The following is a 72,089-nucleotide window of genomic DNA, read 5'->3' as shown; positions in this document are numbered from 1 at the left end:
GACATGTAAATGTATACTCAGTGTTTAGGAGTCAAGGAGAAAGGAGGATTGGAATAGACTACTGCCCTCTGTCCCCCTGCTCGCTATCTTCTACCCATTTCAGAAGCTATGTGGGATTTTAATACCTAGAGCTCTTCATACCTAAGCATATTCAAAGCTATTGGATTTTTCTTTGGCTATACTAAAAAGTAATTTGAGGAGAGATAAGCTTGGGCAAGCCAGAAGCATTTGATGAATGTAAAAGGAAGGATTTCAGAATTATCTGGCCCAAGAATCATTAAAAACAATTGTCTTTTCATCAGAATAGACCAGCCTGGTCTATTGGTCTAAGAGCCCCTTACCTTTTGAAAGCTGGAATATAGTATGGAAGTAGAAGATTAGGGATATAACGAAAGACTTTGAATTTCAATTACTTGAAAAATAATTAAAATTGATTTCTTATATATTTTATTGTGCTGAGACTTTAGTCATATTTCTGGGTCTCCTCTTAACCATTTTATGAATTAAGGTGTGTCAGTGACAGAGTCCTATGCTTATTCCCTCAGTAAATATCAAAACCCTTTCATGTCTTTTAATTCTTATTAACTCCATTGACCTTAAGCTATAAAGGACTAACTGACCATTGAGGGATTGAAATTTTTAAGTACAGGCAAAATGAGAAAATGACAATATGGCTTTATGCACACTTGGCTTAGCACTTTAAAGTGAATAGGCAAATAGTTCTACTGTCTGTTTCAATGACAGAAAAACAAATAAATTTGGCATTATTGTCTACCACATTTCATAAACTCTGGGAATTAGGAGAGCCATGTTCTCACTCAGGCCTTTTTTTTTTTTTTTTCCCCAATTTATTTATTTTCAGAAAAACAGTATTCATTATTTTTTCACCACACCCAGTGCTCCATGCAAGCCGTGCCCTCTATAATACCCACCACCTGGTACCCCAACCTCCCACCCCCCCGCCACTTCAAACCCCTCAGACTGTTTTTCAGAGTCCATAGTCTCTCATGGTTCACTTCCTCTTCCAATTTACCCAAATTCCCTACTCCTCTCTAACGCCCCTTGTCCTCCATGCTATTGGTTATGCTCCACAAATGAGTGAAACCATATGATAATTGACTCTCTCTGCTTGACTGATTTCACTCAGTATAATCTCTTCCAGGCCTTTTTTTATAACTATCTTCGTGGTCCAATAAGCTACACTGTTTTGGGGGTCTTATTTTTTTCATCTCTGAAATGAGCTTAAACTCATTTTCTCAACACATTCTGTGAGTCTATGAAATCGTGTGGGATTTAAGAGGACCTAAGCAAACCTGGACGGGAAAGAGTGGTGTCACACTAGGCTTTGGCAGATCCATAACCAGTTGCCACAAAGGAGGATGAGATCTGCAGAGTCCAACAGCTTTTCTGCACCTGGACGCAAGGAGGTTTGAGCTGTAGTTTGAATCTCGGAAGTCAGGAGCTGTGACCTCTTTTCCTGATTCGAGGAAGCACATGCTCTTTTGCCAGCCACTCTCTGCTATCTGTGCCTTGAAACCCACAGGAGCAAAGACTTCAGTCAGATCCACATGGGTACTTGGTGCCATTGGGCATAATGTGATTAAGTCTCTACCTAACACCGCAGCCGAAATCAAATCAGAAAGCCTGGGCTGCAGTTGCCAGGGCATCCGCTGCCTATCCCTGTGCTGAGTAAATATTGCGCTTCCTGGGACACCAACTTGGCCAAGATGCTCCTAATACTTTTCTAGCATGAGGACTCCCAACCAGGAACCATGTCCTGAGAGACTGTGGCAAGCTCCATTACACACCGTTTCACACACCTGTTTTTGTGTCTGTAAATCTGCAATTACTTTTCCTCCAGGCTCAGACTGATTAGAGCCTTCTTCTTTCCCCTCCAGTTGTTACACAGGCACTTTTAATGTGAATCAGCTCAAATGCAAGACCAGGTCAAATCTTTAGCTTTTGCCTCCCCAGTGAGCCTGGTTTAAGTTTTAAAAAGGAGCCTTTAAACCTGCTGCATAATGCTATCTCCTTGCCTCTGAGCAAGAAACCAGGAGAGTTAGTAATGATCACAGCGGAGAATTCATTAAGCTGTCCTAATTGAGGGCTGGGGTGAGAGGGAAGTGAGGGCCCCAAATTTGACCTGCTTGGGCCTGGAGACTGGAGTGGGAAGCCAACTAACACTGTAGGAAGCATCTAAGAACTAGAGGCTTAAACATTTTATTTTATCCTCACGGCATCTCTCTAAGATAAGAATTATAATCAGCATTTCACAGATGGCTCAGAGAGGTTAAGTAATTTGCCCAGGGTCACATATCTATGTGTAGAAGAGCCATGAATAGAATGCAGATCTGTCCAAAGTCCACTGATCTTTTTTCCTGTTTCCTAGCCTGCTGGGGAGAAAAACCCAGGCTTAGGGAAGTATAAGGCAAAATGAAGAATAATTTGGGGAGGTAGTTTCCTATGGTGGCAAGAAGCTGACTGAAGCCTGATTTCATAGAACGGGAGGCAGGAGGGGCACCTGGGTGGCTCAGTGTGTTAAAGCCTCTGCCTTCGGCTCAGATCATGATCTCAGGGTCCTGGGATTGAGCCCCTCATAGAGCTTTCTGCTCAGCAGGGAACCTGCTTCCTCCTCTCTCTCTGCCTGCCTCTCTGCCTACTTGTGATTTCTGTCTGTCAAATAAATAAATAAAATCTTTAAAGAAAAAAAATAGAATGGGAGGCAGGAGCATGGAGAAGGAGCAGGAGCATGGAGAAGGAGCAGAGGGTAAGTCTGAATGAGTCACAGTAGGGAGGGCAGACTGGGAGAGACTGGGAGAGAAAGCAGCCAGGGATCAGGCTCTGCAGAGAATTAGCTGAGGCCTAAAAGTCCTCATAGAAAAGGGCTCAACTTACATTTCTCTACTAGCAATGAAGACCCTCCAAAGCTAGCCACACTGGTGTTCCAACCATATTGCTAAGTCTCACATGCCCTGTGTCATAGCCAAGTAGCATGACAATATGTGCATCTTCCCTGACCTTCACACGCTGGAGGGCCTGTCCCCAGGTCTGGACATCTGTGTTGTCTGAACTGCCCTGCTCCTTCATCAAGGCCCAGACCAACTGTCCATAGCTTTCTGAGTCCCCAGAGTGAGAAATGAATCTCTTCCTATTGAATTCCCTCAGCACATTTATCAAGTCCTAACCACATGGCAGATTCTGTGCAAGACTGATATTCCCTAAGAGATTTTCGGGTCTTTAAAGGTTGAGGCAAGAGACATGGCAGAAGCAGCACGTATTTGAAGTGGGAATATGTTCCCCTTCCCCTTCTCAGTGTCCCTCACAGACATAAAGCTTAGAAAATATGGGTAAACATATCCATATTATGCTTGCTGTTTCTTTCTTTCCCTTGGTTAAAAAAAAAAAAAAAAACAAAAAAATACAGCACTGGTCATCTACTGTGTACGATTTTATTTACTGAGCACCAACTATGTGGATAGGCCAAGTCATGGAAGGCTTTCCCTGTCATGTTGAGACACTGGGTGCTCCTTTTATTTCAGAGAGATACGAACCGGTATGGCACGGGGAAGTGACAGACCAGACCTGTTTTTAGAGACGTTCTTCTCGAGGCAACGTTAAAGAGAATGGAAGGAGGTGAGCCTGGCAGCAGGGAGAACAGAAGGATGCTGGCAACATTGCAGGCACGAGATGATAAAGGCTTAAATCAGTCTTTATAATAGAGAAGAAAAGAATAATTGAACTGTGGGTGTGTGTTCACAGACCTTGACAGTCCAGATTTCACTACCTGATCATTTATAGCTGATACTTAGTATCTAGCCATTCCTTCATTTCCGCTGCATGGGGTTTGACTTTTTTCTTTGTAGATTTGCCAACATCTTCACCGACACTTATTTTATTTTATTTTTTAATTTGAACTATCCAAGTTAAATGTAGATTGCTCTATATTCTTTCTAAGCTCTTGTAAGCAGAAGTGAAAGCTCATTGATTTGATGATTTACAGTTTTCTAAGCTTGATTTACAGTTTTCTAAGGATTATTGAGGTGTAGTCTCATTTCTTATGATTGTTGTCCATTTTTATATCTTCTCTGGATAAACACTTATTTATACATTATATGCTCAATGACATGAGTATGCATGAAATGTTTTTTCATGCATTTGTGTTTTAAATCAGATGGGAAATTAAAAAAATATATATATATACTTATAAACAGTAGAGTGTTATGGGCTTTTATATTTGTCCATGTATTTACCTTTACTGGATATTTTTACTTCTTCATATGGCTTCAAGTCTAGCATGCTTTCAGTTCAATCTGAAGCATCCCCTTTAGGATTTCTTATAGGGTAAGTATAGTGGTAATGAACTCCATGAGCTTTTTAAAAATTTATTTTTGCCTAGGTATGTTTTAATTTCTCCTTCATTTTTGGAAGACAGATTTGCCAGATATAAAATTTTTTCTTTTTTTTTTTTTTAAGAACTTAAACTATTTCCTCATACTGCCTTCCATGGCTTCTGATGAGGAGATTGGCTGTTAATTTTACTAAGAATCTCTTATGCTTGATAAGTTGCTTCTTTTTTTTTTTTCCTTGGTGCTTTTAAGATGCTCTTGTTGTCTTTGGTTTTAGTTAGTTCTATTATAATATGTCTTGATATGACTGTCTTTGAGATGATCATATTTGGCATTCATTGAGTTTCTTGGATTTGTAGATCTTTGTATTTCATCACATTTAAGTTGTTTCTGGTCATTATTTTAAATAGTCTTGGGGCACCTGGGTGGCTCAGTGGGTTAATCCTCTGCCTTCGGCTCAGGTCATGATCTCAGGGTCCTGGGATCGAGCCCCACATCAGGCTCTCTGCTCGGCAGGGGGTCTGCTTCTTCCTCTCTGCCTCCTCTCTGCCTGTGTCTCTGCCTACTTGTGATCTCTGTCTGTCAAACAAATAAATAAAATTTAATAAATAAATAAATAAATAAATAGTCTAATTACTCCATGTGTTGTTCCACCTCCTGGTATCACACAAGTCCCTTAGGTTCTGTTTTCTTTTTTTTCACTCTTTTTTCTTTCTATTCCTCAGACATAATAATTTCAATTGTCCTGTCCTCAAATTCACTGAACTTTACTTCTGCCTGCTCCCATCAGTTGCTGAACTCCTTTACTGAATTGTTTTTGATTTTTTTAAAAAAAATATTTTATTTTATTTTAATGATGTTTCTGTGGGGGAATGAGATCTGGAGACTGCCCACCCTTTAGCTATTATTATTCCCAATGCTTTTTTCTGAAGTAAGATTTTATTGAGATGAAAAATGCATTCAGAAAAGTACACAAAGGTTAAGATTAGAGCTTAATGATTTTTCACAAAATGGTACACCTATTTAATAAGCAATCAAAGCTAGAGAATACTGCTTGCTTTCCAAAGTCTCCTCTCTACCCACTTTCACCAACTCTCGAGTGTGACAACCCTCTACCTTCCAACAATGTCTATTGCTTTATACTTTTTCTAAGCTCTTGTAAGTGAAATTATATTGTATGTGTTCTTCCATACAATATATGGAATTCACCCATGAAATTCTGTGTAGTTGTATAAGATTTCATTAACTTTAATTTCTGTATTTTTTTTAATAGTTTTCCTTTCTCTTGTTAAAGAAATTTGAGTGAGGGTGTGCATTTGTTAACTATTTTCAGGATTTCTGTTATGTGCATTTTTGTACACATCTTTTCCTGGGTATATGTGCCTATCCTTAGGAGTGAAATATCTAGGTTATAGGACAGCTTTAGTTTTTCAAACTGGTTATGCTAAGTGACAAGCCCATCAAAAATGGATTAAAGCTGTATATAGCACATCTTTGTTAACGTTTCCTAGAGCCTGTGACTTGTTCTTTCTGACCTTTCTTTTCTTTTTCTTTTTTTTTAAATTTTATTTATTTATTTGACAGACAGATCACAAATAGGCAGAGAGGCAGGCAGAAAGAGAGAGGAGGAAGCAGGCTCCCCACTGAGCAGAGAGCCCGATGTGGGCCTCGATCCCAGGACCCTGAGATCATGACCTGAGCTGAAGGCAGAGGCTTTAACCCACTGAGCCACCCAGGCACCCCTCCTTTTGACCTTTCTAATGTGTGAATTGTGACTTTCTAGCTTTTTATACAGCTATCAGTGAATTATGAGAGTTCTGATTCTTCCATATCCCTTGGTATCCTTTTTAATATTAAGTATTGTGGTGGATGTATGATTGAATATCATTGTGGTTTGAAGTTGTATTTCCATAATGAATAATAACATTGAAAATGTTTTGTTGTGATTATTGATTGCTCATATACCTTTTTGAACTCTCTTTAAATATTTTCTCCATTACCAAATTGAGTTTTTCATATATAAAATATTCAGTTGGGTTGCGCCTGGGTGGCTCAGTGGGTTAAAATATTCAGTTGTATGAGTTATTTGTAAATTCTAGATACCAACCTTTTGTCAGATACATTTTTGTGAATTTCTTTTCTAGTCTCTGATTCATGTGTTCATTTTCTTAGGGGGTCTTTGCATAACCAGAAGTTTTATTTTTTAGTAAACTATTTTTTATCATTTTAATTTTTTTGTGTTGACCTAAGAAATATTGGCATGTCTCCAAGTCATGAAGGTAGCCTTCTATTTTTTTTTTCTAAAGTTTCATGAATTTAACTCCTACATTTAGATCTGGTATACACCTTAAATTAATTTTTATGCATATTGTGAGGTAAAGATCAGTTTATGTTTCTCATTTGTATCCAAAGGATACAAATGATCATTTGGATACAAATATTATTTGGATACATGCATTGTATCCAAATACAACTTGGATTTGGATACAATGGAATCCAAATTGTAGACTAGGATTGAAAATTATTTGAGTGCATAAGTCTATTTTGGGGCTCAGTATAATGCTCAGTTGTTCTATGTCTATCTTTATGTAACTATCACACCCTTCTGATGAGTGTAGATACGTACTAAAGCTTGCAGTTAAATGTGCTAAATTTGTTCTTTTTCAAAATTACTATTTGATGTCATTTTCAGAACCATATTTTTTAGAATTAGCTAACCAAATGCTACATTAAAAACCTTCTGTGAATATGGTTTGAAATTGCATAAAGCCTATAGATCAAGTTTGGAATTAATAATATCTTAACAACATTGAGCTCCAAACAGTATATCTTTTTTATTTAGTTCTTTAATATTTCTTAGTGGTATTTTATCATGTTCAGTGTACTGTAGCTGTGTTTTCACATTTCTTGTGTTAAATACGTCTCTTAGTTTGGATGACTGATTACATATCAAAAGAATGAAATTTTTAGTTAATTTTCCATTATTTTACTACTAATACATAAGCACAGATGTATATTTTTGTACATGAATTTTGTGTATGGTGATATTAAATTCACTCTTCAAGTAATTCTTTTGTAAATTTCTTAGATTTCTCTATATAAACAATATTACTTGCTAGTAAGGAGAATTTTATGTATCTCCATTTTTATGCCTTTATATCAGTTATGTCATCTATATCTTTTCTGGTATTTTATCTAGTTGTTCTATCAATTAAAAGAAAGGAGTGTTAAAATCTTAAAAAATGACTACAGAATTATCCACTTCTTTTAATTACATCAATTTTTGATTCCTGTGCTTTTAAGGATATAAGTTTTTGTCTTCTTTTTTAAAATTTTTAATAATGTTTTATTTATTTATTTATTCAAGAGAGAGAGAATGACAGAGAGAGAGAGAGAAAGAACTTGAGAAGGGAAAGGTCAGAGGGAGAAGCAGACTCCCCACTGAGCAGGGAGCCTGATACAGGACTTGATATTGGGATTCCAGGACCAGGACCTGAGCCAAAGGCAGTCACTTAGTCAACTGAACCACCCAAGTGCCTCAATTTTTTGTCTTCTTGAATTGATTTTTCTATGATTATGAAATACCCCTCCGTTTTTTTCAAACATTTTGGTTTAAAGTATGTTTTATCTGACATTAATATAGGAGTTCTGGGGGTGCCTGGGTGGCTCAGTGGTTTAAGCCTCTGCCTTCAGCTCGGGTCATGGTCTCAGGGTCCTGGGATGGAGCCCTGGGATGGGCTCTCTGCTCAGCGGGGAGCCTGCTTCCTCCTCTCTCTCTGCCTGCCTCTCTGCCTACTTGTGATCTCTGTCTATCAAATAAATAAATAAAAATCTTAAAAAAAAATATAGGAGTTCTGGCCTTGTGCTTGCACATCACATGAGGTCTCTTTTCCTTGTTTATTTCCAATCAAACATACTTAAGAAATGTTTGTTGTATCCAAGATACACGGGAGTCATGCCTTTTTCTGACCAATTTGACCAAATCTCTGGTTTTTTTTTTTTAGTCCAGTAACATTTAAAATAATTACAGATATGTTTGGGTTTAGTTTTACCATTTTATTCTTTGATTTCTCTTTGTTGCCACACATTTTTCTCTCCCTATTCACCATTGCCTAATTTCTTTTGAATTATTTAAATATTTTTTAGAGTTCCATTTTAAATTATTTGTTGGCATTTTAGATATGCCTTTTTTCACATCATTTTCCTGATAAGTGACATCAGTATTAATATGATAAACTTTTAGTTTATTTAAACCTGCTATGGAACCATTTCAAATAAACTGGAGAAACCTTGCAATAATGCATAAACATTATTATATCTCCCCAATTTGGGGAGAAATTTGGATATCCAAGTTCATGAAGCTCATAGGTCACCAAATAAGCTATGATCGAGTTGAGAAGAACTGACATTGTGACAATATTAACTCTATCCATGAACAAGGAATATGTATCCATTTATTAATTGTTCTTTGATATTGTTCATCAGTTTTGAAGTTTTCCTCATGAAGATCTTGCATATATTTGGTTAGATTTATGTCAAAGAATTTCATTTTTTGGATGCTAATTTAAAATGAATTATTATTTTATTTTAAACCCCCACTTGTCCATTCCTGGTATATAGGAAGGAAATAGACTTTTCTAAGTTAACTTTTGTATATTAATTTTTATATTAACAGTTTAAGTATTTCACTTCATTCTCTTCCTGCTAGTATGGTTTCTGAGAAGTCAGATATAATTCTTTTTTCCTCTATAGGAAAAGTACTGTATTTTCATCTCATGGCTTTTTTCAGGATTTTTCTTTGTCTTTGACTTTCTGTGGTTTCTCAATTATATGCCTAGGTATAATTTTATTGATATTTATCCTGCTTGGTGTTCTCTGAACGTCTTGTATCTATAATTTAGTGTGTGACATTAATTTGGGGGAAAGTCTCAATCATTATTGTTTCAAATATTTCTTCTTTTCCTTTCTTTCTTTCTTTTCCTTCTGGTATTCCCATTATTGTGTTACATCTTTTGTAGTCTCCAGTCTCATAGTCCTTAGATAGTCAGCCTTTTTTTTTTTTCTTCCAGTCTTTCTTCTCTTTGCTTTTTGGTTTTCAAACGTAAAAGTATATATCCTCTAGCTCCTGTAGTTCAGAGATTCTTTCCTGAGCCATATCTGGTCTGGTAATAAATCCACCAAAGACATTCTTCATTTCTGTTTATCTCTAGCATTTCTTCTTGGATGCTTCTTTAGTATTTCCATTTCTCTGCTTACATTGCCCATGTGTTCATGCATGCTGTCTATTTTAGCTATTAGAGCCCTTAGTATATTAATCATGGTTGTTTTAAGTTCCAAGTCTGATAATTGTACTCTCCCCTTTTTGTCTGGTCTGATGTTCACTTTATCTCATCAAATCATGCTTTTTGTTGTTGTTTTTGTTTTTGTCTTTGATATGCCTTATAATTGTTTCTTGATAGCTGGACATGATGTATTAGGTGAAAAGGATTATTGTAAATAAACCTTTAGTACTGTGGTGGTGAGGTGTGGGCAGAAGGGAAGTAATTTAAGTCCTGTGATTAGGTATCAATATTTCCATGAGCCTATATTTCTGGGCTGTTAACATCACAAGTGTTTCTTAGTTTTTTCTCCCCACCTTAGGTGAGACAAGATGGCTAGAGTGGGCTGGAGTTTGGTATTTCCCTTTTCAGTTCATTTAGGCTCTAATGATACTCCAGCCAGTAATGCTCCTATTCACTAGTTTCCTTTCAGAACAGACCTATTTATGAAGAACAGAGTGCTCTGGAATATTTCAAAATCATTCTTTTTCCCTTCCCCTTCTGGGACCTGGGGGGGGGGGATGTTTTTTCTCTGATGTTTATTGTGGGAATCTGGTCTAGCTTCTAGATATAATTTTCACAATATTATAGAAATCCCAGTACGAATGGACAACCCTGCAGTTTTTAACTCTCGGAGTTGTCCACATTGAGCCTGCAGCTATTTGTCTATTATAATTCAGGGTTTTCTCCTTTGGCACCGCTGGTTCCCACATCAGCTTCTGCTAATGAGTCTATGTTCAGGTAGGTCTTAACTCCCTGTACTCACCTATCCCTCCAGTTATGGTGGTAGCAGTTTTCCCCATATTCTTGCCTCTTCCAAGGAACCTAGAAGAGTATTGGATTTGTTTAGCTTTTTACTTGTTACGTTGGAGTGTTGTCTTCCAAACTCCTGCCATGCAGAATTGGAAAAATATATTTTAAATGGAGAACAGATGAAAGGTTGCCAGGGTTTAGAGACACTTATGTGTAGTTACAAAAGGGTGATGCAACAGATCCTTGTGCTCATAGAATTGCTCAATATATTGATTGTCATTATATATATATGATATAGATATAGATATATAGATATATGTCTACACATATGATAAAATTGTGTAGAATAAATAAACAATACAATTTGTTTTTGAGCGAGAGATCCCTATGAGCCAAATTAATAGTTGACAATGTGACTTTTAAGTATTATCTTTTCACTCTAGGAGTTTAAAATTCAGTGGTTCAATGTCTACTGCAAAGAGTGAAAAGTAATTTTTTTAAAAGATTTTTATTTTATTTATTTGCAAGATAGAGATCACAAGTAGGCATAAAGGCAAGCAGAGAGAGAGGAAGGGAAGAAGGCTGCCTGCCGAGGAGAGAGCCCCATGTGGGGCTCTATCCCAGCACCCTGGGATCATGAACTGAGCTGAAGGCAGAAGCGTTAACCCACTGAGCCACCCAGGCGCCCCAGAGAGTGAAAAGTAATTTGACATGTAATTGTGACAAGGTCAAAAGTTGAACTGTATACATCTAAGATTATGATTTAAGTATCACTAATGTCACTAAATAGTTTAGGAATATGCAATTTTTTAATTTATGAAACTATGTCATCTGCAGACAGCTTACTTTCAGAATGGCTGTGATATATTCATGCTATTTAAAAATATATAAATATAATATGCTGAAATTGTCAGAAATGTTATTCTTTATGCCCTCCCTTAATTCTATTTTATACAAATAATCTTAATTATTTTAAATTAAAGTCTTATATAACATAGAAGACTAAATATAATTTAAATAAGGAAAACATTTACTTGGCATAAAAAGAAGAAGGGAAATGAGAACAATTAATTCTAATGGACTCATAACTGACCCAAATGTTAGAATTTGAAGGCAAAGGCATTAAGACAATTTTTATGACTATATATTATATGTTCAAAGAATTAAGTAATGACATAGGAAATAAAACAAAACTGAAATAGAACTTACAGAAATGAGAACTGCAATGTCTTAGATGAGAAATACACTGGATAAATAAAAAGCAGAAGGAAGAGCAATGAGGAAAAATGGCAGTAGAAACCGTCTGCAGTGAAATACAAGAAAATGTTTGAAGTGAACAGAACATCAATTGAGAGAATCACAGAAGTCCTAATATATGTGATAGGAATCCCTGAAGGAGACCAGGGAATAGGTGGACAGAAAACAATTTTTGAAGAACTAATGGCCAAAATAATTCCAAACATGTTAGTTTCATTATATTTACAATCAGTACTTAAAAACATATTCCATTCTGTTTGGCAAACATTTCCACATTTTAAAAGTATTAGTTCTGTAGTTAAATGTATTTGTGCTCTCCATCTTTTGCCATTATTTTTTCTTTATTTTCTTTGTTAGCTAAAATACATCTTCCAGTGACTTCTTTAGAAAGGGCTAAAAGTAATATTTCCAGGGTATTTCCAGGGTTTTTGTACATTCTGAAAATGTTATCTGTTTCCTTTATGATTGAATGTGCATACAATACTTGAGTTAGGTGGCAGCTCCTCCTCCCCTCCCCCCTCCTCCCTTCCCGTCCCCCCTCCTCCTTTTCCCCCTCCCCCTCCTCCTCCTCTCCTCCCCCTCCCCCCCAATCTTCTTCCTCTTTCGTCATTTTGTCTTTAACATTGACTATGGCTGTGGAGAAGCCTGAGGTCAACATTCTTCTTTTGCTTTTAAGTGACCTGATCTTTATCTGTCTGTCCAAAGCTAGATATAGTAGGACATTTATTTTTATTGACATTCTGTGTCACTTTTCCATAAGACACAGAATAAATTGTTGTCTTTATAGTAAGAACTTGTTTCTGGAAACTTTTCTTGAATAATATCTTTAAAGATAGCTTCTATTCTAACATTTTTCTTTAGTTATCCAACTTACACAATTTTTATATCTCCCTAGCCTTTTATTCTCTCATAATCTTTTTCAGAATACTTATTTGTAACCATTTCATTTTGTTGGCCTCTTTAATCCTTTATGACATCTAGGGAGTATTTAGCAATGTGCAGTCTCCTATTATCACTGACAATTTTGCCTTTGTTTTTGAGATTTGTATTTTCCTCTCCCTTTCTTTCTTAGCTCTTCTATTCACATTTGATCATATTCTAATCTTACAACTTTATTTAAATTCACATGCCTTTGCCTATATCATCATTTTTATCAATTGTTTCATTACATTTTTAAATTCATAGTAAAATACTTGCTTAAGACTTTTATGTTATAATGACAATGATGATGCTGATTTATGGACAATGTGCTTCCCATGTCCTTTGTTTTACTCATGTTTGTTTTTTATATCATCTTTGTTCTGACAGCTCTTCCTTTTTGATTAAGTATTTCTGAAGTAAGAAATTTGTTTTCTGAAACCATTATTTTCAGAAGAGTTCATTGGAGGAGAAACCAGGCCTGTGTGTCATTGCTCTTTTTGAATGAGCATAATACATGTGGCTACTTTTGGCTTATATAACCCACTAGCAAATGGAGACAGACAGGAAGTTGAGAATTGGTCATATACACTTTCCCATTTATCCATTTCTTTTGATACCCTTCCCACAGATGTCAAGAATTTTGGAAGATAACTGTTGAGTTGCTATTTCACATTAACCTTCTTAATTTTGCATGATTTTCCATTAGACAATGAAGGAAAGGCTATCTTTCACATATCCAAATTAGAAGTTCTTAAAGGTAATGTACAAATCTGGAGGGAAAATCCTGTATTCCTGCAAATTCATCTAGACCACAGGTTTTGCAATGGAAAAGCCTATTCTGATACTGTCATATTCTGGACTTTCTGAGTATCCTACCTAAGCTAAGAGAAGGCAGGGGATAAATAGTCCTTTAGCCTCTGGGTAAAAGGAAATGTGATATGAGGTAAACACATTTAAACACACTTTAAAATAACTTCTCCACGTGGTCTACGATTGCTTCTCCATAAGGAGATGAGCAAGAGAGCTGTAGAAAGCAACCTGCCCAGGTCTGATTGAAGGCAGAAAGAACATCAAGTTGGCTGCTGCCATTTAAACATTCACTGACATCACAAGAATGACAACAACAACAAAAAAAATCAGAGAATTAAAATTTGTAGTAAAGGCTCCAGAGAAATGAGGCAATTTTCTTTCTATCTTAGGTTGATCTATATTCTCAAGTTTTCTTTTGGTTGAAATGCAAGGCCGCTTCTGTGACTACAGAGATCCATTTATCAGAACAAATGGATAGCTAAATATATCATACTGAGCAATCAAAATGGAAGGCTTTGCTTGAACACGCATGTAGGTGGGTGGAGGCTGACCCTTTGGAATAGTCCTCAAGAGGAACTATGATAGACTCTAAAGAATGTGATGATTGATAAGATATGGATGGGGATAGAAAATTTAAGAATGATGCCTAGATGTCTTGTTTGGACATCTGAGTGGATAGTTATACCTTTCAGTGAAATCAAAAATACAGAAGCACCAGCAGGTCTGAGAGTATAAAATAATGAGTATAGCTTTGGACAAGCTAAGTTTCAGGTGTCTGAGGGATATCAAGGTAATGTCCAGTAGGTAGTTGGATATATAGTCTAGTGCTCAGGAGGGAGGTGTGGGCTGGGAAAGAGATTTGGAAGTCATCAACATCATGTCAAGGGCTTGTCAAGTGGAAACTCAAGTGAAAGCCCCAAGATTCATTTTATATCCAACAGGCCAAATAAAATACCAGGAAATTCTTCGTGCAAGCAGTGCATTTCTCTCTGAGGAACAGCATTCCTATAGTAGGAAGACTTTAATGTTTTAAAACTCACTGCAGTCCTCCTGTGAAGTACAGCTTTTGAAAAGTGATAATATTATCTCTGTCCCTGTGCCATAAAATCTATATTTAACCTGGAAAAGTCATAATGGAGGTAATAAAAAAATAGTATACAATATTTTAACTTAATGAAACCAGCTTAGGGATTTCATCCTGGACTCTAATTATTGACATAACCTTTAAGGAAAGGAAGTTGTGAGAAAAAGTGGGAAGTAGAAGACTGTTTAAATGTGTGTGAGTGTGTGTGTGTGTTTATTGTGATAAATGCAAATAACACGCATTTTAACTATTTTGAAGTATGCATTTCATGGAATTAATTATAGTTATAACGTGCAAGCAACGCCTCTATGGAAAGCAACTACTAAATGGGTACAAGGTTGTGTTAGTTTCCATGGCACATATCAAAATGGGCACAGTGTTTCCATTTGGCATGAAAAAAAATGTTCTGAAACTAGGTAATGGTACATGTGCTTTAGGCAAAGGTTTGTCTTGAAAAAGAGCAAGGTAAAGTGGAAATGAAGAGGCTTAAGATCTAATCCCACTCTTCCAAGTTTGAGATCTGCCTCCTGTCTATAAGACATCTCTAAAGGCTTAAAATTCACTCTCTGTAAAATGAGATAGTAGTATTGAAAGTATAGGGCTGTTGTGATGATTAAATCAAGCCCTGTGTGTGGGTGTGTGACTTATCACAAAATGGACATTTAATATATGTCCATTTATCTCAACTACTAGTCTCTGCACCTGAAGCCTAAAGTAAAATTGATACATGTTGGACATTATCTATCTTGCAGTCGTTCCCAGGCAGTGCCTTCTCCTTAGGATTTGGGCATCACACCAGGGAAGTGAAAATAGCTGAATAACAATAAGCAGTCAAGTGAATGGCAAAGCCTTACTGTGCTTTAATAGTATAAGTGCAAGTTCATTGGTAACACAGAATATCATATAAGGAGATATTGAAATGTAGCCAAGAGATTTAGAAGGATCTAAAGGACATTCACAGAATTCAGGAAGAAGTTGCCAAAGAGGTATGTGATTTAATTAGTGAGAGTTGATGAGGCTATAGTTGAAAAGTCAGCAGCAGGATTCAGGACCATATTGAGGAATTAGCAGAAAGATGAAAGACAGGGAGTGTGGGAGGCAGAAAAGGGGGGGGGTTGATTTCATCAGATTTAGTCATGCTCCATATGTTCTTTTTCTAGGGAAAGATGCAAAGTCATGTTTGTCCAAAAGCCAGTGACACAAGACAGAGGGATTGGCAAAGGGGGGCCCTGATTTCAATTTTCAGGAGAAAAAGCTATAGGAAGGAGGAGTCCTGGAAACTAGTGGGGTATGACTGTTATTTCAAAGAGATTAAAGAGAAAGGAATGTCACCCACTGACCACAACAGGTCCTAATAACTCTGTCAGTGCTTAGAACTAAAAGACCTCAGAACTAAAAGACTAGATTTTAAATGAGCTGAAATTGTAACAACTCCCTGCTTCATTGTTTATTCACTCACTTTTTCACTTGCTCATGCATTTATCTGTTAATCAACAAATAAAAGCTGAGAATCGATTTTATGCAAACTCCTAGGTATGGCAAAAACGTTTGTCAGGTGTTGGGTGATAGGAAAACTGGGAATGGGGAAAGACAAAACTTTAGTGTGAGAGGAAGGGCCTGACACAAATGTAGGTGATTCAAGAACTTGAATCTATTTTCAGATGTCCCTGAATGCGAAGTCAGTAGGCTTCTCGCGCTTCCCCAAGTGTACTGTTTTTACACAGTTAGAACTCACTTTAAAATAAGGATCAATTACAAAGCTCGGTTATAAATTCTGTGAAACTTAAATCATATCTCCTCAAAAACACAATGCTATGCATGGTAAATAGTTCCAATGTTTTCTCCATAAATACCTCATTAATCCCCAATGTGGCAGGGAATAAAACTACCAGTGGTACCACAGGTAGGCAATGAATCTTCCTGTGATGTCCCAAGGGCTCTGGTTTAGAAATACTGCCTTAATTGGATTGCAGCGAAGGTGAATTTAACTGAAAATTCAACTAAACAACATTCAGGGAAAAGTTAGAATGGGAAAGGAATAAAGAGAAACATTTTCAGTCACAAATGTTAGTCCCATATGACGTTTCACTCCAAGAGATTATGTACCAGTTGAACATGAGGCTGTGGCATGACCCTGTGGAGGCCTTCAGTGGGTCTCACTCCCAAGTAGCTACCTTTCATAATGTAATTATGCTAAAATCTCTGCCAAAAGTGATTCCAGAGTTAAAGGTACACAGAAGGCTTTTAGAGTTGGGAGTGTGGGGAGACTTTTCTGTATGGAAGACCACTGCTCCATCTGGGAGCTGCATTTGTCTTTAAGATTTAACTTTTGGAAATTATTTTTTTCTTCTCCAGTGATAAAGAGTTTTCCAATGAGACTATCTCTCTGTTTCTCCTTGACAACTCCCACTTACTTGCGCCATGACCTTAATTTCCGGACTCCCCACTCTGCTCTCTCAGTACAACCATGACCTGCGGCAACTTTCTCAAAGGTTCTGCCTGTAATTCCCTCTCAGCAACAGCCGCCAGGGGGCAGGATTGTCCAATTCTTTCCTCAGTGCTTCCTACTACCATCATGCCCCAATTGGTTTTCAGTACTGCGAATTTAATATGAGCGCTGCATCTATACTGTGAGTTTCATAGACATATGAGGACTGGATGAACCTTGTAACTCCTAATTAAGTAACATCCTTTCCATGAGTAAATGTAGTGTTTCTCAGGAATCAACTCTTCTACCTTGGCGGCAGGATCTACGTGTAAAGGCCTCTAGGTCAAAAGCAGACTCTAACTTAATAACTGAATCCTTTTCACTCATAACAAGTGCGGGGAGTCTAGGGATTACAAGCAAAATTATGGAATCAAGTCCATCCTTGTTCTGCTCACCACATGGCAGGCCAAGAAGTCAAGAACCAGGATGCTGAGTAGAAAAGTGACTTATTTGTAAAGCCAGCTAATCGAGGACTTGGTAGTCTACTGTCCCAAAGGACCATCTCCCCTCAGGATGAAATGTGAGTTTCTTTCATGTTAGCAAAAGGGGGAAGCGGAAGTAGATGGGAGTCGAAAGGTGACTGCCGTTTGTAGACAGTGAGGAAGGTCATGTAACTTTTTTGTCCTTGGTCAGTTAATCTTTGACTATAGAAATCTGGTCATATCATTCCTGCAAATCTTAAACATAGCATAGTCATTTCTCTACATACTTCTTTATCTCCTCAGGCAAAGGCGGTTTCTGGTAAGAAAGTAGTTTTTGCATATTTCCACTGTAGAACAAAATTCCTTCAATGATTAACATGCCTGCCTGTGGGGCTGAGCAGAAGTTTCTAAGCTGTAGGTCACCACAGCAAGGGAAATAGAAGCAATGTGGAGTCAGACAGGCTCAGTTTCTCCGTTACAATTACAGCCACTGAAAGTGATGGTGGGAGAAAGGTCTTCATGTTGGGCAAAGTATGGTAGGAAAGGCTTTGACCTCTATCAGAAGAAAAATAGTACCCACCGCGAGGCCTGGCACATGGTATATGGTCAATAGGTACTGCATTATAGGGCCATTGGCCAGAGCAAAATAAACCTTGAGGGTGAACAGGCCCACATCTTTCTTGATGTGAATTACTATATTTATTTGAATCTAAGTTACCTTCTATGGGGTACCATCATTTTATGGACTTTCACGAAGGAAGAAAAAGTGTCGTCAACGTTTGACGCATGCTTTCTCATGTAGAAATTTTATTTCAGATGTATTTAGATGTAGAGTTTTAATATGGATCTGGGCGGGCTGTTCTATAACTTTCTGAATACGCGGCATTTCTGTTTCACTGCTTGGCCACAGCAGATTATTTCTGAGGACATTTTAAATGGCAACAAAATTCAGCACATCTAGTCCTAACAATGCAAATGATGCATAAGGAAAGCTAGGATGCTATGAACAACTACAGCAGAGCTTACGCATATCAAGCAATGGTAGGTGGTATTTTATAGCTACAATACGAGTAGTTCTGGCCTGATGCTTGCCTAGTGCATACTGAGACCCTCCATGTACTCCAAGGGATATTAGACTTTAGGAATTTGTACTATAGAAAAAAAAATGCATCTTAGAATTTTTGAAATGGCAAAGATAACATAGACCAAGCTTTCTGTTTTTATTGGTAGGAACTTATTAAACTTAAGGATAGCTTTGCTCCAATCGAATGATGTGCAGATATTCGGAGTAGAATTAATTTTGAGGAAACTAATTCTAACATGTTTAAAATTTGTCACCATGACAGGAAAATCATTACTTCAAGGGATTTGCTGTCTGTACCTGGTAACAGATGCCAAGCTTCTATTAGAGAAAGAATACAGGGATGTAGTGAAATCTTGAGCACCTAGATGACAAGCTACCCTCTAATAATACTGATGGCTAACACCTGTGTAGATAGATAGCATCCTATGGGCCAGGCTTTGTCAGGCATTATTGCTACTAAGTATCAGAGCAATTTTAGGAGTTAAGAATCATTGTTAGCACATTTTGTTGATGAGGAACGGAGGTGCAGAAATGGTAAATAATCCACCTGATATTCTGTAGCTAGTAAATGGAGGAGCAGAATTCAAAATGCAAAGTTTAACTATTTTCCACTCCACAATGCTGTTCCCTGGCAAGTTAGCTTGGGCCAGTAACCTTTCTCTTTATGTGCCAGGTGTTCATAAATTAGGCATTTGTGAGTTGGGAAGTCACTGTGCAACTTTGGCTTTCTATCAGAAGCAATCATGCATGATTCTGTACTGGCTTCACTATGAGACCAGTCAATGCAGGTGTACTTGGTATCAGAAGGTTTGAGAGTAAGTGGTTGCAAAGCACATGTGTTGTTTTCTTTTGTTTTGATCTATATTCTTCCTAGTTTTTAGCTTGTGGGTTTTGACAGTTATTTTTCAATTACAATATTAATAGAGGTAGTTGTTAAAATTTTAATTAAATAAAAATACCCATAGAGTTTCCTTTTCCTATTGCCCACTGCTCCAAAGGAAAATCACAGTTAACCCTTTGTTGTGTGTCTTCTATGACGGCTTTTACATTCATATATGCATAAATTTTAAGTTTTATAAAAATTACATCAAACTGTTCATATGAAACTTGCCTTTTTACTCACAAATATATTATGAAAACACAAACTCAATTTGCTGTGTTTCAGTTAGAGGGAAATTACTGATTCATGTACTCCAAGGAAGGATTGAGTGATTAAACCCCAAGATCAGAATGGTGGAGTTGGGTCTTAGTATCTCCTAGAAGCAGGAGTTAGAACAATCTTCTCTAATTTCAGATTCTCTGAGATTGTCAGAGAATCTCATTGTCTCTCTCATTTAGAAGCAAATTCTCTCTACAGGATTGGAAATATGGCTACCAATTCTCAAATAGGGCATTAGGGAGAAATTTAAGGAAGGTATCAGTTAAATTTCAAAAAAAAAAAAATCTGTGGTATGATTCTGATTCATTAGGTATCTATCTCTGGACCAACCAACTATATGTAAGACTATACTATTTTGACAATTACATCTATTCAGGTACCCAAGCTGAGAGTGTTCAACAGTGGCTTACAGAACAGGATTATTTTGTGATTATGTGATATTTTCACCTTGAACCACATAGTTGGGGGCAAGAACTGGTTGTAGTTTCAGAAAGTATTGATGCTCTTTCTAGATTTCTTTAAAAAAAAATCACAAGGGAAAAGATCATCTAAACAAAATTCTAAGAATCCACTAAGCAAAGTATAAATGTATCATAGGTTATTTGTCATCTTTTGTGGATGGACATTCATCTTAGCTCATATTATTCATCATTACAAATATTTTTCAGTATTATATGTAATGATGCTATGATTATTCTTACACATATATCTTTGTGTCCTAGAAGCATTTCTATAGAATTGTAGAAATGTAATTGCAAGCTAAAAGCACAGGCATGTTTTAATTTGATAGACACTATAAAATCCCAACTGAAAAACGTTTGTACCAATTTATACTGCCACCGATGGTGAGTGATTATGCCCTCTCAAATCCCCTAAAAACAATTGGATACAATTAAGTAGAAGGAAATTAAGTGCTTTCAGAAGTGGATTATAAATTCATCACCTTAAGATTATCATTGAAATTTCTAGCTCTGTTTCCACATTATATGAAAGTTATGTGGCTTTGAGAGTGACTTGGCAGAGTGTGATATTAAACTTCAGAAAATTCATGGTCCTTTTTCACCAAGAAAGAAAAAATAATATAATCTCAAGGGAAGGCAGAAAGATGGCTTGGCTTCTTTTGGAGAAAACAGAAGACCATAAGAAAGGATCCTTTGAAATCTGACTTTAACTATTGAGGATCAGTTCAACCTTTATTTGAGCCTCTATCTAGACTCTTCCTCAGATGAGCAGTGATTGCCAGTCCTCTACATTAATACTCACTGCATACATTGAGGGCAGAGAAAAGTTGAAGTAAAAGATATACCAAACACATTGATGATATATTTGTATGTTCAGTTCCTTGGATGCCTCAATTATGTCCTTGGCATACACACTATAACACAAGTTTTTCTCAAGATATATGTACAGTAAACCTGGAGATCTTGTTGTAATGCATATTTCAGTTCACCAGTTGGGACCACCAGTCTACCTTGCTAACTAACAAGCTTTCAGATGATGTTGAGGATTCTGGTCTTTGGATCACACTGCAGCAAGGAACTGGCCTACAGGTTTCCAAAAGGAAACATCTATGTATGATTGTATTAATTTTACAGATGAGGATATCAATGCATAGACAACTTTTTTCCTAAAGGCTATACAGGTCTTAATTCTTGAAGCCATGATTGAACCACAGGTCAGCTTGAAGAAAAAAAATAATCCAGATTTTTCTTAGCCATGGCTGAACTCCCAAGTCAAATTTTAGAGCTTTAAAGTTTGGAATGAAGGAGGCAGTTTAAGAAAACTCTCAGATAATTTACTCTCAAAGAGTTGATGACCTAGTTGGGGAAACCAAAACATTATATATAATGTAATATATTCTGTAATATATTAGGAGAGAGAGTTGTGATTTGTAGGGATTTTATTTTTTTAATAACAGTTATAATTTGGGGTTGCCTGGGTAGTACAGTCAGTAATAAGCATCCAACTCTTGGTTTTGGCTCAAGTCATGGTCTTAGGGTTGTGAGATGGAGTCAGACATTTTGGGGTTCATATGTCTGTCTGTCTGTCTTCCCTATGTCATATAATAATCCTTATAAAATAATGAAGCATAGCAATTATCTGTGTTTTGTATTTCTTCATTGTAATAATTAATGATTATTATCCTGTATGTTTCTTCCTCAACTCTGAACTCTGCCCCAATAATAATAGCAATAAGTAGATTGTTTATGTATTCAACTCAGAATGAATTAAATGGCATCAGAAAGGATGATTTACAAGCCTAACTTTCTCCTTCTTTTTCATCAATTTAAAATTAATGCATTATATTGTTCAAGTTTGAAGTTGTCCAAGAACATTCACACACTCAGACTTATTTTTGTCTATAAGTAGCTCTTGTTAAGTCCCCCACAGTCAAAGAAAATTAATACACTTTATTTTCTGAAATTTATTTTTATTTCCTATTCATTTATTTCATTACCAACCATGTTTTAAAACTCTTTATGGACCTGGTCTTCAATTTGAAGTGGAAATGTAGAAATACATATAAAATGGCCTTTTCTCCAAGGAGCTCATAAGCTGGTTGGAGAAACAAAATGGAAACAAGTTAATAGGATGTAATGATACCTCTGCAGAGACATGGACAAGGCTTGGTGGGGCCATACAAGTGTGGCTGTTCCCTGGGGTTTGAAGGGAGCCTGTGAGTACATTATCTTAAAAACATGTGATTATCAATAGCCAAGACATTGAAACAACCCAGGTGTCCACTGATAGATGAATGGATAAAGAAAGTGTAGTACACATGTGTACACACACACACACACACACACACACACACAGTGGACTATTACTCAGTCATAAAAAAGATGAGAACTTGTCATTTGCAACAATAGGGATCGATCTAGATGATATTATGCTAAGTGACATATGTCAGCCAAAGAAAGACAAATACCATGTGATTTCACTTATATGTGGAATCTAAAAAGCAAAGCAAGCAAATTAACAAATAAACAAATAACAAGTAACAAATTAACAAATAAACAAAAAGCAGAAGCAGACCCACAAATGTGAAGAGACTGTGATTGCTAGAGAGGGAGAAAGTAGTGGGATGGGCAATATGGTGAAGGGGGGTAGGAGGTAACAGGCTTTCAGTCATGGAATAAATAAGTCACAGGGATAAAAAGTAATGCGTAGGGAATATAGTCAGTTGTATTATAATAGCATTGTATGGTGACAGATGGTAGCTACAGTTATGGTAAGCATAACATACACTTTTTAGATCTCTATGTGGTACGCCTCAAACTAATATAACGTATGTCACCTATACTTCAATAAAAACAAATGAGAATGTATGTGATCATGGAATGTACTTCCTGAAAATGTGATCATGGAAAACCTTTTAATGCCCTTAAGATAAATTTGCTCATCTAGCCTCCTGAGATCAGGCCATCTCATTTCTCTTCACCCACTTTGCTCTCTGTCCTCTGTCCATATCAATCCTTATTCAATCCACTCACAATTCATTGCTTTTGCACTGTATATTTCCATTGCCTCAAAAACTTCATCTGTGCCTTACATCCTTCACTTAATTTGTCTAGTTCAGTATCTATCTAAAATCTATAGTAACGCCACTTTCTCAAGGAACCCATCTTCATAGTTGGGCGACTAAGGGCATTTCCACAGTCTTTAATTCACCTAAATAAGTCCATTCATCTTCTACAGCAGACACACTTTGCATTCAAACATACAAACAGACCGAAAGTAAAAGGTTGAGAAGAACATATTGTGCAAACAGCAACTGTAAGAGAGATGTAATGACTGTACATATAATGGGTAAAATAGGTTTTTTTTTTAAAGATTTTATTTATTTATTTGACAGAGAGAGATCACAAGTAGGCAGAGAAGCAGGCAGAGAGAGAGGAAGGGAAGCAGGCCCCCTGCTGAGCAGAGAGTCCAATGTGGGACTTGATCCCAGGACCCTGAGATCATGACCTGAGCCGAAGGCAGCAGCTTAACTCACTGAGCCACCCAGGTGTCCTAAAATAGGCTTTAAAACAAAACATCTTACTTGACATAAAAAAAGAACATTTTATAATGATGACAGGGTCAATCCATTAGGAAGATACGATGATAATCATATATTCACCTAATAACATACTATCAAGTACATGAACAAAAACTGACAGGAACGAAAAGAGAAATAGATCACTCAACAATAGTTAGAGACTTCAGCTCACCCTGTCAATAATTGATAGGACAACTACATAGATGATCAACAAGGATATAGAAGACTGAAACAGCATTATAAACTAACTAGTCCTCAGAGACACCTAAAGAAAACCCTCCCCTACACCAGAATATGTATTTTTCTCAAGTACACATGAGACATTCTACAGGATAGACTATATTATTAGGTCATAAATCTCAATAAATTTAAAATGACAAAATAAGAAATATCTTTTCTATAAAATGAAATTAGAAACTAATAGCGGGAAAATATTTAGGAAGTGCACAAACACATATTAAACTACACTTCTGTATAATCAATGAGCAGAGGGTGAAATCAAAAGACAAATCAAAAATAGATTGAGATGAAAATGAATAGACAGCATGCTAAAATGTATGAGATACAGCTAAATCAGTGCTTATAGGGAAATGTATAGTTGTAAATGTATTAGGAAAGAAGGTATCAAATCAATAATTCTAGGAAAAGAACAAACTAAATAAAGCAGAAGGAAGAAAATAATAAAATCAGAGTGAAAATAATAAAAATTGAGAATAAAAAAACAGCAAAGAATATCAATGAAACAAAAAAACAGTTCTTTGAGAAAAGCAACAAAATTGACAAACCTTTATTTAGACTAAGAAAAAAGAACAAACATTCTAATAACTGGAATAAGAAATGAAAGATAGGACACCACCAATAAATGTACAAAAATAAAAAGTATTGTAAACCAAAACTATGAACAGTTATATGCCAATAAATTAGATCCATTAGGGAAATAGACAAATTCCAGAAGGACACAAATAACCATAACTGACTTAAGAAGCAAAAGACATTTAAATAAATTCTATAACAACTGAAGAGATTAATTTAGCAATCAAAAGCTGTTAAAAAGCCATTCTTAAAATTTATATGGAATTGTAAGAGACCTAGCATAGACAAAAGAATTTTGAAAAATAAGTAGAACAACAACTAGAAGCCCTGGGGCCATGTGAAAGCCCTCAGTAGGCACTGCAACATGGTGTTGGAGAATGTGAAGGAGATGTGGACCGAGGTCCCCAAGAGTGCCAAGGCAAGGCGTCCAAGCCAGTCAACAAGGACAGCTACATCTCCAAGATGTTCCTGAATGGGAACTCAGTCATTGTTGTCTTAGAGGACTGCTCATCATTATCAGAATTCCCTCCCTCATACTGCAAAGACCTGCCCTTTGTAATAGGAATAATAAAGATCTGTTTTCTTCTACAAAAAAATAAAGAAGAAGAAACAAATATCGTTCAGTCATAAAAGCAATAAAGCACCAATACATGTTACAGTGTGAATGAACCTTGAAAACATTATGTTAAGCAAAAAAAGCCAGACACAAATGACCACATATGATATGATTTCACTCATATGATGTGACCAGATCGGGTTAAATGAACAGAAAGAGAAAGTAAATTTGGCTTAGGCTTGGGGGGTGTATGTGACATGGGATTTGAGAGGGTTGTGATACCTCAAAGGGTCTGAGGTTTATTTTTGAGGTGATAAATTGTTTTAAAACCAATGTGGTGATGGTTGTAAATATACTAAAAAATCACTGAATTATATACTTTAAATATAAGAAGTGTATGGTATATGAATTATATGCCACTAAAGCTGTAAAAAAAAAAAAAAAGTGACAAATCCACTACTGGTCAACTTCAGCCTTGTAGGTTTACTTCTTGCTGTGACCCAAACAGGGGCCTTTGTTTTGTTCTCTAAATTCCTATTTAGTCTATGGATGGGCCTCAGAATTTATTTGCTATCAGGGTTTGAAGACTTTCTAGTTCAAGAAGCTGATTTCTTATGTCCTGGGATATACAGACCAAGGTTAGCTCTTTCCTCCTTCAAACACATCTTATTGGCATGGTGAGATTTTTGTCCGTTTAATTTTAATTAATTTTCTTTCTGTGCCTTATTTTTCTCATTTTTCTTTTATTTTTGTTCTTTTTCCTATTTTTCTGTATTTCTTTTATATTCCTTTTATCATTATTTTTTTGGGCATTTCTGGCCTTTTTAAAAAAGATTTTAAATATTTATTTGACAGACAGAGATCACAAGTAGGCAGACAGAGAGGCAGAAGCAGGATCCCTGCTGAGCAGAGACCCCAATGTGGGGCTCGATCCCAGGAGTCTGGGATCATGACCTGAGCTGGAAGCAGAAGCTTTAACCCACTGAGCCACCCAAGCACCCCAAGGCATTTCTGGCATTTTTTTTTTTTTTACTTTATTATAAAGATTAGTTTGTCAAGTACTTAGAAATGATTTTCTTATGAAATGGTTTAGACCAAACTTGTCACCAGCTTTCCCAATTTTAAGCCTACCTTGGAACACCTTGAGTGCAAGGCCAAAAGTAAGTCCAGGAACTGCAGGGCCTTTTAGTGATCTTTGCTAAGGAGGAGATGCATAGATGCATAGTCATAGTCATAGTTGACTAACCAATCGACTGACCAGCTGGCAACTACCAGTTCTTCATGACAATCTCCAAAGATAACTTGGCCAAGGTGAAGTTTTCCTGGCCCATTCTGACTGGGAAAGAGGGAGCCATGATAATCATTTCCAGAAAATACCCATGAAGTCAGAATCCTTAAAGGCTTTGAATCATCCCAACATAGTTAAAATATTTGAGGTGATCAAGACTAAGAAAACACTGCTTCATGAAGTATGCTAGTGGAAGAGAGGTTTGATTACCTAGTGATTCATGGCATATGAAAGGAAAAAAGTCCTTGAGCAAATTACATTAGAAAGTATTTGCTGTGTAGTACTGCAACCAGAAGTGAATTGTTTGTAGAGACTTAAAGGCAGAACACCTGCTCTTGGGTGTTGACATGAATATCAAGCATGTAGAATGACTTCAGCAACAAATTCACCTCTGGAAACAAGCTGGATATCCTCGGTAACAGTTCCTCTTTTGCTGCTGCAGAACTATGCCAAAGTAAATCTTATCATGGACTAGAATTGGAGGTGTGGAACCGGAGGGTTATCTGATATACAGTGGTCATCTGATCCCTGCCTTCTGATGCACAGAATATCAAGAGGCTGTGAGAGCAGGTACTGAGTGGAATATGCCATATTCCCTTCCACTGTCCATAAAGTATGAAAACCTTCTCCAGAAACTTCTTTTTCTCAATCCCAACCAGGACAGGCACTTTTGAGAAAATTATGAAAGATCTATGGGTGAAGATAGGTCATAAAGATGAACTAAGCCTGTGTGGAGCTCTTTATCACCTGACTATAATGACCTCTAGAGGACTGAGTTGATGGTATTAATGGCTTATATAAAGGATGAGATCAAAGATTCACTGATGGACCAGAAATATGAGGTGATGATCACTTGTATGTTCCTTGTACACAAGATACCTGAGGCAAAGGGCTACATCATCACTCAAAAGCGTAGCCTTTAGCATTCCTTCCTCATCCCCTACAGTACAGCCTCTCTGCCAGCCACACCCAGTAGGGTTTCAGTGATTATACCAGTTGTGCTATTCCCATCTCTGTGATTCTGAGAATTCTCAGGGTAGCCTGAGAAACTGCAGATTGGACTGGTGTATTTCCCCTAGGAACCCTTCCTTTCCCCTGACTCTTCCCTGTTTTGTTTCTGTTTTTTTGTTTTTCTGTTTTTGTGGGGTTGGGGAGATGGTTCTGTTGAAATCATTTCTCTTCTCTCTCCTTATGTCCTGCTTTTAGCTCCTACTGTCTATTAGGATTTCTTTGAGCTGACTAGAATAAACCATTCTTTCTAATAGACTACATGTTACATAGTAAAGGCATTTACATCATGCCGTCTGGTGCAAAAGGGGAAGAAGCATATAGATGTAAAAATCTCTGGGTCAGACGGCTTAAATGATAATCACTTAAAATCAGGGGCGGCATGAGAAGATAGGAAAGCACTTCGTTGTTTCTGCAAAGAAAAATAAATTTTTCTCTGGAATAAATATAAGCCAATAAAGCTCAACAAAATGACCTCATGAGCATAAATGTTCTCCAGGCAAACACCATGAAGTGTTAAGATGAGCATATCTAACCTCTTGCAGTAAAGCTGTTTAGTGGTAAGAGTCCCCTGGATTTCATACCTCTAGGATAGATTAAATATTTTATCTTCAAAGGAACAATAATCAGATAGGGAGAGCAAAGGAATTGACTTTATTTGATATTTGGTTTACTTTCCCTGGCATTTCGATGAGTCACCTTTTGGTGTTGATCTTCATTTCAGCTGCTGTTGTAGCTCCAAAATCCTGAGTGATGAGGAAAAAAAGAATTGTTTCATTTAGGAGAAGTAAATATTCCAGTAGCTGTGAACTCAAGATTTAAAAATAATTCTAACTTGCTGAAGGCAAACAGACCTAGCACAGAGTGAAGTGAGAGCAAATGGTAGAAAGACCTGTGTAGGTCCAGTCCCTGAGTGTATATGTAGTATATGGCTGGTCTGTAGCTTGCTTCTTGTTGTCTGCTTCATTATTCCCCACCCCCAACTTTCTCCAGGGCTTATTCACCTACTGCTTTTCCAACTCTGCTTCTATAGACCAAGTGATTCCTTCATTCTTTTCATTTCTCTAATAAATATTTCCTTAGTGGCAACTGAGTACTATGATCATCTGTGAAGATACAATATTTAAAATAATTTATACTAGACAGATGCATTAGCAAATATACTATACTAAAAACTTTAGGGTTGTAAAACTCTTAGCTTTTGAAACAGAGAATGATATAACTATTTGTGGGTAAAATAAGCAATGGATGAGCAGAAATATGAGCTGCAAATATATGGAGCCACATTTTAGAAAGACAGAGCTGGCATAAATTCACAGTCTAGAAGGTTCTCTGAGATAAGTAATGGAATATTACCATTAATATGCCATTACATATTAATGGGGTATAACGTAGATATGACCTGTGGAAGAAATGGTGGTAGATTATGTAAGAGGATAAGTTGAGATCAGATTCTGAAGACCCCTAAAGAGATTGGTCTTTATCTTGGAGGTGAGTCATCAATGAATATGATCAGAAGAAATGTATATTTTAGGATGATTCTTCCATTTTCAGGATGGAGAATATGTATTATGCATTCCAAGGTCTAGATTTACCGACAATATGTACAAAAAAATTTTTGAGACCGGAGTTTTTGCTAACCCATACCAATGATCAAAGTTGTTGCTTTTAAAAAGAGAGACACATTTTTAGTTAAATTACTGGTAAGTACAATTTTCCCCACAATTCAGTAGGTTATAGGAAGATGAGGTTATTTCTGCATATTTTAGAATTAAAGCAGGAAGTAAATATAGTGAGTATAGAGACTCCAAATATCTGACTCTTTTTTGATCTTCAGTGATAGTCAGTAGACAAAGATACTGAACTACAACTAATACCCAATAGAAAATAACTGCGTATAGGAGGCATAATTTAGAATGCCAGTACAATCTCCGTCTTGTCTTTGGTGAACTTTCCCTCCCATAACCCCTCTATATTTGAAAGGATAAGGAATATGTCCCCCAAACCTGATTGCAGGTGATTGGACCAATGATGGATACATGACATAAGGATAATTAAGCCATTAGTTGGCTTAAACTGACCTAATACACCTATTCCCTAACTTGGTAAGGTACTCTACCTTGCCAAAAAACCCCAGGATTAGGACAACCACCTTTGGTATTATTAAAAATGTAAAATCTCAGAGGTCAATCAATATGCATTTTACCAAGATTCCCAGGTGACTCATATTTGTATTACATTTTAAGAAGCACAACTCCAGACCAGCAGGTCTGACTCATGAAAATTTAAGTTAAGAAACACCTGCAGCAGGGGAGTTATTATCAGAATAGAAAGAAATACTTATAAACTATAACTGTGTTCATGTTCATAGCCAATTTTATGACTCCTTCTACTAAAATTACCTGGAGCTACACCATGTCTAGACTCTCTCTCTAGTTCCAAGTTTTTAGATTCTTTCTGTAATGTTTCTGTTCTTAAATTTTTTTTAACAGAAGTCAAGCCTTTCATGTAGGTATTCATAATAAACTTTCCTTATATTGTCACCAATTAGAGATTCTTTATTTCCTATAATAAAAGTTGCCAAAATAAAACACTTCTTAGAGCAACAATCACCAAGAAGTTAACTGAGAAAATCTTCCGTTCAGTCCAGTAATTCTAGTAAGAGCAACAATTTCTCTTGTGCATAAAATTAGCCACAATTCATTTTCCCCAGCCAGGACTGGTCAGTGAGGGAAAAAACAAATCACTCTCACTTAGGACAAGCATTAATCTCCATAGGCTAGCAAGATGGTATTCCTCGTACAGAAAAGGGACTTTTACTCGTGACCTGAAAGAAAGAAGCCATGTCAAGAGAAATTTGTCCTCCCTTTGTATAGGCAGAATCAGCTATCTTTGCTGATTTTTCTCTAGAGAGAAGAAAGGGTCTAATATAGATAGTACAATTTTAAATTTAAGAGGTTTGGCTTTTTCCCAAGACCCTGCCCGGAAAATCTCTTTATTGACAATTCCTCTATCTTTTGTTTTCATAAACTTCTTTAAAGATTGTGGTATCTACCATTAATATTTTGTCTTGATCCATCATTGCAAGATATTTGAACTTGAGCTAGTTATTTAACCCTGCTGCTTCTCCATTTCTTTATCTATAACTGGGGTACATAGATGCCCTGTTATTCTTTCTATTTGATTTTATTCCATAATCAAATCCAATCAGATTGTACACACACACACACACGTATGTACCTATATATGTACATACATACATATATGTATATATGTATCTCTTACGCTTATGTCAGTAATTATATATTTATACAATTTTCAATGTTAAATAAATGCAAGATATTCCTAAACTTCTCTGTAGTATCCTGGAACTTTTTCAATATTTTTTAGCAGTGGAATTTTTTGGTTAAATAAAATATTGCATATTAAATAAATAAAAGAGCTGGTGGTCTAGTTAAAATCATTATGTGGTGATGAAAGTATATGATGTTCCAAGAAATTGACTCTTCAAAAACTATAACTAAATGTGGGCTTTCCTGGAAAAGAGTATGAAATCAGATTTCTGCATAACTTGAGACATCATATATTCATCTCTACAGCTATTTATAGAATGCCTGATCTCTATTATCAGGAACATGTCAGAAGATCTCAGTTTAGCTGGGAGGGAGATTAAAAAAAAATAGATGTGATACTATATAGTATTGCTAATTGATTTTTCAATAAGTGCTATTGGGGCACAAAGTTCTTATCAATTATCCCTGCCTAATGATACTAAGGGAAACTTTATTTGCCTAATGATGGTTGGGGAGAATAGAAGTAAGCTTATATTTAACCTCAACCTTTAAGAATTTATAGGAGATTTTCTGTAATATAAGTAAGCAGAGACTGCTCCAAGCAAGAGGAAACATAGGTAGGTAAAGCCACAGTGGTATGAGTGATTGCCTTCAAAAACAGCAGATAGTCTAAGATTAAAGCTTAGTGTATGAGGGAGAGGAAGACAGTGGTGGAAAAAAGAAAAAAGATAATTCTGAGACCAAGTTGTGAAGAGCTTTGACTTTCATGGAAGCCCAGTTTCTTGGCAATAAATATTTCATAAAGGAAAACAAAAAGGCCAAATTGTTATTTTGGAAAAAAATCTCTGTGGCAAAGAGTTTGCTGGTCATCTCCTTTTGCTCCTGAAGATGCAGAAACCATTCCGTCATCCTACTCTCTACTCTCCAGGAACATGACCTGCATAGACTGCATCAAGGTGCTGCCTTGACCTCTAGCTTCCAGTAAGGATCCATCAATGGGAGGTACCAGTAGGAGAGCTGAGGGGTAGAAGAGAGGTGAATGGGCTATTCCTTGCCTTCCAGCTTTCTCCCTGATGGGTCACCCTGGTGAACTCCATCCCTTTTTCAAAGGCCACAGCTCCCACTATGTGGCTTTCTTTAGGTTCAGGTGATCTGTTCCTACTTTTCCTTCTCTAACATTTATTTATTTATGTTTTATTTACATTAGCATGGACTCAAAACATTTTAATTTTATTCACTGGGGTTATAATCTGCTCCTATCACATATTTTCAAGTAAAATTGTCAGTCTTGGCTGTAGAAAGTCCTTCAAGTTGGTTCTAATATCCTCTTGATGCGTCCCAGCATTCCTTGAACATTCCCGTACTTTGGGGCTCAACACAATATTCTAGGCTCCTCTTGCACATTTAGTGCCCCAGCTCTAGAATCAGTCATTCTCCCTGGAGCTCTGGTTCCTCTTAGTGGCTCTAGGTGGGTTCATTGTGGTTATGGTGCTACTCCTGGCCCTCTCAGCAAACAGAACAAGGGAGGGTCTACCAATTTACCTTGGTAACTGCATATCTAACCTAACCCTAAAGGATTCATTTTAGTTTTCTCCTTTCCATATGTTTAATTCCCTTCTTGAAGTATCAGAAACCTGGTTGTCATTATTCTTAGTATATATTTATCTGTTTGTCCAATCCCAGAATATATGGAAATTAGTTTCAGAATTGCTAACTCATATTACTGAGAAAAGGAAACTCCCTCAGGTCTAGGGAATGATGGTAGGTCCCTGTTGTCACTAGCCCTGGGATATTGCACCATTTCTTACTGGTTTCCTTAAACTCTGTGACAACTTTGCTAACAGTCTTTTTATTAGCCACTTAAGCCACTAATTAACTCTACCATTTGCTCTCTACTGGGGCCATAACCAATAGAATGTGTTAGAGAATGGTTGCTTATAAGGGGATTAGAATGTATAATAAGAGTCAGTCTGCCCTAGCTTTTGTCTGTCTGTAGGCAATGAGAACTTTGTGTCTGCAGCAATGGATTGAGCCAGTTCTTAAATTAAACAGGAGAAAATCTGGGGCAACTGGGTGGCTCAGTTTGTTGAGTGTCTGCCATTGGCTCAGGTCATGATCCCAGGGTCCTGAGATCGGGTCCTGCAACCAGCTCCCTGCTCAGTGGGGAGTCTGCTTCTCCTTCTCCCTCTGCCCCCACATTTGTGTGTGTGCTCTCTCTCTCTCAAATAAATAAAATCTTAGAAAAAAAAAGGAACAAAACTATAGTAAACTAGGCAAGAAGAACATTATGAGATGTATGTAGACAGAGATCTAGGAAAAGGTATCTACCATTTATACATTCCAGTCAAATAAATACATAATGTGTTATACCAGCTGGTTATTCCCACTCTGATTAATAACATTCTGTTATTTTGGCTTCTCCACTTGTATCTAATTGGAATCTACATGGCAATTCCTCCACATCTACTTCTTCATTGGCCAGACACATGAAGGAACACAGAACATTTCTTCAAAAATCTATGTCATAATGTGGCATAAAGAAATGTTGGGCCAGGGGTGCCTGGGTGGTAGAGGCAGTTGAGTATCTGACTCTTGATTTGGCTCAGGTCATGCTCTCAGACTTTTGAGATCAAACCCCCCAGGAGGGGCTCCAAGCTCAGCAGGAAGTCTGCTTGAGATTCTCTCTCTGTCCCTCTCCTTTTGTCCCTCTTCCCTCCCCACTCTTTCTCACATACATATTCTCTCTCTAACATAAATAATTTTTTTCTTTTTATTAAAAGAAATGTTGGCCTGGAAAACCTAAAATTTTCCAATAACTACCTAAATGTGTACATTTACTTCTGGACAGAAGAGAATCAGAGCTGAGATCCTAAGACTGAGAAAACAAAATAGTTAGATTAATAATTACAGTTTTTATTGACTATGGGACAGGACTTTTCTCATATTACATTTTGCAATAAATAAAAATAATATATTAATCATCGTACTAAGAGACATGGAACTCCTGAGCACTACAGCTAAGAATTTAAAGACGTACAAGTGTTCTTAAGGGAAATACAATCATTTACATTGTTTTTGTGTAAAATTGCTTATACTATTTGGTTAAGAAACAAACTCTTCTCATTAATTTTAAGAAATGATGAGACATGACATACAAGGGTTGGTATTAAATCATTTTTATTACATCATTACTTTGAATAATTAAATCTTGAAAACTTGTGAAAATGTTCAACATTGGTAGATCTACTAAATGTACTTTGAAGATTTTATACTTTGGTTCAATAAATAATGGTGGACAATTATAACATATTAAAGGAAAAAAGCAAGACATAAAATGGGAAATTCATCTATTAACTCAGATTAAAAATATTAAGAATTATAGACATAATTCATTAGAGTTTGAAAAATAACATTATAAATGTAAATGAACATTAATTGGTCATTTTGGGAAGATGCTAATGTTCCAAATAATTATTTTGAAAAAAAAAACAGGTAATTAATTGCAAAAAATAAAGATTGTCTTAATTTTTCTATTAAAAATATACCAGCAGATAACCAGGTAAAAGTTGAAGGGAAATTTTTATTTATAGAATTATTCTAAGTAATAGAAGAAGAAGAAGAGTAGAACTGAATTATTGAACTTTTGTCACACTTAATGAATTAATGAATGTAAGCAACATTTTTTCTTTTTTCTTTTTTAAGATTTTATTTATTTATTTGACAGAGATCACAAGTAGGCAGAGAGGCAGGCAGAGAGAAAGGGGGGGTGGGCTCCCCACTGAGTAGAGAGCCCGATATGGGGCTCAACCCCAGAACCCTGAGATCATGACCCAAGCCAAAGGCAGAGGCTTTAACCCACTGAGGCACCCAGGTGCCCCAGCAATATTTTTCATTAGCTGCTCGCATCACAAAAATAGAGATAACTAGATATTATATATGCCTTGATGGGGGAATAAAATGAATAATGCTGTCTATGAATATGAAATATATTTCCCCTCTCAAAACATCAAAACAGGTCAAACCTCTACACTTAGTAATTTAGAGGAAACACAGATGAAGAGGAACCTAGTGAGTAACTTCTCCATAGTAATATTAAAAAAATTTTGCAAGAGAATGAAAAATTTGGAGAGGAACACCTGTAGATAAAAAGAGATGTGAAAACACTATTAACCAAGTGGTAAATGCTATTTTTGTTATGAGATTCTGATTCAGACTATTACAGAAATTAGGACATGAGTCAATAGGAAAAATTAACTGGATATTTGATGAAATAAGGGGGTTATTTTATTTTTAGTTGAACAATGGTCTGGAGAATATGTTAAAAGATTTGGGGTGTCTGAGTGGCTTCGTCGGTTAGAAGCCCTGCATCCCTAATCAGTGAAGAGTTTGCTTGTTCCTTCTCCCTTTTCTCCTCCCCCTGCTCACACTCTATCTTTCTCCTTCTATCTTAAACAGATAGAAGACTTTTTCTTTAAAAAAAAAAAAAAAAAAGGAAGAAAAGAGTTATCTTTTACTAAAATAAGTCTAGCTCAAATATGGTATCAGGAATTTCCTTAAAATTCATTGCATAGAAAATTAAGTATAAAAGAGAAAAAAACAGTTATAGAACTGGATGATGTGTGCATGGATGTTTCTTAAACTAGAAAATCTAATTGTGTATATAACTAGAATTTTCTATAATAAGATATAAAAATAAGTAAACAAATATATAAAGGGAATATAACATGGGACACAAATTCAGTAGAGGCAGTAAAAGGAAGAAAACCACCTTACGTTTTTCTCAAAGTGGAGAAAAATTTTTTTTGTTATATGCATGTTTAAAAAAATGTCTTCTTTTGGAGAATTTCTAGCAGCTCTGGAATTTCCAGCAGCTAAAATTTCAGTTGTATATGCTCTCCTGCCATTCCTCTATCAGAATTCAAGGCAAACCAAGAAACTGAGAAAAATTATCATTATATTTTTTGTGACCAGTTTCAAATACCAAGAAGTCTGCTGCCTTGTATCAGATTTTCTAACTGTGTAGTGTTGATATACAGAGAGGCCGTCAATATTATTACATTAAAATTTTAATCAACCAATTTGTTGAATTTTCATATAGTTTTTCTTTTGTAAGAGGTTTTCTCTTGATTCTCTTGAATTTCTAAGATAAGTATCAATAGCATCTACAGTAATGAAAACTTTATCTTTTCTAGTATTTATATATTTCATTTTTTATGTTTATCTGCTTGAAATGGTGATTGATGTGAAATATTGGTGAAGACAATAGCCATTTTTGCTTGTTCCTCCTAACTGGTTTTTAGTATGAAAGACTACATAATTTATTATTTCTAATAATATTTAATATTATAAGAATAATATTAATTTTAATAATACCTTTAGGAAATACACATTTTTTCTAGAAGTTTACTTTAAAATAATAATAACTTCCATGAAATTACTTTTTTCCCCAAAATATTATAAATTGGTTTAAGCATGCTATAAATCATAAAGATCATCATCATCATCATTAAAGCAAAGACCCAAGTACCAACCACTCAAATAAGAAATAGAAAATAGGGTCACATGGTGGCTCAGTGAGTTAAGCCTCTGCCTTCAGCTCAAGTCATGATCTCAGGGTCCTGGGATCGAGCCCCACATGGGGCTCTCTGCTCAGCAGGGAGCCTGTTTCCCCCCTCTCTCTCTGCCTACCTATGATCTCTGTCTGTCAAATAAATAAAATCTTTAAAAAAAAGAAATAGAATATATTCTTGAAAACCCACTCAAACCCCTTTTCATCACCTATATGGTACATTTTCTGTTTTGCTTTGTTTTCTGATTATAGATTTTTTATGCTTATTAAAAGTAATTTTTAAAATACTGAAAACTAAAAGGAATAACATGAGCAACCTGCAGTTTACCACTCAGCAATGAGCACCCCTAAAGTTGTGTATACTTCCAATGTTTAATATATGTAAATATGTTTATATGTTCACAGAATAAAATCATACTCTTTTAACTTGGGATTTTAAAAAAGTTTATGAATGTTTTGTTATTATAAATGTTATAATTAATGTTCAATCTCTGTATTTCTGATTATTTACTTATGAAAGGTTTATGATGGTGAAAATAGTGTGTTAATGGGTATAAACTTTTTTTTTTTTTTTTTTTAGTTACTAAGTACTCCTAAATAGCTTTTCAGAAAGGTGGAACTAACACACATTTAAGAATAATATATTTTGCAATTCATCAGATGCTAATTTCTTATACATAATAGCACACAGGCATATATAAAGTTTTTAATCATTTGAAACATTCACATGGATTCATTGGGCTATAGACAAAACACTCTGTTTTTCTTTCTTTTCTTTTGAGTTAGCTGTCATCTGTGTTTTTATTCAACATTTTTAAATTTTCAGTTAATAAATGCTATCATCTTCTTCTTAAAGATAAGGCACTGCAAATGAAACTGAAAACCCAAGTCTGTATGTAGAATGGTACACTCTTGACGCTATGTTTATGGTGATGTTGGGTATTTTTTTTTAGGTCAGACTTTAGAAAGTCAAGTGAAATTTTACAGGGACATTAAGCCAGATATATTGTATATCCCCTGTGTCTGTACTCTGTATCGTACTTGTCTATGTTACAGTTCCATCCCACCACATTTTTCTTAAGTCTGACATGTTGAGAACCACAGAACAAAGTTAAAACAACAGGTATTTATTAAATGTCTGGCTGCGCTAGCTAGCTAATGGGGTTTAGAGTCTCCTGCATTTCTGGTTTCAGTTGCCAGTTCCCAAGCTAGTGATACTGCTGATAAAGGGTGGCTTTGACAGGGAAGAAGGGAGAAGGGCAGTGTGATTTAGGGAAGTATAAAGGTTTCATGGAGAGGATTTTTAGAGCTGAAAGAGAAGTGCCTTCAGAGCTTCTGGTAAACCACACAGGATATCATTACCACCTTCCTTATCAAATATGGCTAGAAGAGGTCAAGAAAAATCAGCCCAACTAGGAATGCAGAACAAACTTTGAAAGGGTTGAAAGTATAAGCTTTGGCAATGGAGTTTGGGTTGGGATATAGGCAAATTATTGAGAGGTTCTTTTGACCTCACATTTTTAATATTTTATTGTACTGATTTTTTTTTTTTTCCTGACCTGCCTTCTAAACACTCTTTAGTTAAGAAATGCAAAATACATTCAATGCTTGACAGGGAAAAAGGGTTTAGAAAAACTTTATTAAAACTTCTTAGCTCAGCCCATATCTGGAGATCATACACAAAGGGATCTTACTTGTGCCATGAGCGTATCCTGCCATGGCCCATTAGACCTCAGCAAGATATGCCAGCCTGTCTCAATCAGTCTTCACGTATACCTGAGCTCAAGTCTCCAGTGTTTGGCTGAAATTGGGTGCAATTTTTTATGCCTTTTCCATGGATGTACTGTATAACCATTATATGTTTTCTACTATCTCTGTTTTCATCCCCATAATCAACACTAAATTCACCCTTTTAATCATTCTCAACAGTTCGGTTTACTTAACATGAATGATTGATTTTTTTTACACTCTTGGACACACATGAGGAGTCAATCCATAAGAAGTATTGTGAGCAAAGTATTTTGTAACTTCTGTGTTACCCTGGCAGTTGCTGACTCCCTGGGTGTGTGTGCAGTCGTATTCCTCTTTGGTCTGTGTAGTAGTGAGTCCGCCACCCCACAATTTGTGGACCCCAGCTACTTCCTCTGCAAGGACCCCAGGACTGCACTTTGTGGTCAAGATTAGCCTGACATTTTCCTCAATGCTTCTGTCTCTTCCCAGGTCCCTGCCCTATATAACATCATGTAGGAACTTAGATTTCATAGAACAAAAGGCAGGAAGGGGTTTTACCTCAGTCACCTTTTTTTTTTTTTTTTTGGTAGTGCATCACAAGCCAGCTGTGAGTATTTCTTGGGTTTGGAGGTAAAAGGGGAAATGTGAAGAATCCTAAGAAGCACTAGGTAAGATTTTGAATAGGTGAATCATAAAAATGAGTAATCAAATCCCTTCCCTTTCTTGACATATAATTTTTTTTTAAAGATTTTTCTTTCTTTGTTTATTTGAGAGAGAGGATGAGAGGGAAGAGGTCAGAGTGAGAAGCAGACTCCCTGCTGAGTAGGGAGCCCAGTGCCGGACTGGATCCTAGGACTCCAGGATCGTGACATGAGCTGAAGACAGCTGCTTAACCAAATGAGCCACCCAGGCACCCGATATATAATTTCATACCATTTGTGTGTAACTTTCTCTCAGTTTGGTTAATTTTCCATAAGGATTTTGAAAAGGCCTCAACAGCAAGACCCGGAAATAACTAGGGCTTTTCTTAGATGACTTAGCTTTAGAAACAATATACTCAGTGTATGCAGAATATCTTTTGTTTTTAAAGATATGTTAATGACACATTAGGATTTTCTATTCAACACATAGCAGTTGAACTCAAGTAGAATTGGACGCGGTTTCATGTATCTGAGGGTATTTTGTAAAACCTCTTCCCTGGGAAATTTCAACTGAGCTGCTAACATCCTGGCAACATTTTTCAACCCACAGAGTTGCAGTTTTAAAAGGATATGTCCTAAACCTATCAATTAATCTTTGCAAAATGCTATTTTGTTTTTAATTTACTTAATAAGTATACACAATACAGTACTTTTGGAGGTACTTTTGGAAGTACAAAGCAGTAGGTAGAAACAATAGAGCTTGAGTTTTCTAGTCTTTGTAGAGGATCATTTTGGATTCTTTTAGAGAATCAAAGAGGGAAGCAATTTTTAGAGATAGTGAGACATAACAGACGGTGCCAGGAATCCTAGGTTCATATGTGCACCTACATTTTATGTATTTGATTTGAGATAAAATACATGTTGGCACTATTTAAAATATTAAATTTCTGAATAAATACAAATTTCTTGTATTAGTCCTGAATCCTAAGATATTTAGAAACCAATTCCAGCCTCCATATAATCAGGCATAAGGGTAGAATGTAGATTTTACTCCTAATATCATGGGAAGTTTGGTGTTTAATCTCTATCTACCTATGCTTAATCTCTAATCAAGTATATAAAATAGAGACTCCATTATCTACATTTTTTAAATGAACAAAAGTGTAGAGACTTAAAACTTAAAGGAGCACACATAACCAATATTATGAGTGTAACTGAAAACAATATATTGAGTTCCCTTCAGAAGGAACCTGAACTAAGTGGAATATCATTCCTTCTCCCTGATCTCCTCTAGACCAACTAGTAACATCATAACAACAAATTTTCATTGGCTGTTTATTATAGGCTGAGACCTATGAAAATGCTTCCATGCATTATATCACTTTTTAAGCCTGTATGTGTCATAAGTATCAAAATGTTTTGCCTGAAATAGGGCTATTGGAGCAATACAATGGGATAAACCCAGGACTTGTCCATTTACCCCTCTGTGATCGGGGAAGTGGTAGAGAACCTCTTGAACAAATAATATCAGGAAGCAAAGCCTAATGTAAAAGGGTAAGACAGAAAGGAAAGCATTCCTTGAATACAGCAAAGACAGAGAACTTTGCATTGAACAGCTTAATTCCTCTACATACTAATAGAAATGCATAATATCAGGAAAGAGACTGCTTCTAGAATTCCATGTATTAATTCATCTATTCAGATATTATTAAAGTTTCTGTACCTTACACCTTCTTTAGGTGCTCTTTTGCATCCTTAGGATACAGAAGTGAATAAAGAAAAATATTACTTATATGGAAGACATATTTTAGATTGGAATTAACTGATAATAACATGACTAAATTTTCTCAGAAGAGATAGAAAACCTGGCAGGGTAATAGCCATGCACGTAATTTCACATGATTTAACAGAGTTGCATCATCAGTGTGACGGGTTGCAAAATATTCTACAATTTCTGAGACTTCATACGATGAAGCTAAAATAAAAATATAATTTTGTGTGTCTTCAGGCACATGTTAATTTATTTTTTTAATTCCTTTTGGTTCCTCCCACTGTTGTAAAATCGGACTTATATATTACTAAAACCTCAAAATCCCTGATCCACCCAGGGTGAACAAATCACCACCAAGGGGAAAGGAAACCTGTTTTACTTTGACAGAAAACAAATGTTAAGATTATAAATAGCTGTATTCTTTACTTTGGATATTATATTAGAAACTTTATTACAGGGAATGAAATAGTTTTAGCATTCTTAGCATTACTGTTCCTAGATTAGTGTCTATAGCCACAGTTTTAAAATGTATAACCTGAGAAGGAAGTAAATTTTGCCTTACAAGAGGACTCCATGATCTACGTAAAAAGACTGTCCAAGTAGGATATACACATTTATCTTTTTAATGTAGTGTTCCAAGATTCATTGTTTATATATAACACCTAGTGCTTCATGTAATATGTGCCCTCTTTAATACTCCTCACTGGGCCAACCCATTCCCCCACCTCCCTCTCCTCTAAAATCCTCAATTTGTTTCTTGGAGTCCACAGTCTCTCATGGCCTGACTTCCCCTCCAGTTCCCCCCACTTTTCCTTTCCTTCTTCTGATGTCCTCCATGTTATTCCTTATGTTCCGCAAGTAAGTGAAACCATATGATAATTGACTCTCTCTGCTTAACTTATTTCACTCAGCATAATCTCTTCCAGTCCCATCTATGTTGATGCAAAAGTTGGGTATTCATCTTTTCTGAAGGCTGAATAATGTTCCATTGTGTATATGGACCACAATTTCTTTATCCAAAACCACATTGAGATACCACCTTACACCAGTTAGAATGGCAAAGATTAACAAGGCAGAAAACAACAAATGTTGGGAGAGGATGTGGACAAAGGGGAACCCTCTTTTACTGTTGGTGGGAATGCAAGTTGGTGTGGCCACTTTGGAAAACAGTGTGGAGATTCCTCAAAAAATTAAAAATAGAGCTACCCTTTGGCCCTGCAATTACACTACTGGTTATTTACCCTAATGATACAGATGTAGTGAAAAGAAGGGCCATATGCACCCCAATGTTCATAGCAGCAATGGCCACAATAGCCAAACTGTGGTAAGAGCCAAACCAATTGGTGTATTTTTTAAAAGGAAAAAGCACTTTCATATTAACAAGTAGCATGTGTATGAATTTTAGATTTTATAGGAGGAAATGGATAATGCACTTAGACTAATAGTATTGATTAATAAAATTTTAACATATTTTAATTCCAGTATGTTTAGATAAAGTGTTAAATTAGTTTCAGGTGCACAGTATAGTGATTCAGCAATTCTGTACACTAAGTGCTCATCGTGGTAAGTGTACTCTTTAATCCCCATCACCTATTTCACCCAACATAGAAATTTAATAATTTTACATAACATTATTCTTTAAAAACATAATTTAGCAATTCGAAAGGACATTTTAATAATATTAAAGTCACCCAGGAATTAATTTGTAAATTTTAAACCAGAGTAATTATAGATAATTGCATATGCCCATGTATCCTCTACATGGGATAGTGGACTTTTTATCTCTGTATCTTGAAATGTTTTAATTAAATAGATAGAATGCTGCAGATAAATCTAAAGTCTTTTTTTTTAAAATTCTCTGTAGTTCCACCCCCTTCCTCTTTTCCTTGAAAGCAAACATTATAGTGTACTTGTTTTACATAATTTTGGTCCATGTTTTAAAGCCATTACTGTATATTTTTTATACATACATAAAGCCATGCCTATGTATATGTTTTAATTCATGTAATTTTTATAACTTCACTTTTTCATTTAACTTAAATTTGGGGATGAAGTTAAATTAATACAACACTGTATTTCAATTATTTAAATTGAATAAATTTAATTAATGAATATAGCATTTTTATCTATTCCTCCATTGAGGAATAGATAACCTTCATTTGCTGGTTAGGTTTGTAATATGTTTTGCAAGATATACTTCATCAGTTTGAGGAATTACATTTCTTTTTTCTTTCAAGGCTTTTTTCAAGCAGGGGGAGGGGCAGAGGGAGAAAGAAACTCCCCACAGAGTGGAGTCTGACTGGCTACATCCCAGGAACCCAAGGCCATGACCTGAGTAGAAGGCAGATGCTTACTGACTGAAACACCCAGGAATTACACTTCTATTACTATTTTTTTGAGACTATTTCAATCATAAGTGTCCTTAAATTTATGTATAGACACACACACATACACACACATACATATACACACACATCCAATCTTGGGCTTTTTCAATTATGTTAATTTATTATTGTAACGAAGAAAACCAGCAGTTAGCACAAATACAAATACCACTGATGGTTATTTTCAGTGTCATATAGCAAAAAATATTAATACTATCTTTATGTAACAAATTTCCCAAAATAGATTTTTAATTAAAAAATAGTGTTATTGAGATATAATTTACAGATCATAAAGTTCACTCATTTAAATTGGTTTTTAATGCTTTCTAATATATTTGCAGAGTAGTATCACCATCACTATAATAATTTTAGATAACTTTTATCACACCAAAGTAATCTTGTATTCATAAAGTGTAACAAACACTTTAATTTGTTTAAGTTGAACAAATTCTTCCTTGCCCATCCACACAATTCCCACCCAGCCTAAACAACCATCAGTATACTTTCTGTTTCTGTAGGTATGCCTATTCTGGGCATTTCATGTAAATAATATCCGATAACATGCAATTGTGACTGGCTCTTTCACCTAGCATATTTTGTGTTTCTGAGATTCTTGAATTAGCATTTCATTCTCTATTATTACCAAATAAATTCCATTACATGACATGCCACATGTTGTGTATTCATGGACATGTGGATTATTTCCACCTTTTGTCTCTTGTGATTAAGTTTGCTGTGTACATTTGTGTATAGATTTTTATGTAGACATATATCTTTATTCCTCTTGAGTAGAGACTTAGTGGAATTGGGGGGTCATGTGGTAACTTTATTTTAACATTTTGAGGAATGGTCAAACTGTTTTCCAAAAGGCTGTACCATTTTACATTCCTACTAGCAATAGATGAGGGTCCCAATTTCTCCCCATCCTTATCAAAACTTGTTATTTTCTTTTTTTATTATAGCCATCCTACAGTTAGAAAAGTGGGGTCTCTTTTTGTCTTTCTCTAATGACTGATGGTATTGAGCACCTTTTTTTTTTTTTTTAAAGATTTTATTTATTTATTCAACAGAGAAAGAGAGATCACAAGTAGTCAGAGTCAGGCAGAGGGAGAGGGGGAAGCAGGCTCCCTGCGGAGCAGAGAGCCCTATTTGGGGCTTGGTCCCAGGACCCTGAGATCATGACCTGAACCAAGGCAGAGGCTTTCACCCACTGAGCCACCCAGGTGCCCCTATTGAGCACCTTTCATAAGCTACTTTGTCATTTTTAAATCTTCTTTGGAAAAATGTCTATTCAAATCCTTTGATTATTTTTAATTGGCTGGCTTATCTTTTTATTATTGATTTTTAAAAAAATAAGTATAATCTGGATACAATTACCTTATTAGATATATAATTTGCAAATAATTTTCCCATTCTGTGGATTGTCTTTTACTTTCTTAATGGTATTCTTTAACACACAAACATTTTAAATTTTGATTAAAACTTACCAATCTCACAAATTTTGCTATTGGTGTTCTAATGAAGATACTCTCATCTAATGAAAAAATCATGACTTACTCCTGCATTTTCTTGTAAAAGTTTTATAGCTTTCCTTTTACATTTAAGTTTATGTAAAGTTTGAGTTAATTTTCGTGTACGGTGTGAGACAAGGGACCAAACTCTTTCTTTTTATGTGGACAGACATTTGTCTCATAAAATAATTATTTTTCTATCTCAATTCTATTCTCCTTCTGTGGTTGTCATAATTTATTTTTCTTAAATCTTAATATAAATTACATCAATTTTTCTGGAATTGTGCCATCCTTCTAATTCTGTTACAAATTCAACTTACTTTAATACATTACTGAATTTTATTTATTAATATTTTACTTATATTTTTCAACTTTGGTAATGAGTAAAAATCATTCTGTTATAATGAAAATATCCATTTGTATTATATTCTTTAGCCTCTTCTGAGCTCAGTTATAGCAGCTTATTAAATGAGGGGGACAATTTCCTTATTTTCCTACTCTTGAAGCATTTTTACTTATTGAGACTCAGAATATTATTTAAAGGTACTGACATCCATCTCTATATGTGTATAGGGGCATCCATACACATGCACATTGGGTTATAGGAGAATGAGAAAGGACTTTTGAAAACAAAATAAGTATTAAAATAATTTTCATATTATCTATTAATTTAATTCAATTTTTGCTATTTAAGTTCCCATAAAAACTATTCTATTCAATCTACTTTCAAACTTATTAAAATACTTTTATGTTTCAGAATCTATGCAACGGTCTGTCTGTACAGTTTTGGATTCCATTTTCATTTACAGTGTTTTCTGTATATCAATTCTGCTTCTTTAGTCTTGCTAGATGTTTGTATGTTTTCAATCTTTTCACAAATCAGATTTTTGTTTTATGTATCACTTCTATTTATTTATTTATTTGATTTTGCTTTTTTTAATTTTTTTATTTTGTTTATTTATTATTATTATTATTATTATTATTATTTTTTTTTTAGAGAGAGGAAGAGGGGCTGGTTAGGGGCAGAGGGAGAAAAAAATTCTTAAGCAGGCTCCATGTCCAGCACAGAGCCCAACAGGTGGCTTGATCCTATGACTGTGGTATCATGACCTGAGACAAAATCATGAGTTGGAGGCTTAGCCAACTGAGCCCCCAGGTGGCCCTATTTTTTTTTTTTTAATATTTTATTTATTTATTTGAGATAGAGCAAGAGCAAGTGAGAGAGAGAGAGAGAGAGAGAGCATGCAAGCAGAGGAGAGAGGCAGCAGGAGAGAGAAAAGCAGGCTCTCCACTGAGCAGGGCTCCATCCCAGGACCCTGGGATCATGACCTGAGCTGAGGGCAGATGCTTAACTGATTGAGCCACCCAAGTACCCCATATTTCCTTTTTTCTTATTATTAGTGAATTTAATGCTGAAATTTTTAACTGTTGCTCTAATTGCTAGTCATAAGTCTTTAGCACATATTACCTTCTTACTGTTTAGAAAGGAATATTTTGTAACTTCTATACACTTTCTTCTTAAACCATGGAATCATTAAGACACCCTTTTTTTGAGTTCCCTACTATATAGGGATTAGATTACCATTTAATTAAATATTTCTAATCTGTGATAAAAATAACATAGGATAATTGTTCTTTGAAATTGGTTGAGATTTTACTGGTAGCCTGATATGCGGACATTTTTTAAATATTACACTTTGTCTTTGAAATATGTATTTATTCTTTATTTTAATATTTTTGATTGTGTAATTTTATTTAATTTTGCTTGCAAATTTATGCTCATGATTTCTGTAGCTTCAAAATTTATAAGACTATGAGCCATTCTGGCTTCAGCTTTTAATTTTTGCCCTAAATTTTAGATTCCTTTTCATTTATAACAACTAGGTATTTCCATCTTTTCATTCTTAATGCTATTTTGTATACCAAAATAATTTATTCTATTTATACAGAAGTATTACATGTTTGGAGACAGAAATATGAACAACCAGCTCATTTTATTTTCAAATTTACCAAGAGTCTATGAGAGTAATTTTTAGAGTTTTCAAAATAAAGCCAATTTTTAAAATTGTCCAGTCCAAAAAATTAGGAAAAAATTTGCTTATAACTTCATAGAACAAAGATTTTAATGCTTTTATAGACATAATAGATTACACAAAAAGGAATACTTCTCAATTCATTTTAGGGAAGTAACTCATCACTTTAAAAGATGGCAACACAAAATAGGAATGTATAAAACATTTCTCATTACTTTAGGGATCAAATTTCTATATAAAAATAAGCTAAAGATTTCTATCAAAACACCATAACCAAGTAGTGTTTATCCAATAAATAAGACATTTACAGATGGTTGAACTTGGAAATCTTATAATATCTAATGATATTTTAATAGGTCTAGAAGAAAACAAATGTGGTTATATACTTTTATAGTGAAAAGACATTTAACAAAATACAAAGTAAAATATCTATTTCTGCTAATAATACTAAGATTAGAATGATACTTCTTTTATATGATAAATGTCACCCTGAAACCATATTAATAATGAAAACAAGAATTATAAATAATATTATAATCATCACTTTAGTACTTGAAACATTTCCATTATCTCAAGTCCATAACATGTCATATATAAACCACTCTTCAAGAGATTTCTGGAAACTGTAATCAATTCAATTTACAAAGTAGGAGAAAATAAAAGCATGTAATTGGAAAAGGCTGGGAAATTCATCATTATTTGCAGATTATTTGACGCTTCCATGGAAATCTAAGAGTATAAAATGACAAAAATTATTAACCACAATAAAAAAAATTCAGTAAGATGTCATTTTATATGTGAAGAATACAAAGCACCTTTCTATTTGTACCAATAATCAGTGATAAAATACAAGAAAATAAGAATAAATTTCAAAAGAAAATCATGGTGACTCTATGAAAAGCAAACAAATGATGGACTCATAAAAGATGTACATTTAGAAACCATAATATAAGATATAAATTCTCATCAAACTTACCTACAAAAACTATATCAGGATTCTTTTTTAGGAACAAACTGTTCTTTTTTTTTTTAAGATTTTATTTATTTTATTTAACAGACAGAGATCACAAGTAGGCAGAGAGGCAGGCAGAGAGAGAGGGGGAAGCAGGCTCCTTGCTGAGCAGAGAGCCTGATGCGGGGCTCAATCCCAGGACCCTGGGATCATGACCTGAGCTGAAGGCAGAGGCTTTAACCCACTGAGCCACCCAGGCACCCCAGGAGCAAACAGTTCTAAAGTTCATTTTGAACAAGTAAATGTTCAAGAATAATCATATTTCTAAATAACAATATAATGAAGTATGAGCTGTTCTTATGGATTTTAAGCCCTATTGGGATTTTCTGGTTTTACACACTTTCAGCACATTGATTATGATGAAGTTCTAGAACCTAGGTGAGGTTCGGTGGGCTGAGGTCCGGAGCCGATGACCAAGAAAGAATTCTTGAGACATCTTTGGTGCAAAACGGTGGTTTATTAAAGCAGGGGGGCAGGACCCATGGGCAGGAAGAGCTGCTGCCCAGGGCCTGTGAGGAGTGGCTGGTTATATACAAAGGAGTAGGTGAGGACAAAGGGGTGTTCAGAAGGGCTATTGGGGTAAAGAAGACTTTCAGGATATTGAAGGCCTGGTTACTATCAGGATATATATATATATATATATCAGGCTACTTGGCTTGGTTACTAGCCAAGGTCACTTTCCCTCTAATGAGGCATTAGCATAAAGACAATTGGGAGTCTCCTGGTGGAATGTTACATTCCTGCTATCAAGCGTCCTTGTGAGTGAGATTTAGGTTTAGAAGAAATTTAACTTTATTTACTTTTCTTTTTACCTCCGCATCCTTTGGTTTTTTTATGGAGGGGAGGGTGATGTTAGGGCTTGAGGAATTGAGTTATGTGTCCTTGGAAATTGGGCTATTGATAAGGTAACTTCTTTGTTGTAAATCTCAAGGACATTTGCAAACCAAGGGAGACTCCTGCCTTATAGGACTGTGATCTCTGCAAGCTAACCATTTGTCGTTTTATGGCAGTCAGGGGTGCCTGACGAATGCTACACATATTACGGAGGGGAGCGGGTGGAGGGGGGGGGTGAAAGGCGCCAGCTTTTGCTCTGTCCTCAGCCAGCCTCCTACTCCCTCATCAATTACACACACACACACATACACGCACAAACACGCACACACTGTTTGACCCTTAAACTGGACCTCAAGGGCCAAATTCACACTTTCCTGTTAACAGTGGTCTAACTAAAGCTATGGTCCACTATGCAGGGCTTCTCTTTGTGAACTCGACCATTATCAACCTCTTGGACAGCAGGATTTGCGCAGTTATTAGGATAATTTATTTGCTTTCTTGCATTATTTAAAAAACTTACAAGCAAAAATGTATGTCTCAAAACCATTGTTAAAGTGATGCTTAAAAATCACTGGATGTAGAGAAAATACCTGATCTTCAATCTTGTGAGACCTGGACATCTTATACTGATCGTAATTTAGCTTGATGTACCAGTTTTCATAAAGATCCAAATCCAAGAATGAATTGCTGGAGGGGGACTTTGCCTATTGTGAGCTTGGAAGTTAGAGTAGAGCTAAGTTTGGTGCCTCTCTTGCTTCCGAAGCCTTTCCCCTTGCTTATCTTCTGCATGACAATATAAGCTCATTGAGAATCCGGACCTTGTTCCTAGAACAATGAGAACAAAAGAACAATACCAGACTTACAGAATGTGCTTATGGAATACATGCAGGGATAGGGGAAAAGGAGAACCTGTCTCTCCTGTATCTCACATGGCACCGTAGTATACCAGGATCTGGTGATGGTGTGAAGACGGTGGAGGAACAGGGAGGCTAACGAGTCGGTGAGAAGAAGGTGTTTTGAAGTCCTCATCTGTGGAAGGGGAAATTTCAGCCCTCTCAGTCCTGCCTCTCTTCCTAGATAAAGGATAGAAAAGTAGCCCCCACAGGAAAACCTGCAAATTGGTCAAAAGGCTGCTCACAGCCTCACAGCCTCAAAACAATCATCAGAAGCAATCATAGAGCATTCCTAACAAAGCACAAAATCCAGTATCCCTTCCTGCTAGCACCGGTTGTGGCCACACAAATGGGGGAGGGGAGAACGATACCCTGCCCATGGAACATGGCTCAGTGCCCAGCAGTCTCTACTCTGGTGATTCCTGCTGACAGAGATTCTATCTGTGTGTATTTGTGAATTCATCTGAGAGTTCTGCTATAATTGGAAAGGGCCAAGAACAGAAAGCCAGCACTTTACCTAGCTAAAGGAGTAAGGTTTAAAAAGATTAGATTTTTTTCTGCTTTTATGAACCCATTGTTCCTCCTCACTCGTCTAGCCTGGGAAAGCATCTGTTATGCTTTCCTAGAGCTGGCCTTTTTTCTTTCTTTCTTTCTTTCTTTCTTTCTTTCTTTTTTCTTTTTCTTTCTTTCTTTTTTCTTTTTTTCCCCCCTGCTTTAAAAGTGGAAATACAATTCTCTTTAGGCTTCAGAGTCTACGTTGGCAGAAAAATTTCCAGCTTGTTTTCCTCTTCTCAGTTTCCATTTCAAAATGTCTCAGCAAGTTTTTCTTTAAGCAAGCTGTGTATAAATGAACATGTGGGAACATTCACTGCATATTAGAGTCCAGGGTATTGTGATACACATCTGAGAAGTACACAGAGGAAATCCTCTAGGGTGAAGGCAAGAGCAGGCTAAGGCAGGCTCTGAAGAATAAGACTGGCAAGTGTGTCATTATCACACTGGGACTGGCCCCCACTGAGCCCCATCAAAAACTGAGTGTACATTCAAATTGGTAGAAGGACTTTCCTACAAGGAAAAGATTTCAAACTGGAGGGCTGCAGTTTCTGCCTGGGTTTACCTTGTTCTGCGGAAATAGGATAACTCTAGCAGCACTTTCTACTGTCTCAGCACCCTTGTTAACAAATTGAGGGGAAGGTTTTTGGTAATACCTTCTTTTAAAATGTTAGTCTAGGGGCGCCTGGGTGGCTCAGTGGGTTAAGCAGCTGCCTTCAGCTCAGGTCATGATCTCAGGGTCCTGGGATCGAGTCCCGCATTGGGCTCTCTGCTCGGCAGGGAGCCTGCTTTCCTCTCTCTCTCTCTGCCTGCCTCTCCATCTACTTATGATTTCTCTCTGTCAAACAAATAAATAAAATCTTTAAAAACTAAACTAAAATAAAATGTTAGTCTAATAAGCTAACAAGGAGGAATCAATTTATAGACTATCAGAGTGGAAGAAAAGCTATTTTTAAAATTTTATGTTTCTACCATGTGGTATAACACTTTGCACGTAATTTAGGTAATTGCAAAAAGGAAGGATAATTATTGCTACTCTATCACCTAGTCCAACTTCTCTTAGGTCATGGTGAGTTTTATTGGATGGTTATCCTCTGTTGGTTTCTTGATCATAAAAGTAAATATAATTTATATACATTTATTGTTGAGTTTTAACAGTGTGTGTTTTAGATAACAGTTCTTAATCAGATGTGTCTTTTGAAATTATTTTCTCCCAGTCTGTGCCTTGTCCTTTCATTCTGTCGATATTATCTTAACACAGAGCAGAAATTTTTAATTTTAACGGAGTTCAGTTTCTCCATTATTTCTGTTATGAATTGTGTCTTTGATGTTGTGTCTAAAAAGGCATCACCATACCCAAGATTATCTAGATTTTTTTTTTCCCATGCTATCTTTGAGGAATTTTATACTTTTACTTCAGAATCAGTTTGTTGATAAACATAAAGTAATTTGAAGGTATTTCGAATGGGATTGCTTCGAGTCTGTAAATCAATTTGGCAAGAACTGACACCTTGACAATATTGTTTTCTTATCCATGAACATGGAGTATCTCGCTATTTAATTCTTTTATTTTGTTTACCAGAGTTTGGTAGTTTATCTCACATAGATCTTATACAAATTTTCTTAGATTTTTATCTAAGTATTTCAGTTTTTTGGAGGCCATTTAAATGGTAATGATTTTTCTTCTTTTTTAGACTGTTGATGTAATGAATTAATATTAGTTGATTTTTGAATATTGAACTATTCTTGCAAGCCCAGATTAAATCTTACTTGGTTATGGATTACAATTATTTTTATACTTTTTGGATCTGAGTTGCTATTGTTGATGATTTTTGCATCTATGTTCACGAGGGTTCTTGGTGTATAGTCTTTTTCCTCATAATGTCTTTGGCTTTATTATGAGGGTTATATTGGCCTCTGTTTCTATCCTCTGAGAGAGACTGCAGAAAATTGGTAAAGTTTCTTCCTTAAATGTTTGGTAAAAATCACCAGTGAACCCATCTGGGCTTGGTGCTTTTTGTTTTGGAAAATTATTAATTATCACTTCAAATCTGTAACATATTTAAGGCCTAATCTGATTGTCTATTTCTTTTTGTATGAGTTTTGGCAAATTATGTCTTTTAAGGAAATGGTGCGACTTGATTATCAAATTTGTTGGCTTATAGTTATTCACACTATTTTTGTTATCTTTTTAATTTCCATGGAAACTTTAGTGATAGGCCTTTTGTCACTTCTGATATTAGTAATTTGTGTCTTCTTTTTTCTGTAGTTGTCTTGGCTGGAGAGCTTACCAATCTTAGACTTTTCAAAGAATCAGTGTTAGGTTTTGCTGATTTCCTCTATTAATCTCCTATTTTCAGTTTCACTGATTTCTAATTTTTATTACTTCTTTTCTTCTGCTTACTTTGGATTTAAGTTTCTCTTGTTCAAGTTTATGAAGGCAGAAATTTAGATGATTGATTTGAGAAAGTTCTTCTTTTCTAATATATGTGTTCAATGCTATAAATTTCCCTCTAAGCACTGCTTTTGCTGGATTCCACAAATTTTGATAAGCTGTGTTTTCATTTTCATTTAGTTCAAAATATTTTACATTTCTCTTGAGGTTTTTTCTTGACCCATGTGTTACTTAGAAGTATGCTGTTGAATCTCCATGTATTTTGAGATTTTTCAGTTATCTTTCTGTTATTTATTAATAGTTTCTTTTTCTTGGGATCTAAGAGCAGACACTGTATGATTTCTATACTTCTAAATTTGTTAGGGAGTGTGATTTTGGCCCAGAATGTAGTCTATATTGCTGAATGTTCCCTGTGAGCTTGAGTAAAATGTGTACTCTGCTGTTGTTGGATTAATTAGTCTATAGATGTTTATTATATCCAGCTGATTGATGGTAGTGTTGAGTTCAAAATGTCCTTACTGATTTTCTGCCTCATGATTCCATTTATTTCTTACAGAGGAGTGTTAAAGTCACCAAAACTGAGAATGGATTCATCTATTTCTCCTCATCACTCTATCAATTTGGGGGCTTACAGTTTGATGATCTGTTGTTAGATTCATACACATTAAGAATTATGTCTTCCTGGAGAGTTGGCCCCTTTATCACTGTGTAATTCCTACTATATACCTAAAATTTTTCCTTGGTGTGATGCTTGCTCTCTCTGAAATCAGTATAGCTACTACTGATTTGTCTTCTTTAGTGTTAGCATGATATGTTTTTCTTCCCATTTACTTTTAATCTATGTTTCTTTATATTTAAAGTAAGTTTTATATAAGTAACATGTAGTTCTGTCTTGTTTTTTGAATTACCCTGACAATGTCTGTCTTTTAATTGGTGCATTATAACAATTGGCATTCAAAATGATTATTAATCTAGTTGGATTAATATTTACCATATTTATTATTGTTTTCTGTTATTTGCCCTTCTTCTTTGTTCTTGTTTTTGTTTTCTACTTTTTTCCATGCTTGCAGTTTTAGTTGAAGATATCATATAATTTGATTTCTCTCTTTTCCTAGCATAACAATAGTAATTTTCTTTTTACTTTTTTTAGTAATTGCCCTAGAATTTACAATATACATCTATATCTAATCAAGTCCTCTTTCAATTACCACTATATCACTGTATGAGTATTGTGGATACCTTATAATAATAAAATAATCCTAATTTCTTCTTTCCATCTCTTGTATTATTGCTGTCATTTATTTCATTTATACATAAGTATATATGTGTGTATACATATAAATATATATGATATAGTCATGAATATACATAATCTAATATACCACTGGTATTATTTTGAACAAACTATTATTGATTAGATCATAAATAATAAGAAAAAACTTTTTTGTTTGTTTGTTTTACTTTCATTTACTTCCTCTTTAGTATTCTCCCACTCTGTATGGAGATCTGAGTTTCTGATCTATATTATTTCCCTCTTTCTGAAGAACTTCTTTTAACAGTTCTTTCAAAGCAGGTCTATTAGCAATAAATTCACTCACTTTTTGTTTATCTGAGAAAGCCTTTCTTTCTCTTTCACTTTTGAAGGATAGTGAGTATAGAATTCTAGATTGATGGATATTTTTCTCCCAACATTTTAATATTTCACTTCACTCTCTTTTTGACTGCATGATTTCTGAGGAGAAATCAGATATGTTTTTTATCTTCCTTATAGATTAGTTGCTTTTTTCCCATTGGTTTCCTTTAGAATATTTTTTCTTTGTCTTTGATTTTCTATAGTATAAAAATTATATGCCTTGATGTAGCTTTTTTTATTCTTTTGATCATTTTTCTCTTCTTTTGATCATTTTTCTCATTCAGTGTTCTCTGAGTTTCCTGAATCTGTGGTTGGCTGGCTACATTAATTTTGATGAAATTTTCAGCTATTACTGTTTCAAATATTTCTTCTGTTCTTTTTTTTTTTTTTTTTTTTGCTATTTTCATTACGTGTATATTAACACCTTTTGTAATTGTACCATAGTCCTTGGATTTTCTTTTAGTCTTTGTTCTCAATTCTTTTTAGTTTTAGAGGATTCTATTAATATACTTTCTGGATTGGAGATTCTTTCATCAACTGTATTTGGTTTGCTAATAAGACCATCAAAATAATTCTTCAGTTATATTACAGTGTCTTTTTTATTTCTAGCATTTTTGTTTTAGTTCTTTCTTGGGATTTCCACCTCTCTACTTACATCGTCCTTCTTTTTTACATGTTGCCTACTTTATCTATTAGAGACCTGAGTATATTTAAGCATGGTTATTTAAAATATCCAATCTGATAATTCCACAATCCCTGCCATGTCTAGTTTTGGTTATTGCCTTGTCTCTGTAAATTATTTTTTGCATGTTGGTATGCCTTGTAATTTTTTTCTTGATAGCCAGACATCTTGTACCAGCCAAAAGGAACTGTTGTAAGTAGGTCTTTATTAATGCAATGTGGGAAGAAGGAAGTATTCTATAGTCTTGTGATTAGGTGTCAGTATTTTAGTGAGACTATGCCTTTTGACTGTGAACTTCAAAAGTATTTCAGTCTTCTCCTCCATTAGTGGGAAAAGATTGGGTAGGATGGGTTAGAATTGGGTATTTCCCTTTCCTGGGTCAGTTAGACTTGATAATATCTCAGCATTTCAGGGTCTGGTTAACTAGTTTCCCCTGAAGGCAGGCCTTATAAAGAAAAACAGAGTGATCTAGGATATTTTTAAATGGCTCCTTTCCCTTCTCACTGCCAGAACCTGGAAGGATTTTTTTGTTTTTTCTCTGATTTTTACTGTGTAGATCTGGTTGGGTTCCTGGAGGTAAATCTCAAAATATTGTGGGGATTCTCCCATGACAGTTTCCTCCTAGAGTTTTGAACTCTCAGGGCTGTCCATACTGAGCCTCCAGCAATTTTTCAATTACAGTTCAGGTTTTCCAACCCTGGAAGTATTTTCTGCAGTGGTTTCTGCTCCTGAGTCTCTGCTGAGATAAACCATGCCTTCCTGTCTTTCTAATGTTGGGGACAGTGGCTTGACCTATGTCTTCCCCTCTTCTGGACTGAAGAAGAATTACTGATTTGTTAGTTTGTTCAGTTTTACACTTGTTGTTAGGATGGAGGAGCAACTTCTAAGCTCCTTACAAGTGGAACTGTACACCAGAATTTCTTTATGTAACTTTATACCTTTTGTGAAACTCATTTTCTCTAATAAATATTTACGTATATTTCTTAAATGCAGTCCTTATATCCACCATTTTAGTGTAGTTTGATGCCAAAAAAGAATAGCACAGATTAAGTTTATTCCTCTTGTTTACAAGTGAAAAAACTGGGAAACCTGAGAGAGCAGTGACTTATGCAAGACTGAAGCACATTGAGGATTCTTTCCATCCAGGTAGTTTTCTCTGAGACAAATAGAAGGGGAGGGAATAAGTGTAGGAAGGTTTATTTGTGACTTCAGCAAGCTTCCCCTGCCTCACTGTGTCCCTAAACAAGGTATGTGTAAGGCAAAAACAGTGACCACATGTTGCAAATCCTAAAAGCACTGAGAGAAACTCAGTTGATGGATATATTGAATTTTTAAAAATGTTCAATAAAATGAATATTCCATGGGTCAGATCAAAGGTGACTTTTGAAGTTAAACTCCACTGAGCAGAATAATATTATCTTTGACTTGCATTCCTATATTATTTTGTTCAACTGCATTCTATCACATTTATTTTAATTTCCTGTTCAAATGCTGCCCTTCAGCTAGGCTGAGAGTAAATTAAATAGAGCACCATTTATTATTAGTTTGTCTAGTCCTAATATTTATCTCTGAAACATAATAGGGGATCAATGTATATTTGGTGAATTGAATTGCTACATATCATTATAATGGTAGCTTTAAGCACATAGATTTTCTCAAATTTTGCAAAAGCATAAGTTGGCTGAGTTCCTTCCAAAACAGCCATATAATAAATGCTTATTCAATTCTGACTTCTTTTCAGGCACCGTGCTAAGATAGGGTAAAATGGTGGACCAAAGCTCTATGTCTTATCTTCTTGGGCTGTCATTTTTAATGGGGGAATATAGAAAAAATCATTAATAATATGATAAAACTGTAATAAAGAGGTATATAGATGTAGGACAGGTACCTCCTACATAGAGGAATTTCCCTAGTTAGCTTTTAAGAAAATGATAAAATTTGAGGTAGACCTTGGCAGATGAATAAAAATTTAACAATGTGCATGTGGTAAGGAAAGGTCTTCTCTACAAAAAAAAAAAAAAAAAAAAGTGTATTTTTAAGGGGACAGATGTTAGTGTAAGTGGCAAGGGAAAAGAACAAGAATAGTGTGGCTGAAATAAAAGTGAGTCTGGGAAGAGAGGGTTAATAGTTATAGTTGAGCAGATGAACTCTTAGTGTGGAGTACAGTAACAGGAAATGGACACAAGCTTTCAGGTTTTTGGTAGGAGTGTTGATTTTCAAACCCCTAAAATTAGCTATGAATTTTCCTTCTGAAGGCTTTTCCTTGTTTTAATCTACTACCATTTCAATATATGACATTTTCATCTATCCAGGCAGTCCTGGTGGGAACAAATCCAGTTGTATAAGTTTTTCCCTTCTTGTCACCTACTAAGCCAAATACTTTGAAAACATTCACTTGTCTCCATCTCCACTGTCACTGCCCAAGGCCAGGTACCATATCTCTCATCTGATCTAGGTTGTTGTCATCATAACTTGTCTCCCTAATTTTGTTCTCATCCTTTAACACAACAAACACAGCAATCTCTTATAAATGTCAATGAAAGCGTTTCTCTCGCACTTCAACTCTTTAATAATCTCTTTATGTAGAATAAAACTCAAGCTCCTTATTTCAGCCCCCAAGTGTCACATGTGGCTCATGCTTTCATCATCAACACAATTTCATGACTCCATGTTCTGAGTCCGTCATGCTGCAGGCACACTGACCCACTTTCAGGTTTCCCATAAGATTCCATATTCTGCATGGAGCCAATCCTTTCTCACTCTTCACGTCTCTACTTAAATCTCACACTCTTGGAGTCTTCTTCATTCCTTTCATTTATGTTAAGACTTCTTTATCCTCTTACTTACAAAATAAAATAAAGATACATAAAATTGCTCTAAAATAAACATGCAGCTAATTAATTATTATGAGGTGAACATCTTTATTAAGACTTGACCAATGAGGTCAAGAAATATTGCCAGACACAACGCAAGTCTCTCAAAATGCCCATTCTCACAAAATCTCTTCCATTACCCTGAAGCAAATATTTTCCTAAATTTTAGTAACCACTTCCTTGCATGACTTTAGTTTTATCACAGAAGTGTATCTTCCTAAACCCTAAGCTTCAGCTTTGTCCATTTGTATTTGCTTTGTTTATATCTTTCCAGTGGATTGATTTATGGTTTTTATTTCTGTCCTTTTTTCCTTATGTTTTATTTTAAATTGATTTTAATTGCAGTATAATTTCCTTTTATTTTACATAAAATAAAATATATAGATTTTAAATGTATAAGTCAATTAAGTTGCTCGTTTGTATCCTTGCAACTACTAGGTCATTATCAGAGCAAGTTTCCTTTTCTCTGTCAATCCTACCTCCCAAAGAAAGCCATTGTTCTGATCTTGAGCACTGTAGCTTTCCTTGTTTTTGAATGTTTTTTTTATTTTTTATTTTTATTTATTTATTTTTATTTATTTATTTATTTTTTTTAAAGATTTTATTTATTTATTTGTCAGAGAGAGAGGGAGAGCGAGCACAGGCAGACAGAGAGGCAGGCAGAGGCAGAGGGAGAAGCAGGCTCCCTGCCAAGCAAGGAGCCCGATGTGGGACTCGATCCCAGGATGCTGGGATCATGACCTGAGCCGAAGGCAGCTGCTTAACCAACTGAGCCACCCAGGCGTCCCGTTTTTGAATGTTTTGAATGTAATAGATCATTATCGGATGTGTACTCTTTTGGTTCTAGGCTCTTTCACTCAACATAATGTCGTTTCATGCATTCCTCATTTGTTTTCTTCTACTGCTAAACTCATTGTATGAATATACTATATTATTTTTTTAATCCATTCCCTTGTTCATGGACATCTAGATTGATTCCAAATTTGAGAAAATAACAATATGTGGACATTCTTATACCACTCTCTCTGTGAATATGTTTTCATTTCTTTTGGGAAAATTCCTAAAAATGATACTGACGGATTTTATAGTAAGCATTTGTTAAACTTTATAAGAAACACATTGCTTTTCAAAAACATTTAGACCATTTTGCATTCCAACCAATAATACAAGAGCATATCAGTTCCTTCACATCTTTGCCAACAATTGGAATTGTCTGTTATAGCTATTCTGGTGAGGGTGTGGTGGTATCACATTATGGTTTATTTTACTTCCTTTGATGACTCCTTTGGTTGAACATCTTATCATGCACCTTTTAGAGAACCTTATTTGTTAAGTGTCTGTTCAAGGTTTCTTCCAATTTCATTGGATACTAGGTATTTTTGTCTATAGTGTAGAAATGTTTTGTACACATGTGTATGCACAAATACATACATATACTTAAACCACACATACACAAATAAGTATGCATGCACACACATATCTATATGAATGGGTATGGTGGTGGGTGTGTGTCAGATGTATGTATTGAGAATATTTTCTCCAAATCTGTGGTTTGCCTAATTTTTCTTAATGGTATCTTTGAAGATAATACTTAATTTTGATAATGTTTAATTCATTGACTTTTCGTGGATATTTAGTCACTTTTCTCCATTCAAAAAAAAATTATCTACTCCATGGTCACAGAAATATTCACCAATGTTTTTGTCTAAAATTTTCATTGTTTTCATTGTTTCATTGTTTTAAATGTTTATTTTGATCATAAATCTCAAATTACTTACTGTGTATGTTATGATGTACAGGTCAAGATTTTCTTTCATAAAGATATCCAGTAATTTCAATATCATTCTTTAAAAAATAACTATCCTTTCCTCATGGAACTACTTTAGGAACTTTGTCAAAAATCAATTGGTTTTATTTATTTGATTTTATTTCTTTAATTGATCTACTATTCTGTATTTTAATCTTTATTTCAACACAAGTCTGTCTTTAACTTCCTCTTTTACAAAATTATTTTTAATTATTCTAAGGTCTTTGAATTTCCATATAAGCTTTAAAGTTATCTTGTGAATTTATTAAAAACCTGCTGATGTTTTAATTGAGACTGTCTTGAATTATTTATTAATTTATTAAGTTTCATTTCATTTCATTCTCTACACCCACTGTGGGGCTTGAATTCATGACCCTGGATCAACAGTACTACATGTTCTTCTGACTAAGCCAGTTAGGTGCCCCTCTCTTGAAATTTTAAATCACTTTTCTTAACCTTTTTCTTTTTTTTTTAATTGTTAGCCTCCAAACCCAACGAGAAAAAGAAATCCATTTAAAATATCTCAAATAAGATAAATTATATAATAAAGAATATGATTCTATCAGGTAGGGTTTAACTGTGGAGGGTAACAAATCACTGTATGTGTAAGGGGTTTTTTGCCCCCTAGGAAACCATTTTTGCCCTTTTGGGAGTGATACTTCTCCTGTTGAGAACACATGCTTTAGATCAGTGTGAGGAGAACCTTAAAAATATTCAGTCTTCCACGGCATGAACTTGATATCTTTCTCCATTTATTTAGGCCTTCTTTAATTTCTCTGAAAATGTGCTCTGGCTTTTAGTGTACATATATTTTACCTTTTTTGTTAAATTCAGTTCTCAATAAGAATTTTAGTTTTCAGGGCGCCTGGGTGGCTCAGTGGGTTAAAGCCTCTGCCTTCGGCTCAGGTCATGATCCCAGGGTCCTGGGATGGAGCCCCACATCGGGCTCTCTGCTCAGCAGGGAGCCTGCTTTCTCCTCTCTCTCTGCCTGCTTCTCTGCCTGCTTGTGATCTCCATCTGTCAAAAAAATAAATAAATAAATAAATAAATAAATAAAATCTTTTTAAAAATTAAAAAAAAAAGAATTTTAGTTTTCTTTTACCTTACAAAAGTGGTATTTTTAATTATTTTTTCTATACAGTTAATCTTATAATATTGAATTGTAACTTTTGGAATTTCAATGATAACTCTGGCAATTCCTTTCGTGATGTGTTCCTTAGCATTTTAAATAGAAACCATCGTATGTCTAGGAATAGAGGCAACGGGCTTTCCAGTCTTCATGCAACATCCTTCTGGGGAGGGTTATAAAAATTTATGTGAGGAACCACTTCATAAAGTTAAAAGTAATGGGCAAATGTTTTGTTGTTTTGCATTTTTAGTTGCCTCTCCATATCAACCAGCATTGACTCTGCAGTCAAGAACATGCCCATCTTCCCGCACAAGGAACAAGATATCTGACAGGATGGATGGACTGGTTTCCTAGATTGCCAAAGGTAGGATCACAAAAGTTTTTCTTTATTACAGTGTGGCTGAGAAAAGGGGAGATTTCCCAGCTGGCCTCCAAAAGAGAACACAACAGAAAGATTTGGCCAATGACTGCAAGTTTGTATAAATAATCTCTTTCAAGTCTGCCTCTGAGAGGGTCCCTGGAGTATAACTTTATCATTGAGGCTCCTAACCAAAGTTTCTCTGAGGGCTGACTGACTTTGACATCCCTGGAGGCATGTGAAAATGGTGGCTCTGGCTCGCTAAGGTCAGGAGACATGAAAATATGCAATTACTGCGGAGTCACATTCTGTTTTCTCATCATCTTGTGTTTGTGTATGGCTCTGTTAGCTTCAATATTGTGCAAACTTGATAATTAGTTCCTTGGAGATTTCCTGTACTGACTTGAATTAAATTGAGGAGAAAGTTTTCATCAAACATCATCAGATCTGGATATAGAGGAATGAATGTGTAAGACAGAGTGAATAAAGGAAAAGAGAAGTAAGTGCACAAGAGACTGGAAATAGAGTGAGGTAGTGAAAGAGAGTACAAAAAGGAAAGAGTGAGGTCGTGAAGGAGTACAAACAGGGAAGAAAGAGCTGAAAGGATGTTCCAAGACATATCCTGAAAAATCTGTCACATATCATATATTTTTTGGTATTTTTCCCTTTTCATTAGGTATTTCATTTAGGTATTTTCCCTTTTCTAAACTTAGAGCAAAATAATACATGCTGTTTTAGCAAACTTGTAAATTGTAGCATTTGTCTTTATAATTATGAAGATAGAAATTACCTGAAATCCCTGCTATACCATAATTAATATACTACTGCTTTTCACTGTTTCTTCGGCATCTCTTTTACCTACCTATTTATTGATGTATAGATCAGCTTATTACAGTTTAGACCAGAAAGAGCAAGTTATTCTGTGTCTTAGATTTTCTTTAATATTACACATTTAAAGCAACTTTACTGAGGTATAAATTATATTTTAAAAAACTGGGGCAACTGGGTGGCTCAGTCAGTTAAGCAACTGACTCTTAATTTCAGCTCAGGCTATGATCTCAGGGTTTTAAGATCAAGCCTGGCATTTGGCTCCAGGCTCAAATGCAGACTGTTTGGGATTCCCTCTTCCTTTCTCTTTTCCTCTCTCCCTGCTCCATGCATCTTCACATTCTCTCTCTACATAAAAAAAATAAATACATATATAAATAAATACATAATTTTTAAAAAATAATCCATTGAAAATGACAGGTTGAGAATAAATTTTTGCACATGTCAAGCATAGCTCCATTGAAGATGTAGAGCATTTTCATCTAGAAATTTCCCTTACAGCTTCTGCATGCAATCGTCCCTAACTCTTGCTTCAGGTAGCTACTGATTTCTAAAGCTGTTACACGTTAGTTTTGTACGTCAAGTATACATTTGTGTTATATGTTAGTTTTGTAGGTTCTCCTATTTCATATAAATCAAACTGTGTATTAATATTGTTCTATGTCTTGTTTCTTTTGTTCTGGTTCTATTTTTGAGGTTTATTCATGTTTCCTCCTGTGTATGTTCATTCTTTTTACTGTAGAATAATAGTTAATTACATGGATATACCACCATTTCATTATCCATTCTTCTGATGATGGTTCAACTTAGGACTATTATGGATAAAATATTACATTTTTCATCCTTAAATATGATTTTTCATCATTAAATATGATATCTATAGGTATTTTGTAGATATCTTTACTAATTTGAGAACTATGTTTTCTATTTCTAGTTTGCTCAAAGTTTTTTTTCTTCCTTTTTTTTTTTTTTTTTACCATGAATGAATGTTGGATTTTTACAATTTTTTTGTCTCTATTGACATGATTGAGATGTAATGAAGATCATGCACTTTTTCTCCTTTACATGTTAATGTAGCAAATCATATTCGATTTCCAAATGTTGAACCAACCTTGCATTATAGGGATATCTGCACTTGACCATTTTGAATTATTCTTTGTACATAAGCCTGGATTTCATTTGCTAGTTCTTGTTCTGGAGTTTTGAATTGATGATCATGACTAATACTGTCGACAATTTAAAATTTCCAGAAATTCTTTGTTAGCTTTTGGCATTAAGTGTTGTACTGTCTTCATAAAATGATTAGGAAAGTATTCTCCCTTCTATTAGGAAAGTATTCTCCCTTCTATTTTCTGACAATGCTTGAGTAAAACTGATGTTATAATTTCTTTAAGTCAGGTGCCTCGTTAGCGCAGTAGGTAGCGCGTCAGTCTCATAATTTCTTTAAGTGTGTAGTAGAATTAAACAGTAAGCCATCTGGGTCTGCACTTTTCTTTGTGAGATTTATTTACTGTGGTTTCTGTAATAGATATAGAGCTCTTCTGATTTTCTATTGCTTTTGTTTTATTTTTGTTAACTGCCTTTTTAAAGTAATTTATTTCATTTTATGAAATTTTTAAATTTTTATATAATATTACTTATTATCCTCTTAGTGACATTTATAGGACTTCTAATAATATTCCTTTTTTAATTTTATCTTATCTATGAATCTATCTATCTATTTGAGAGAGCTCAAGTTGAAGGGGGGCAGGGGAAAAGGAGAGGAAGAGAGATAATCTTAAGCAGGCTCCAGGCTCAGCACAGAGCCCAACGTGGGGCTCCATCTCATGAACCTGAGATCATGACCTGCGCCAAAATCAGGAGTCAGATGCTTAACCAACTGAGCCGCCCAGGTATTTTGTACTTTTTCTCTTTTATTTTCTGAGTTAGTTCTCCTAGATTTTGATCAATATGATTAATCTTTTTAAAAAGTTGTAGACTCTCTTGGTATTTCTTTCTTCTGCTTGTCTTTTTTATTTCATCAATTTATACTCAGCTTTATTAATTCTTCCCTTTTTAAATCTTGTTTTTAATTTATTTTTCCTCTAATCCTTTAACAGAGAAACCTAAATTACTGATTTTAAATCTAAAAATTTAATATTTAAAAATAGGATTTGCTTTTGTTACATCAAATTAATTTTGAGATGCCATCTTTTCATTACCATTTAAAGATTTTTCTAAACATCATTGTAGTTTATTTTATCATTGTAATTTATTCTATGAGAAATTTTTATATCAGTATTAGTAGATTTCTCCAATGTTTTGTAATTTTGTATATGTTTATTATTAATGGTTTCTAATGAAATTTCATTAGGGTCAGAAAACATAGTCTGCTAGTAGGTATATACAGATTTAAGATTGTTGCATATTTTAGGTTATTTGTACTCTTTATCACTGTGAAGTTTTCCATTATTCCTGTATTTCTCTTTGCTTTGAAGTCTGATTGCCCTGAGATTAATACATCATACCAGTGCTTTTAGGCACACTGTTTATATATAATACCTTTTTTATTCTCCAACTTTCAAACTCTTTATCTTTAATTTTGAAGTTGGGTCTTGTAGACAGCAAATATTGGGTCTTGCTTTTTCATCACTGTGGTTTTATTAGCATATACATGTAAATGCAGTCAACACTTACAATAACATTTGCATGTAATTATGGTTGAGTTTTTGTCTACCATCTTTCTTTCTGTTCCCCCTGTGCTCTTTTTATATTTGTTTCTCTGTTGCTCCTTTCCTGACTTTTTTTTAGGTGAATTGAACACTGGTAATATTCTTTTTTAATTTCTTTATTGGGTTCTTAGTCATAAAAAATTTTATGGTTTCTTGATAGCCTCCCTAGAGCTAAAAATATGCTTTCTTAACTTATTAATGTGTATTTAGAATCAACAGTGTACCAATTAATGCTTGACTCTTCACTCTTTTTATATCAACTTTTTCCATTTCTTACTTTATACTTGACAAGTCTTGCTTCCTACATATAATAATTTTACTGTACAATATATGCATTTGTTCACTCATTCATTTATGTTATCGTTGTCATATCTCTTACTTCTATATGCATTATAATCTCCACCTTAAAGTGTTATTATTTTTGTATTACACAGTAAGTGGTTCTTTAAGAAAATTAAGACATAAAAAGTATTTTGTTATTATTTTTTAAAGATTTTATTTATTTGACAGAGAGAGATCACAAGTAGGCAGAGAGGCAAGCAGAGAGAAAGAGAGAGAGGCGGGGGGGAGGGAGGAGGAAGCAGGCTCCTTGCCTAGCAGAGAGCCCGATGCAGGACTCTATCCCAGGACCCTGAGATCATGACCTGAGCTGAAGGCAGAGGCTTAACCCACTGAGCCACCCAGGCAGCCCAAAAGTATTTTATATTTATACTCTGATTTACCATTTTTTATTGTCTTTGTTACCTCTTATGAGTCAAAGTTCCTGTCTGGTATCATTCACCTTAAACCTGGCAAATATCCTTTAGAATTTCTTATAACCTAGGTTTGCTGGTATTTATCTAAAAATACCTATTCTCAAAAAAAAAAAAAACAGCTTTATTTCATCCTCCCTTTTTAAAGGATATTGTCAGTAGAGAATTCTGTTTCTCTGTTCTTTAACACTTGAAAATTATTCCAGTGTCTTTTGGCTTCCATTATTTGTGATGAGAAGTTAGCATTTATTCTTATCACTGATTTCTGTATATAATGTATTGTTTCCCACTGAATCCTGTCAAGATTTTCTCTTTGTATTTGGTTGTAACCACTGTGACTCTGATGTGGCTTTGTGTAGGGTTTTGTGCATTTAATTTTCTTGATGTATCCTGAGATTCTTGGATATATAAATAAGTGTTTTTCATCAAATTTAGGAATTTTCAGCCATTATTTCTTCAAATCTTCTTCTAATTCATTCTCTCCCACCCCCCTTTTTTTTTAATTCTAGAAGTCTTATTACAGACATGTTAGACATGTTAGACCTGATAAACTCTGTTCATTTATTTTTTCAATTATTTTGTTCTCTGTTTTTCAGATTGGATCATTCTATCCTTGAGTTTGATTTACTGTTTCTCCATCTATATCAAATAAGCTCTTAAAGCCATTCAGAGAACTTTTAATTTTCTTTCTATAATTTTTAGTTCTCTAATTTCTGTAATTAGTTCTATAAATTATATATATGTTTGTAGTTTTTAAAACATTTTTGTATAAATGCATAGTTTTCTTTTTTGTGGAGTCTCCATTCATTCATTACATCAGGGAACCTGGGTGGCACAGTCAGGTGGGTGACTGACTTTTGATTTTGGCTCATGTCAAGATCTTAGAGTCATGGAATTAAGTCTCACATCTAGCTCCTCAGTCAGTGTAGAGTCTGCTTCTCCCTCTCCCTCTGTTCTTCTCCTGCTTGTGCTTGCCTCTCTATCTCTCTCATAAATAAAGAAATAAAATACTCAATTTGAATATATTGTTTTTGTTTATTGACCATATTTTCCTTTAGTTCTTACAATAGATTTGTTTTAACTGTTTAAACGTCATTTATTTATTTATTGTATTTTATTTATTTTTTCATCATGACTAGTGTACTCTTTAATCCACATCCCTTATTCCCCATTCTCCTATCTACTTCCTCTATGGTAATCATCAGTTTGTCCTCTATGATTAAGAATTTGCTTTTGGTTTATCTTTCTCTCTCTCTCTCTCTTTTTCCTTTTGCTTGCTTGTTTTGTTTCTTAAATTTAACATATGAGTCAGATCATATAGTATTTGTTTTTCTTTGACTGAATTATTTTGCTCAGCATTATACTTTCTATCTCTATCCAGCTGTTGCAAATGGCAAGATTTCATTCTTTTTTATGGCTGAATAATAGTCCATTATGTGTATATACCATATCTTCTGTATCTTTTCATCTATTAATGGACTTGGGCTGCTTCCTAGTTTGACTGTTATAAATAATGCTGTAAACATGGGTGTGTGTGTACTCCTTTGAATTAGTGCTTCTGTATTTTGGTGGCAAATACCCAATAGTGTGATTCTTGGATCTTAGGGTACTTCTATTTTTAACTTTTTGAGGAACTGCCATATTATTTTCAACAATGACTGCACCAATTTGCCTTCCCACCAACAGTGGAAGAGGATTCCTTTTTCTCACTATCCTTGCCAACACTTGTTTCTTTTGTTGTTGATTTTAGCCATTCTGAAAGAGATGAGATGCTACCTCATTGTAGTTTTGTTGTTGGATGATCTGTCCATCTATGTAAGTAGGGTATTAAAGCCCCCTACTCTTATTGTATTACTTCAACTATTTATTGAATGTTTGTTATTAATGGTTTTATGTATTTAGGTACTCCCATGTTGGGTGCATAAATATTTACAATTTTTATATCCTCTATTATGATTATGTAGTGTCCTTCTTTGTCTCTTATTATAATCTTTGTTTGAAAGTTTATTTTGCCTGAAATAAATACTGCTACCCTGGCTTTCTTTTGGCATACATTTGCATGATAAATGTTTTTCCATCCCCTCACTTTCAATCTGCTGGTGTCTTTCTGACATGAGTCTCTATAAGAGATGGGCTTCTTAAACATTTTTGTTTGCTAATCTTAAGTCATTTAAAGTTGGTTTCCATTGTACACATTCTTCATTGACTAAACTTTGCTAGACTTTTTTCTCCATGTCATATCACATATATCACACAAGAGACATTGATCCCGATTCATTATAGAGACTAAGGATTATGTTTTCTTACTTTGAAGGTTCGTGGTTTTCCTACTGGTAGACAATTCCATTTACTAGCTGATCAACTTAACTTGGATAAAGTGGGTTTTGCTCTTTGTTAAAAGAGATCTATAGGGTTGTTTGGGTGGCTCAGTTGTTAAGCGACCGTCTTCGCCTCAGGTCATGATCCCAGAGTCCTGAGATTGAACTCCGCATTGGGCTCCCTGCTTGGTGGGAAGCTTCTCCCTCTCCTACTTCCCCTAAGCATGTTCTCTCTCTGTCAAACAAATAAATAAAAACCTTAAAAAAAAAAAAAACAGATCTATAGAAAGCCAAACTTATTTTCTGAGTTTATCTAACTTGAAAAATTCAACTTCTAAACTGTATTTCCCCAATTATTCTTGTCAGGGACTGCTTTATTTTGGACCTTGTTCTTTATTTTGAACCTGGTTCTTACCTCAAGTAAACTTTATTTTGGACCTGGTTCTTCCTTCAAGGTATGGTATCTGGTGTCTCAGATGGATGCCTATAATGTTAATGAGGTCTCTGCTCTGGCTAGGCTTCACCTCTAATATCTCCCAGTACTACCCAACTTCTCCTTTCTCTGTTACATTTGGAACCTCAGACTTTTGGCATGCACAGCCCATCTCTTGGACAAGGAGTCACAAGGAATCACTCAGTCTCCCAGTGATCCATCCTTATATTCCTATTCCCTGTTTCAACCTTGATCTCTGCCTCTTCTGCTCACTGCATTAGGGAGGAAAATATCTCAGGCTGAGAGCTAGGGCACTCACTCATGGGGCTCAGTTCATGAGTCTGCCTTTGTTCAGGATTGAATTTCTGCACTGCCTTTTGTCCAATGTCTGCAAGTGGTTTTGCCATCTATTTTTTTTTTTTTTTGTCTGGGTTTACTTGTTTGTCATGTTTTAGCATGGTACCAATTATCCCAGTCTGAAGCAGAAATCGTAATATTTTATTTTGAATATGAAAGTTGTTACACTTTCATTAATCAGGGTTTTCCAAGGAAACAAATGAATAGCAGAGGGGGGATGTTTTGGGGAGAATTGGTTCATGTGATTGTGGGGGCTTGTAAGACCTAAATCTGTAGGCCAATTCTGAAGGCTAGAAACTCAGGTAAGAGTTCATGTTATAGTCTTTAGACAGAAATCTGAAGGGCAGGCCAGGTAGGCTCAGGGAAACTCAGGGAAAGTATTTATATTGTAGTCTTGAGGCCAAATTTTTACTTTGGGAAATCTGTCTTTTAAGGCTTTCAATAGATTGGATGTGACCCACCCACATTGTGGAAACTAATCTACTCTATTTAAAGTCTACTCATATAAATATTAATCACATCGAAAAAATACTTTCAGGAGCACCTAAATGGGTCATCTGGTTAAGCATCTGACTTGATTTCAACTAAGGTGATGATCTCAGGGTTGTGAGATAGAGGCCCATGCTGGGTGGGCTCTGTGCTGGATTCTGTGCTGGGTGTGGAGCCTGCTAAAGAATCTCTCTACTCCTAGGGTGCCTGGGTAGCTCAGTGGGTTAAACCCTCTGCCTCCAGCTCAGGTCATGATCCCAGGGTCCTGGAATCAAGCCCCACATCGGGCTCTCTGCTCGGTGGGGAGACTGCTTCCTCCTTTTTCTTTCTGCCAGCCTCTCTGCCTACTTGTGATCTCTGTCTGCCAAATAAATAAATAAATAAAAATCTTTAAAAAAAAAGTTAAAATCCTCAGAGGACCAAATGGTAAGACATATTAATGTCTTTCAATTACTCAACCTAATACTTATGATTATTATATTCAAGGAAATAATCAATGTTCAAATGAAGACACATGAAAAATTATATTCTTTATGAAATAGTGAAAAGGAAATGAAATTCTGGGAACTGAGTATTAGTTAACTTTAGGTAACAGAGTTTCACATATTGAGGCTAAATAAGAATCATGGGTGTTGTAATAGCTAATTTGTATGTTAGCTTGTCTAGGCTATAGTTGCTCAGTTGTTTGGCCACCTTCCAGTCTAGATGTTACTATGAAGGTATTTTTTATTTTTATTTATTTTTATTATTTATTTATTTATTTGAGAGAGAGAAACTCTTTTTTGTTTGTTTCAAGTTTTTATTTAAATTCTAGTTAGTTGACATATAACATAATACTAGTTTCAGGAGTAGAGAAGTTCTTTTTTTTTTTTTTTTTAAAGATTTTATTTATTTATTTGACACAGAGAGAGAGATCACAAGTAGGTAGAGAGGCCAGAGGGAGAGGAGGAAGCAGGCTCCCCGCTGAGCAGAGAGCCCAATGCAGGGCTCCATCCCAGGACCCTGAGATCATGACCCAAGCTGAAGGCAGAGGCTTAACCCACTGAGCTACCAGGCACCCTAGGAGGCAGAGGGTTTAACTCACTGAGCCAGGCAGGAGCCCCAGAGTTTGACATTTTATATTATCACTATAAATATATGAGAGTGTCAGTATTTTCTTATAATGGAAAATTCTCAGTATTTTTTCAAAACATTTTTATTTGGTGGGGAAAGTTATAAATTGTTAATGTTTGCATTTACTGAAATATAATTACAAATAAATTTAAGAAAACTTAACAGTATTCTATTCCAGTTGCTGGTTATTGTTTTGCATATCTACATTGAACTTGCCTGTCTTCTTCTAGGTTTGCAATGGGTAGTTTTCTAGTTTAGATAGTTTAGATGAATACTCTTTGTCATCTGTCATTTGCAATTTCTCATTTTGTTAGTTGCTATTTATTTTTCTTTTTAACTAGAATAACCAGAAAGCTTTAAAAGAGCAACCTAATTTCTAGTATGGTGAAGTTAGCAATTTCTCAGGTCTCTGATTTATAGAGAATTTCTATTCTTTCTGTTTTTTATGCAATATTGCACAGGCAGTATTCCATGTAGAGGAAAAATATTTTGATTAATCAGATTTTTATTTAAAAAAAAAAGATTCCTAGTACCAGCTGCCGTTTTTGCCCCAGTTTTTCTATTACTTAACAGAATTGTTTAAAGCCTTTTTCTTCAAGTTTTCCCTGGTTCCACAATAGGTCACATTACTTGTAAAAGAATGCTTATGTCACAACCTTAGAAGGAGTCCCTAAATTTTTCCCAGAGTACCTCACTGGACACATCCTCTATATTTTAATATGTAGTTTTCTTAGAGATGTTTTTTTGAAACTATTAATTGCAGTTTGGTTTCTTAACTCAGGAGAAAAAAAGACAGGCTGAGAGTTTTGATTTTGCTTTTATTCCTTTTGTCTTTTACTTCTAATTCAATGTCACTACCCTTAGAATGGTCTCTACAGTTTCGCCTTTGTGTATTTAATGGAATCTGAACAATAGGAAAGAATTTGTGTAGCAGCAAGAAAAATGTTGGAGAGAGAACAGGATTTGCCTGTGAGAATGTTTCTTTCTCTTATTTGTTTTTGTTTCAAAATCTTAAACCTGCTTTGGAGATTATGTTGAATAACCAGGTGTGATTCAGAACAGAGTGTCTGTAAGGAGGCTGGAAGGGACACGGAGAGAGATTCCTCTGGATGAAAGAGATAATTGGAGCCTGGGCGAAAGGGGAAAGAGAGGTCCCTGGATTCCTTAAGCAAGGGGAAGTATATCCTGCTGTTTGTCTGATGCTGAAAAAGATAAAAAGACCTAAAGAAAAGGATAGCTGTGAGTTTTCTGGCTTTGACTAAATAGCCTCTTGCCTCAAGCTGAGAACCTTTGGCTTATGAAAAATTAGAACTAGGGAAATTTTATATTTCATGGTTGCTCAGCCTACTGATGCTTCAGGACAAGAGAAGTCTTCTCAATTTAGTGAGGACAGGTAGGTTCCCAAAATATCATACCCTGAGAGCCAGAAGCCCAGTGGGAGGGAGTCCGAGGTTGACTGTGTCATTTCACCATGTAGGCTCGGGCCAAAGATCATAGCTAGTTAATTCATTGAAACTGGGTTAGTATCTTTTGAAAATCTGAAGCTAAGCACTGAAATTTATAACCACTGTTTTCTTATAATTTAATAAACCTGTTCTTTCATATTCTTGTGAATTTTATTAAGCCTTGATATATTGAAGATTTGGAACAATGAATTAAATTCTACCACTTTAATGGTATTTTTGTTCATCTCTATTTTCAGCAGTTTTGTTTTTTATCTTTTTTTGTCCTTTGTTATTATCTTACTTGTCAAATTAAAGACTGGCTACAATGTCTTCACTGTAGATTTTACATTTTACCACATTTATATTACTACATCCCAAATATAAAATAACTCATCTTTTTTTAATGCCTTAAATCTTTGTTCTTTCCTGTCCTATATGTTTTTGGTTATCTGATATGTCTGCACAATTGTTTTTCTAAGGTAATCATCTTGTTTAAGTGTATCATATAAACAACACAAAATGCATGTTTTCCATGCAAAGATTGTCTTCATCTTAGAAATTTTACTTATTTTGATTGGTCATATTAACAGACCCATTTAGTTTTTAGTCTTAAAAAAAAATTATCCTCTATGTCAGAAGTCTGCAATCTATAACCTATGGGCCAAATGTGGCCAGGCACCTGTTTCTGTATGAGCTAGATGTTTTTACATTTTTTAATAGTCAGAAAAAGAAAAGAAAAAGAAAAATATGTGAGAATGTGGCACACAAGACTTAAAATATCTGCCATCTGGTACTTCACAAAAAAGTTTGCTGACCCCTGCTCTGTTTTATTTCAAAACACACTTTTAACAGATGCTGCCCCAGCCTACTCATGTTCTCTCTGTGCTTATCCAGTGTTGGGATATATGGTTCTTCGACTTACGAAGGGGGGTTTCATTCTCCATGACCAGTAGGTGGAGCAAGCTTTATGTGCCAAGGCATGAGTGCCCCCTCGCAGCGGCACAGTGCAGAAACCTTGCTCCTCAGGTGGGAGAGCTATAAGGACATCCTACACCAGAGTCCCCAAGGTGATCACTCTCCATTGACCACAGCAGTAATATGCTTGGTACGACATACTTTATGGCTTCCTTTGTTTCTTGTCTCACTTCCCAGCCCTCTCTCAGTGTTTCCTGGTATTACCTCTCAAATAAACT

This window comes from Neovison vison, chromosome 2, assembly GCF_020171115.1.
Source record: "Neovison vison isolate M4711 chromosome 2, ASM_NN_V1, whole genome shotgun sequence".
Lineage (NCBI taxonomy): Eukaryota > Metazoa > Chordata > Mammalia > Carnivora > Mustelidae > Neogale > Neogale vison.
The sequence above is the reverse complement of the archived record's forward strand: the minus strand, read 5'-3'. Positions refer to the sequence as shown.